The sequence below is a fragment of the Onychostoma macrolepis genome, chromosome 21, assembly GCF_012432095.1.
Source record: "Onychostoma macrolepis isolate SWU-2019 chromosome 21, ASM1243209v1, whole genome shotgun sequence".
Classification (NCBI taxonomy): Eukaryota; Metazoa; Chordata; class Actinopteri; order Cypriniformes; family Cyprinidae; genus Onychostoma; species Onychostoma macrolepis.
Window position 1 is genome coordinate 31581395 of NC_081175.1, and position 72089 is coordinate 31653483.

Consider the following 72089-nt stretch of genomic DNA (forward strand, 5'->3'; position numbering starts at 1 on the left):
TTACAAACATTCATCACAAAATTGACTACATTTCTGATAAAATAACAAATAATCCAGATGTCTGTGTGAAGATGTTTGGCTATAAAGCTCTTCAGTAAAGTACATGTTTCTCACCGTGAGAAGAAGAGAGATGTAGAACGATCCAGAAATATACAGCGTTTAGTCACAGAAATGAAGGTCTACAGAATCCTGGAGTAATTATAGAATCATAATTTAGCTTAATTTGTGTTCTGAAGACGAACGAAGGTCTTATGTGTTTGGAGCGACATGAGGGTGAGTAATTAATGACAGAATTTTATTTTTGGGTGAACTATCCCTTTAACTTATTCATCAGTGAGTGAAGAACATGAACAAATTGAACAAAATTTAAAATTTGTCCTGTAAACAAGTTATTCAATATTAAGCTTTTCAAAAGAATTTAGTTTAACTGTATAAACTGTATAAGTATGAGTTGCTTTGCTTTTTCTGAACTGGTGTAATAACTTTTCATCTTTTATCATCTGCTGCCTGCGTTGTTACTGTTGTCATATTGTGTGTGATTTTAATTTAAAACCCTAGACTCTAGAATATATGAAAGTTTCACTTTTGAAATAAGTTACAAAAAAACTTTTCACGATATTCTATTTTTTGAGATGCACCTGTATATATTATCTAAAATATATTCTTATATGAAGTAAAACATACATGAAAGTTATTAGATATAATAAGATATTACACATATTGACAGTATACAGGTGTTCAGGTTGAAGTCAGGGCTCTGAGTCTGTGGCCAGTCAAGTTTCTGCAAACACAAGCACTTCACTTGCTCTATGCTACTATCTTTAATACATTTTTGTAATCTGTAATAAAGTTCAATGTCAAGGGAAGAAAGTGCCAGACATTTAAAACTATAACTATACTATAAAACTATAAACATTAATCATAAAATAAACAACTAACAAAATGAAAGAGGGGGGGCGGGGCAAGATGGCGCCGCGTTAACAGCAACTTCGTCGCGCTCATAAACATTTTAATATGTGGTGCTTAAAGCTTTGATTTTCCATGTTCTGTTTTTTCTATAACTTGTTTCGGAAGCTCAGCATACTCGGTTAAGACTGCCTTTAATGAGTTTGGGACCCTTTTTAAAAAAAGTTTTTTGTTAGTTTCTACGCCTGTAAAGTAACTCGGTTGCTACAAACATGGAGGAAGATATGGACACGGCCTCTATTGAGACTTTTGCAAACAGCGATAATTTGAAGGTACACACTTATGCAAGACGCCTAGAAAACGCTTTTGGGAGCTCTCCGGACACTCCTAGTAAGTCCCCTGCTCAGAAGAAATCTCGAACAAACTCTCCCGACACGGTATCTAATTCTGTGCTGCTAGCGGCAATCGAAAAGGTTAGCAAGTTACAAGAAGAATCGTTGGTAAAACTGCAGTCCGTCGAGGCGTCGGTAAAAGAAAACACATCTTCAATCGGCAAGCTTACCTGCTCGCTTGAAGCCATTAATAGACAGGTGGATGACGTGACGGAGAAGGTGCTTTCTCTGCAATCAAAGGTTGAGAACTTGGAAAAGGAAAACAAGTCTCTCAAGGAGAAATGCAGCGGATTGGATAGCTACAAACGCAGATGGAACCTCCGTGTAGCCGGAATACCTGAGCGAGAAGGAGAAAATGTCAAAATGGTTGTCCTCGAGCTGTTCAGAAACCTCTCTCCACACTCCGCGGAGAAACTACAGGACATGGTTGACATCGCGCATAGACTTGGCCCAAAGTCTGGAAACTCCAACCCGCGGCGGATCATCGTCCAGTTCTTATCCCGCACATGTCGTGATGCAATATGGACAGAGGCCAAACGATCCGAGCTGCTGAAACAAAAGAAAATTAGAATCCTGGAAGATCTCACTCAGGAAGACAAGGAGGCGAGAAACAAACTCTGGCCACTCGTTGAAAAGGCAAGAAGGGAAGGAAAAAAAGCGGGGTTTAATGGGCCAGTTGCTTTCATTAACGGGAAGAGAATTTCTGTGTATGATATTTAGTATGCCTCTTAAACTATGATTTTGCAAAAATTGTTTGGAAAAATGTTTTTTTTTTTTTTTTTTTTTTTAAGGGTCCACGACGGGGTGTGTTGACCTTCCCAAATTTTATTGGAAATTCGAGCTTTATGCTCTGCATATCTTCTACGAAGTAATCTTCTTCTTTTGTTGTATCTGTTTATAACAGTTGTATTTACTCAGAGTTGAGTTCCAATACTATGTTTAGTTCGTATTTCTCTTGTTTCTCTTTGAATGTTCGGGGGCTACGTGACTTAAACAAACGAAAAGCTTTATTTCTATTTTGTAAATCCATGAAAAAAGATGTTTATTTTTTGCAAGAGACACATTCATGTGTGGATGATGAAAAATTCTGGCGTACCCAGTGGGGGAACCCTATTTCTTTCTGTCATAATTCCAGTTCGTCAGGTGGGGTCGCTATTTTACTCACTGATGGATTTCAGGGGAAGATTATAGAAACGCTTTCATCAGGGATAGGAAGATGGATTATATCAGTTATTCTATTGGATAACAATTTCTTTATAATGGTTAACATATATGGGTTCAACAATTCTTCAAACAATAAATTTCTTTTTGATGGTATAATCCTTATTGCAAGTAATTTGAAACTCAAATATCCCTCTGCCTTTATCTTAATTGGTGGTGATTTCAATGAGGCACCAGATCTTGTAGTGGATAGATTTCCGCCTAGAAATGTGTCTAATAGCGTTAACCCTCTAATAGGAATGTTATGTCAACGGCTGAACCTAATTGATGCACATAGATATTTACACCCCGGTAGCCACATGTACACTTGGTTTAAATCTGATTTTTCTCAAAAATCTCGTATAGACCTGTGGCTAATTTCAGATTCTTTAATTTCATATTTAACAACAGCGGAAATTTCACCCTCACCTCTAACAGATCATGCAGCAATTGATATTAATTTTTCTGAGCAGAGAAGAAAAGTAACCCCTGGTTACTGGAAGTTAAATAGCTCCTTTTTACTTTCTGACTCATATTGTCAGGAGATTAGGAAAATCGCGGAGAATCTGATATCTCAGGCTAATATCTCGGCCATTTCTAAATGGGAACTATTTAAATACGAATGTAGAAAATTCTCTATAAAATTTGGAAAAAATAGAGTGTCTGCTAAAAATAAGGAAATTACAGAGTTAATTAGAAAGATGAGTGAGATTTTAAAGAATCCTAACCCGGGAGAGGATGACAAGGAATCTCTTTATACTTTACAAAGCAGTCTGGATGATATATTTTTAGAGAAAGCAAGGGGCGCATTCATTAGATCAAGAGCAAAATGGCTTGAGTTTGGTGAAAAAAACTCTGCTTACTTTTTCAACCTAGAGAAAAAACGTGGAAGTAATAAAAGGATTTCCTCTCTATATATTAACGATACATTATCTAATGACCCCTCTGCGATCTCTTCTCATGTTTTTAATTTTTATCAAAATCTATACACCTCTTCTTTTGATCTTAATGCTTCATCTTTGTTTTTCCATAAGATTGACTCTGTGATTCCTAAAATTAATGACCAGAATAGAGAACTTTGTGAGGAACCCTTTAATATAGAGGATCTGTTTAATGTAGTAAAAAAAATGCCAAACAATAAATCTCCAGGGCCGGATGGCTTACCATTTGAATTTTTTAAAGTTTTTTGGGACTCTATTAAGCTTCTTCTTTACGAAGCCCTTATTGAGTGTTTAAACAATGGTGAATTAACGGAATCAATGAAACAAGGTCTCATTTGTCTTATTCCTAAGCCTAATAAGGATTCCAGTCTTCTGGATAATTGGCGCCCGATCACCCTTCTGAACTCTGATTATAAAATATTGGCTTCTGTATATGCTGAAAAGATCAAGCATTGCTTAGCAAATATAATTTCTAACACTCAATCTGGATTTCTAAAAGGTAGACATATTTCTAACAATATTAGATTAATCATAGATATCTTAGATTATTCAGAATTCATAAATAAAGATGCGTTAATTTTGTTTATCGACTTTTATAAAGCTTTCGATACAGTTGAGCATCTCTTTATTTTGAAGCCCTTTCTAAGTTTGGTTTTGGTAGATCCTTTATTAACGCAATTGTACTCTATATAACGGTATTAACAGTTGTGTTTCCTTAGCTTCTGGCACTTCCCCGTTTTGTGTGGGCGAGGTATTCGCCAGGGATGCCCTATCTCTCCTTTTCTTTTCTGTTGGCCGCTGAGCTATTAAGTTTGCATATAAAGCACTCCAATATTGAAGGTATAAATATTGGAGGGAATACATTGATCATAAGTCAGTTAGCTGACGATACTTGTCTTTTTCTTAAAAATGATTCACAAGTTTCTGCTGCTTTAAATAAATTTAGTCTTTTCTCCAAAGCTTCAGGATTAGTAGTAAATTCCAACAAAAGTGAAATTTTATATGTACATGATTCAAATAAAAATTCTGTTGATGGTATTAAAGTTAAATGTCATGTTAAATATCTAGGGGTTGATATCTATAGATCAGATTCAGACCGTCTCCATCACAATTTTCAGCCAAGGCTAGATAATATAAAAAAAATATTCTGTTGCTGGCTGCAGAGAGACTTGACTATTTATGGGAGAGTCCTGCTGACTAAAGCTGAGGGCATATCACGTTTAGTTTATCCTGCTTTTTCCCTTTATGTTGATCAAAAAACTATCAAATCTATTAACTCTCTGCTGTTCCGCTTTATTTGGAAAAATAAGACAGAATGTGTTCAAAGGAATTCTATAGTTAGAAATTATAAGGAGGGTGGCCTTAACGCGTTAGATTTTAAAACCATTAGCCAGACTTTCAAAATTAACTGGATTAAGAATTGTTTATCTAATAATGAGTTACCCTGGTTTTGGATCCCTAATCTAATCTTCAAACGTTGTGGTGGCCTTAAATTTTTATTGTCCTGTAACTTTAAATGTAGTAAATTACCTATTAAACTCTCAAATTTCCATAAACAAGCCCTAGAATCCTGGAAGATTGCTTTTAAACACAATTTCTCGCCACACACATGTATTATTTGGAACAATGAAAATATATTGTCTGGTAACAAATCACTTTTTTTCATTGAATGGGTGAATCAAAATATTTTTTTTGTCTCTGATTTACTTAGTGCTCAGGGAGACCTTCTTTCTTTTCCTGATTTTGTGTCTTTAAAAGGTGCAACAATCTCACTGAGAGATTATAATAAAGTGAGTAAAAGTATTCCTATCAGTTTAAAAACCTTGTTTAAAGCACATTTATGTTATGGCTCTGTAATCAACCATTTTCCTACACTTGCATTTAATGGAGTTTATGTATTAGATAAAAAATGCAATAACGTCTTTATCAGGAATGCCCTTTCTTCAACTCCAGGATGCCCCTCTAAAGCACTATCTAAATGGAGGATCTGTTATCCGAACTCTGATTTGAATAACTTATGGTCCCTTCCTCACAGATTTTTTATTCCATGTAAAATTAAAGAACTACATTTCAAAATTGTTCACAGATACTACCCTTCTAATTTATTCTTAAGCAGGTTTTCTGAGAATATATCTTCATTGTGTTCATTTTGTAATACTGATGAAGAATCTATTCTACATCTGTTTTATCATTGCCCATTCTCCAAGTCTTTTTGGTCAGAAGTTATCGTGTTAATTTCTCTTTGTTGTAACAAAATGTTAGAAATGACAGAATCTATCATTTTCCTGTCAGATTTTCATTCTAAAAACAGCAATCTTGAACATACTGTATTACTGCTTTGTCTTCTGGGTAAATTTCACCTTCATAAAGCCAGAACTATTCATTGTAAACCTAACTTTAGAATGTTTTCTTCTGATGTAAAATCTTTTTTCACTTCTTTTAAGAATGTGTCCAAACCTTTGAATTCAAAGGCTTCTAAAACTTTTAACATTCTTGAAAATGTTGTAAGGTATTTGTAAAAGTTTTTTCAATTTCTATATGTTTTATTATGATGCTTTGTGTAGCCCTTATATCTACATGTGATGATGTCCGTATGCCCCTTGTTAAGTTTCAAATATTGTAATGGTTTGAAATGCAAAAAAAAAAAAAAAAAAAAAAAAATGAAAGAGACTGTCCTCCTCCGAAAAACGACCCCATAGGTCGTTTGTGCAAGCAGCGTATTACGACCTATTATTACGTTTTTAAATCTAGCGCCCTCTAGCAGCCTTAGAAATTACGACAGTCTCGTTTGTCTGGTGTGTCGTCATCAAATGACCTTTGACTGTCGTTACCATCGTTACTAATTAAAAAAGGAGGAGTGACCCAACAATTCGCCGTGCGTCGTTGTCCAGGTATGTTCATTATTTTATTTTATGGTTTGTTTTTTAAGGTACCGCTCTGATTGTCTGCAATTAATGTGTAAGCAAGTGCAGTTTGACGTTTTCTTTACAAATCAGTTGTGAATGCCTCTGAACTAATGTAATCACAGTGCTGTTAAATGCCCAGTGGCCACAACACTTTTTACCATAGTAACTGTCGTTTTACTGTGGTATTTGTAGTTAAAACACAGTAAACACAATACTTACCATGGTTTTACCACAGTAGCTTTGGATAAAATAGTCTGCTATGTAAATTTAACAATGTTTTTACTGCACACTATTTGAAAAGCACAACACTAACCATGATTTTACTATAATTACTGTGTTTATTGTGTACTCTTTGTAGTTAAAGCACAGTACACAACACTTAACATACTTTGAAAACTGTGTTTTTACTGTGTAATGTTACTATTTGTAGTTAAAGCACAGTAACACAACATTTACCATGTTTTTACCACAGTAACATAGTTTTAATGTGGTATTTGTAGTTAAAACACGGTATCCACAACTTACCTTGTTTTACCTCAGTAACTGTGTTTTTACTGTGTACTATTTGTAGTTAAAGCACAAAAACACAACATTTACCATGTTTTTACCACAGTAACGTAGTTTTAATGTGGTATTTGTAACTTAGTTAATCACATAACTTGCCATGCCTTTAATACTTTTATGTAAAAAAAAAAATGTAATTCAATATTTTTTTGTCTTGCAGTTTCTTCAGATCACATACATCTCCATCTCCTACAACCTTTAGTGTCCAGCAGCTGTTTAACAGCTCTCTCTCTCTCTCTCTCTCTCTCTCTCTCTGTCAGCTTTTCCTTGCCTATTTTTCTGAACTGTTTTATTCATAATTAATTTACACATTTTTGCTCTCTTTCTTCCTTTCTCTTTTTCATCATGGCATATTTTCAAAGCTCAGAACCGAATTTTGATCGGTTATGTCAAAAAGCTGCTAATATTATCAGGTAACTTGTACTGGAAGCTCAGAGCTGAACCTGAAGAAGCTGCCAGGGAGGCTAAAGTCCTTCAAAGGTTCAACATTTTCTGTTTTCTTTGTTTCAGCTAAAAAGGAAGACCAAAGGAAGGCCTGTCGAACTCTTGTGTTGTTTGTGGACAGGGATGAATCTGGCCATCTTGTGTGTTTATGGAGAAGACCAAAAGCTGCAAAGACAAACATTTCCAATGGTACGTCTGTGCTGGTCTTAACCCTTTGACAGAGCTGTACTGCAGTTACATTTTGCACAGCATTTGATGTTTCTTAAACTTTTGCTAGTTTAACTTGTCACGTGACAAATCAGATCTTCAATTAATTTGGCCAAATCGGATCACTTAAAGCTGTTCACACCAAGAACAATAACTATAATGAGAACCATTTAGCATCCACACCAACAGACAATAACATTATATTTATTATAAGCACGCTCTATAGTTGTGCTGTTGTCTGCCATTTGTTGTTGTCAATATTTTAATTGTTCATCATGTGATAAATTCTCTTTCTTTCTGTGTTGCAGGATTTCTCACATACTACTCCTTCAGCTCTCCACAATATCAGCTCTTTCAAAAGCTTCCACGTCTCTGTCTCTCTGCTCTCACATCTGCTCTCAGTCCTTTACTACCAGCTTCCAGTCTTAGCGTGTCTACGTGTATTAATTTCTCCTCTTCAGTCAACACTCCCATCTCTACTGTGAGCACTTCTGTCGCTATTACTATGACTTTTATAATTAAATTATAATTATCAACCATTTTAATTTGTCTTGCATATAGTCACAATAGAAGAAACAATGATTACAGGAGATACATTTTTAGCCTATTTGTTCATTAAAGGGGAAAAAAATAACATCTTTTCAATTGGAGGCTCAAAACTTCCAGTTTGTAAAATATTTGTCATCTTATAACGTTTTTCTGTAAACAAACTCTTTTTCTTTTTGAATATGAGACAGATTTTTTTAAAAGGGGTCTTCTATTGCATACTTTTTAGTTACATGTTTGTTTCCATGTACCCGTTAATTACTTTATCAATCAGTCGATGATATAAGTTGTTATATTTCACTATAATTGATGACGTCTTTGCAGATACATTTTCATAAATCAACTATTTTTTTTCTTAGTGACACTAGAGAGAATGCTGTTCTGGGCACTATGTTTGTCTTGGAAACGTTTGACATATCAATAAACACTGAGAAATGACTACAAAGTGTGTGATTCATAATTTTATTATTAATATTCCTATTGTTCAACTGGCACATCTAAGACTGGCAAGATTGCAGGGTCCATTTCCAGGAAATACAGGTAATTAATTATATATCTTTAATACACTAAATACACTGTAAATGTTACAGAAGCAAAATTGATGTTGTTTGAATAATTATGATAGTTGTAGTTTCTTTGTAAGCAAATGAAAGTATAGGCAAACCTTTGAGTTTAAATATTGTATATTAATTAATGTTAGTGTAACCGATGTATACAATTGTAGCGACCCACTCTGACTATAATTAACCCAACCAAAATACCGACTACGCCACCTCGGGAGTTTCACCCAAGGAATTATTCCCCAAGGCAACACAGGTTCCCCACCCAAGGCAGTTACTAGTAATGGGAGACACAGGCTTCCGTACAAAATTTTATTTTAAGACAAATAAATCTAATAAAAAAAAAAAAAAACAGCGCTTGCCCTCAAGCTGGAGCACACACAGACAACCCACAGGGCTGCAGTCTTACTTCGGGATAGACTAGGCCAAAGATCAATTCCTATTCGTACACACGCACAACCCCGTGCACACGGCAAAGCACTGCAATCCGTGAGAAACACCACCACAAAAGAGGCTAGCCACACACTCGTCCCGAGTAAACCTGCAGCTCCTGGGAAAACACACGCAAAAGGAAAAAAAATAAATTAGTAATCAATAAAATTGGACGTTACAACCAAACAATTAAGTAGACTATAGCACAGGAAAAATTCAAATTAAACTAAAACAATCAACATCCACCTCAAATTAAATCAACAAACCAAAATTACTTGACATAAGGTTACAAAACCAGTTGAAAAATCAGCCACAGCAAACAATATTTCAAGCACAACAAAAAAAAAAGAATAGATTACCAAAAGGGAAAAACCGATTAACAACTTAGAAAAACATAAATAAAATCAAATATCAATATATAAACCAAATTAAACAAACAAATGCCCTGCAAGGCTCAACCACACCGCCACCCAGAGGCCTCGATGGACAATGTAACACTCCAGACTCAAGGCGGTCAGATGAAAACCAACGCTCGACAGAGCATTCCACGTGGGAACAAAGCAGCGGCACAGTCGCGGCAGAAAAGCCGCACTCCTAAAATGTATACAAACACCCAGTTAACAAAATAAAATACCATAATACACCATTCACCCAAACTTAAGACGATCAAACATTCTCCACTTACCAGCAAGTCGTTGCGGGACTCGGAACGTAGTCAAAACATTCAAACGTTCCATTTGGCGGGAATCATCATGCATCCGCATTTGCGTGCACTAAAATCAGGCTAAAAGTCATTCACTTTGCCAAATACTGAAACACTACCACATGACCAACAAAATCAACGGCAACATACGTACCAAGCAGAGATAAAGAGAAGAATACATGCCAGGAAACTGAAAGACAAAGAAAGCAGACACGCGCTGGTATGAAGCTCGCTTGTAGGCCAACGAAGCCACACGGGGAGAAGGATGGAAAGTAGAGCTGAAGCACGCCACAGCAGACAAACAACCCAGCCAGGAGGAACAGCTGCATCCCAGAGGGGAGTCGCATACCTGAGCTACCGGTATGTGACGCTTATATACGTGCATAACACGGCGCTAATTACTGACGTCACGACCCGCAACCATAACGCATGCCACACAATGGAAACCATTACACCCTTGTTTAAAAAAGAATAATTAATAAAAAATCACTGTAATCAACAAATCTATTGCTGAATTAGGTTAACCACACGATGCAATCTGTTGTTGCAGTTTTATACTGAGTGGAGACAAATAAATCTTTATCTTGTTATCGGTCCATTCACCACAAGAACCCGGAAGATGACCATATATGGACAAGTAAGTGTGACGCCTCTGCTCAACTGGGTTGCCATTGGCTTTGAACTTCTCTTGGCGCTCGCAGAACTCACTGTGATTGGATTATCTTTTAACCCAAATTAAAAAACGCTTAATGTTACAAAGTACGTTTTGCTGTTATTAATGCGTCAGTAATACCTTCAGTTAACAATTAAGTGTTGCTATTTCGTGAGAAATCACCTCTTTATCGATATCGTAACCCTAACCCTAAGCATAACTACATTGAACTACAAATAGGTATTTTTGCGTTCAATGGATAGAATGGCAGAGGCTTATGGGTAATGTAGTTTAAAATGTTTAATAATGAATTGGGTGAAAATGCAATCTTTTTTGAGCAAAGGTATATCTAAACATGTTCACTGTGCAAACATCTATGACATATTTAAGAGACAGGCTGAAATTTGGTATTTTACTAAGAGCACTTTTTTAAACACCTTTATACCACCTTTCCGTATATGTTTGAAAACTGTGTCCAACATTATTTAGTAAACATAGCACAAGTAGTTGTCTTGCCAATTTTCTGTTTGATACTATAATCAGACTTTGATTTAGAGCCATTTGAAAATGTTACATTTTTTGCTCTTCCAGGGGTCTCTGCTGGGCCCCTGGGGATTGAAGGGCTGCAAAACATACACAGATCTATTCTCATCATGGACAACAAACTGTGCTGAGTTGCATTTATGTCTGAAAATTTATTTTAGATTGTCTTTTCAACAACTTGCCATTATGTAAGTTGTGGCAAGTTAGAATAAGAATGGACCCCAAAAATCGCCATTTGGAACGGGCTCCATTTATTTAATTAGATCAAGAACAAGAATACAGTGCTGACAGTAAACAAAGACACCAAATTAAACAACCAATACATATTGTGACACTTCATTGTACTATTACAGTATTACGCCAATGTGTCATTCAGTAAGACAAGGTACAGACAGACAGTGTGTAGTTTATGTGCAAAGTCATACAATTCGTGCATTGCCAAGAATCACAGCATAAAAGACCTTGAATTTTTAAAAGTCTTGTCAAAAAAATAGCATTTTTGTCCTACTCAAGTGTTGGACGTCAGTAATGTACATGCTCATCTTCATTATACTATTCATGTTGATCTTTCCCTGGTAAATCATCCTCAGGTATGCATGAAGTGCTTGTAGCAATTTAGTCCATGAAGTCTCTTCTAATGCATCTTTCAGCCTTCCCCTAATGTAACAGAGTCATTAATATGACCTAATGATAATGTCTTAATTCAAACAATCATGGTAATTATATGTATTGTTTACAAAATTAAATGGTGTATGTACCAAACACCATCCTTAATACAGAATATTCACCATACTTTATTATCCAACACCATGTGCAATACTTTACTGGAGGATACAGCATAAAAACAGCTAAAATAGCATATAAAGACAAATCATATTCAAGAGAAATAAAAAAATAGTTATTTAAAACCATATTATATTAATCAGATAATCAGATGAAGCCACCCAAATGCATGCATGGTGAAATGTCTTGAGCATCATAGAATCACATTCAGTTTCCTTCTCATCATCAGAGCTCTCCTGGTTTTCTTCCTCTTGCTTGCTTGTCCATGTCCCTATCATAAACTTCTTCTTCAATTTCATGAACAATCTGCAGTTGTTATCCATCACATTACAGTACTGACGAACAAAAGAAATGTGACCAATTCAAATCAAATCACTTTATTGTCACAATACCATGAAGGTACAGGTGGTGAAAGTCTTCTGTGCAAACTGCAGCATGACGTTATGGATGAAACATATTGAATATATATTCAACATATGTAGTTAAAGCTATATATAAAGCTACAATACATGTAGAGAACAACATATGGTAAATATTATACTATACAGAGAGCACGAAATTAAAACTATAATAAAACACAATAATCACGGTACACATATACCTTTGCAGTGCAGTACGGTATGAATTAGTGCAAACAGATTGTCAGGGTGCAGAATAATAGTGAGTCTGAGTCCAGTCAGTGTAAGTGATGGAGTGCAGTGCATAAGAGGTTGGTGGGGTGTGTGTGGTGTTACTGGTACGAGTTCAGTTCAGTCTGATTGCTTGTGGAAAGAACTTGTCTCGCAGTCTGCTGGTGCGGGTGCTGTTGATGGTAACGGTGAAAGCAGTCCATGGTTGGGGTGGCTGGAGTCTGATGGTCCTCCGTGCTTTCTTCACAAACCACCTGGTGTAGATGTCCTGGAGGAACAAAATCATTTAGGGTGCTGTAAATCAATAAACAATATATAATATTATTTATAATTGTTGCACTGGACTTTCCATTGATTCCTGTTGAATGTTGTTGGAGGTATGGGCTACCACTATCTTGCAGTTGTTCAGTTGGTAAGTTTCTTTTATGGGCCGTAACATCTGAGCTGTCGCAGTAGATCTGTTCGTGAATGCAGTCTTCACAGCAGATATCTGATGGGTTCAGGCAGCAGTGCTTCACTTGGTGGTCACTGAATTGATATCTTCATCAACTGGCTTCATCCTCCTTCAAACAAACAGACAAAACAATAAGTCAATGATAACTCCAGAGAAATAGTGTTGGTGAATAGGTGCAGGTGTCAGTACTCACCATATTCGGTCATTTCCTTCCCAAATTCCAGAGATGATGCACAGCTGATTTGCTCATTCTAGGAGCTATGAAAAAAGATGTGTATGTGAAAAATAATAACTGCTGACTTGAAGAGTCCTTTGAGAGATCAACATCAAATGCTGTACTACATTTAACTGTATTTCTTGAATACATACATACCAATGGAAATGTGCAAATTTTCAGTTCTGTCTTCTCTGTTTGGGCACAAGAAGACCATGTTCATTCCCAACAGGACTGGTTTGACTGGCTTGCTGTGATTGATTTTCTTTGTGTTTTTGGTCTTCCATTTTGGCTGTAAAACAAGAAAATATCTATTGACCCCATGTTTAATTAATGCTGTTGGTTAAACATATAAATTAAGACAGATATATTTAAGTTCATTCACCAAAAGATTCCGGTCAGAGGATTTGATGAATAAATGTTGATTACAATTTTCTACAAACCTTACCTGGCGAGGGCTCATCATGACAAGAACTCGCTGACCCTCGCTAGCTGCCGTCCAGTTGACAAAACTGAAAAAGGCCATCATGCGAACTCTCTGTTTTTACCTTACAACAGAGCAAAAAGAATGTGTGAGTGAGTGACGGAGTAAAGGACTAAGATGAAGAGAAATAGGCAAAGAAAGGCAGAATTGTGTGTTTAAGTTTAACGAAATGCGAGGAAAAAGGTTTTTTTTTTAAGAAAAAGCTGTATCAAGCTATATTAATATGAATTATTTTAAACATGAGTCTATACCGCAGTTATTTAACATTTAATGACAGAGTAACAACATCATCAGAATCGATTTTCATTTTTTTAACATTTAAAAAGACATTTAACATTTAATTTTCCAGCTGATTAACAATAAAAACAGCCAATCAGAATTCACCTGACTTTAAAGAGCTTGAGCATTTAAAGTGGCAGACAACAACTTAACTGCAGCGTGTATAATAATAAACTGAACTTTATCATTTGTTGGTGTGGATGCTAAAATACAGCAGTTCTCATTATAGTATATATAGTGATCTGATTTGGCCAAATTAATTGAAGATCTGATTTGTCACGTGACAAGTTAAACTAGCATTTCCAGACTCTTGCTTAGACAGATGTGTTCAATAAAAATCAACACGGACAGCGTAAGACTTTGTTGAGGGCTCTTCCTGATGGGGCCGTGGGATATGAAAACCAAAGTTTAAGAAACATCAAATGCTGTGCAAAATGTAACTGCAGTACAGTTCGGTCAAAGGGTTAAGACCAGCACAGACGTACCATTGGAAATGTTTGCCTTTGCAGCTTTTGGTCTTCTCCATAAACACACAAGATGGCCAAATTCATCCCTCTCCACAAACAACACAAGAGTTCGACAGGCCTTCCTTTGGTCTTCCTTTTTAGCTGAAACAAAGAAAACAGAAAATGTTGAACCTTTGAAGGACTTTAGCCTCCCTGGCAGCTTCTTCAGGTTCAGCTCTGAGCTTCCAGTACAAGTTACCTGATAATATTAGAAGCTTTTTGACATAACCGATCAAAATTCGGTTCTGAGCTTTGAAAATATGCCATGATGAAAAAGAGAAAGGAAGAAAGAGAGCAAAAATGTGTAAATTAATTATGAATAAAACAGTTCAGAAAAATAGGCAAGGAAAAGCTGACAGAGAGAGAGAGAGAGAGAGAGAGAGAGCTGTTAAACAGCTGCTGGACACTAAAGGTTGTAGGAGATGGAGATGTATGTGATCTGAAGAAACTGCACGTCAAAAAAATATTGAATTACATTTTTTTTTACATAAAAGTATTAAAGGCATGGCAAGTTATGTGATTAACTAAGTTACAAATACCACATTAAAACTACGTTACTGTGGTAAAAACATGGTAAATGTTGTGTTACTGTGCTTTAACTACAAAGAGTACACAATAAACACAGTAATTATAGTAAAATCATGGTTAGTGTTGTGCTTTTCAAATAGTGTGCAGTAAAAACATTGTTAAATTTACATAGCAGACTATTTTATCCAAAGCTACTGTGGTAAAACCATGGTAAGTATTGTGTTTACTGTGTTTTAACTACAAATACCACAGTAAAACGACAGTTACTATGGTAAAAAGTGTTGTGGCCACTGGGCATTTAACAGCACTGTGATTACATTAGTTCAGAGGCATTCACAACTGATTTGTAAAGAAAACGTCAAACTGCACTTGCTTACACATTAATTGCAGACAATCAGAGCGGTACCTTAAAAAACAAACCATAAAATAAAATAATGAACATACCTGGACAACGACGCACGGCGAATTGTTGGGTCACTCCTCCTTTTTTAATTAGTAACGATGGTAACGACAGTCAAAGGTCATTTGATGACGACACACCAGACAAACGAGACTGTCGTAATTTCTAAGGCTGCTAGAGGGCGCTAGATTTAAAAACGTAATAATAGGTCGTAATACGCTGCTTGCACAAACGACCTATGGGGTCGTTTTTCGGAGGAGGACAGTCTCTTTCATTTTGTTAGTTGTTTATTTTATGATTAATGTTTATAGTTTTATAGTATAGTTATAGTTTTAAACGTCTGTCGGTTTCTGGCACTTTCTTCCCTTGACATTGAACTTTATTACAGATTACAAAAATGTATTAAAGATAGTAGCATAGAGCAAGTGAAGTGCTTGTGTTTGCAGAAACTTGACTGGCCACAGACTCAGAGCCCTGACTTCAACCTGAACACCTGTATACTGTCAATATGTGTAATATCTTATTATATCTAATAACTTTCATGTATGTTTTTACTTCATATAAGAATATATTTTAGATAATATATACAGGTGCATCTCAAAAAAATAGAATATCGTGAAAAAGTTCTCTTTTTTTTGTAACTTATTTCAAAAAGTGAAACTTTCATATATTCTAGAGTCTAGGGTTTTTAAATTAAAATCACACACAATATGACAACAGTAACAACACAGGCAGCAGATGATAAAAGATGAAAAGTTATTACACCAGTTCAGAAAAAAGCAAAGCAACTCATACTTATAAAGCTTATACAGTTAAACTAAATTCTTTTGAAAAGCTTAGTATTGAATAACTTGTTTACAGGACAAATTTAAGATTTTGTTCAATTTGTTCATTGTTTTCACTCACTGATGAATAAGTTAAAGGGATAGTTCACCCAAAAATGTCTTCAGAACACAAATTAAGCTAAATTATGATTCTATAATTACTCCAGGATTCTGTAGACCTTCATTTCTGTGACTAAACGCTGTATATTTCTGGATCGTTCTACATCTCTCTTCTTCTCACCGGTGAGAAACATGTACTTTACTGAAGAGCTTTATAGCCAAACATCTTCACACTGACATCTGGATTATTTGTTATTTTATCAGAAATGTTTTAATAGCCGTCAATTCTGTGTTGAAGGTTTGTAATATTGTAATCATTGTTTGTTTCTATATTCCTTGTTGTCAGCTGCAGTGAAATAAGAGCGAATAGATAAATATCAGTCAAGATACAAACAGAGGATAATATAGCAATCAATGTTACATTCTTTACCAGCTTTACTTATTTATTAGAAACATTTATTCACATTTAATTACAAATCTGCTGCTTGAAACAGAGCTGCTTGATCAGGACTTTACTTACTGTGTGAGTACAGATACAAATCTGTAGAAAGGGAAAAAAAACATACTGAAAACCGCCATCTGATATGAGTACCAGAGATGAGTAAAAACCAACAGCACTGTGAAAAATAAACAGAGCCAATAAATGAGACACAAACCACAAGAGACAGACTCTTGAAATGAAAGTCCATGTGGAGGTCTTTGTTCATTATGTAACTTTATTGTGTCGTCTCATTTTAGATTCACCGTTACATTTACTGCTGTTTTTTCATGTCATAAAGTACTGCATTACACAGATTCACAGACTGAGTTTCTGCAGTCACAGATGAATGTTTACAGATCAGTGATCGCATATAAATTACAGGATGGATTATAGATTGAGAACATAAAAACCCTATGAATCCAACACAAGGATAATCTGATATGTTTGTGATTTCTAGTCTGTTGTGAAGAGCTGAACATTATTCTTCATCATCACATCAGCTCCTGAACTCATCTGATCACAAACAAACAGACTCATGAACAGATTCTCTCTCAGATCTGTGTCTCAATCCTGCTCTGATGCACTTTACTGACGACATTCTGCTTCAACACTCAATCTCTGCTTCTGCCGTGTTTTACTCAGTATTCTGCACTACATTTACTGCAATATTTTGCATTTACATTTCATCCATTTTCATCTTTATTTCGTATGTATGCATATTTTGACATGCCTGTATATTTTAATATAGAGTCAATATATTTCTCTCTGTATTTTTGTATAACTCAATTTATTTTATTCTGTACTATTTTATTATTTTATTACTCACAACCAGTGGAAGACAATTTTGCAGTAAAAACTATTGTCTATAATTCAAAATTATTTTTGTAACATCCCCTTTTTGACTCATTATTTGATCAGATTGTGGCAAGTACACACAAAATTAGATTACATTTTCTTCTGAATTAATTAACTGAACATGATTAATCCAGCCACAATTTCCTTTGGCATTAATGAAGTTCCTAAACGTAAGTTAGGGAGGAGCGAGCCCATCTAATCTTTCAATCAACAGCCGGAGTATATAAGCAGCTGCTTACCTCTCTCCAGTCTCAGCTGCTCCAGCATCCCTCCACCTCCCCAATCTCCACCTTCTTCTTAGGTACCTTGCCCTTTGTAATCACCTTATATCATGTCCCTGGGGGGTTATCAGAGCTCGAGTTGAAGCTGCTTCATCGAGCCACTCATCAGTGGACAGCAAGCCAAATAAGTTTACTCTATTTCCTAATGATTATATGGGCAAACGAACTCTTTAAATGACAAATACTTGGGTTTCTGTGTAGCTGCGTTGAAATGAGATGATAGAGACACATGCTCTATGAATACAATCACATCAAGAATGTTTGCATCACACTGTTAGCATAAGCTGCTAAATGAGTCTGAAACTGACCTGACAAACAAATGAGAAACTGTAAAATCTTGCAGCAGATCAGTGTGTGCATTATTACACATTGCATTGAAGTGTACGCACATCTTATCAGTTCTTGTTCTTGTCAATGCAATATTTGCAGTATGTTTTTCTTTCAGCATTTCGATCATCGCAAACAATAAATTTGCTCTGTCTCTGAATTTCTCTTTTTGCACAACTATTCTCTCCTCTTATGAAATATGAGAGTGCCAGAATGAATTATGGCTTGTACAGTTCTTTATGGCTTTCACATCAGCAAAAATTCACATAGCAGAGACATTAACTCTGCTGTTTATGTCTGGGTTTTGCCTTTATTCTGCTCAGGCGGGTTTGGTGTTGTTCCCTGTATCTAATGTTATCTTCATCTTGTTTTGTGATTATTTTTTAATGGTATAACAAGTATTTGAACTAATAATTAACAGTTCAAGATTTGTTTTAGATGAGTTTATGCAAAGTTTGAAAATTTAATCAAACATCCCTTGTGCAACCTTATGGACATTTGTGTCCATTTTAGTTTTGTTTGGTTATTTTTATAAGTTTGCCTGTGTTAATGCTAACTGCATAAATTTTGGTACAGTGTACACCCTCATTTCCTTTAATAAATTTATATTACACTAGGTACAAAAAATACTTCCTCTCAGCGCCTTTTGGACAAAAATGCCCACATTTTTTTACCAGATGCTGCCATTTTTTCAGGTTTGGCCTATAAAACAAATATCTGCTTTATTCCTGTTTTCTGCTTCTGCATATTATAGAGCTAATTGGATAAATAATGCAGCTATAATTGTGTGGGTGTGTTGGTATGGATGTCAGAGACTGATTTGTATGTGTGTCATAAAAAAAATTGTGTGTGTGTGTGCGCTTGTGTTCTTGTAATATTTGAGAGAGAAAAACTACTGTAAATCACAAATCCAACCACTGTGTGCACCAGCGGAGCTTTGCTGGCATCTAATGCGGAAAATTTGGTACTGCGCTCAAATAAAATATTACTGGAAGCTCATTTTTTGAGATATCAACCTCAAATTTGGAACACAACTTGTTTAGATTTATGGTTTGATTTTCTAGCAGGTTTAGAGTTCAACGTGTTTAATGAAATATATATTTTACATAAAATATTGTTCATAAACTTAAAACTGTATAACTTTTTTTTTTGGTTTCACTTTTTAAACTTTTAAAGATGTACCATGTTTTTCTATCAGTCACTGTAAGGTCTTATAGTGGTGTTGGTTTTTTCAGATGAATATAATGCACATTTTATAGGCTACTTTTGTCAAGACGAGGAAGTTCTTGGTCTGCAGTGACATTGTGGTCACAGAGCTGTTGAAGTGTAGCACATACAACACAAACAGCCAATCAAAGTACACTTCAGCCAAAGCCACGACCCCCCTCAGTTTTGACATGTTTCCTGTTCTGTTCAGAATATCAGAAGCCCTTCTGTTGTTGTAATGTGCATCTTCTCACTATATAAAAATCCCCCTGAAGCTCAGACGCACAACATTAGATCTCAGAGTTGTGATGGATGTTTCTTCTCTTCAGCTCAACACAAGGTCATTAAAACAATCATATTTAATTTTTGTTAAGAGTTGTTATTATTCATTATTTAAGCTATTACAGTACTGTGGAACTGTGAAACAGAAAATGTCAAAAATACAACATGGCAAAGATAGTAGTAAAATATATTATATTATATTATGTTATATTATATTATACTATAGCCTATTAACAACAAGAACAAAAGAAGAATAGTCTGGAAGGCTAGAGATTTGATGAAAATGAAAGAGGAGCGCTTCTAAACTAAAGCAGCACAACTTTAATGATTTTTATCTCTTTTAAATCATTGATGTAGAAACACAGTTTTACTGAACAAGTGTTTTATTCCTAAAGGAACTGATTCATTTATTTCTGTTTTGCCACAAGAAGGAAAGTGAATTATATGTGTTGCATGCAAGAAAGCACTGTATCTGTATTGTTTTGATCACCATGCAATGTTTTGGGGTGAACTATTGCTTTAAGAGCTCTATCGGGTGGATCGGGGGAAAACGCCTCTCTTAAGGACTGTCTTTTTTCTGTGGAACAGAACAAAAGTTAAATGTGTCCAGAATAGTTATCATAGTTTTAGTGACAATGATGTAAGGATCCACCCACCGGCCCAAAAAGCGGAGTCCAGCGGTCTGGTCGAAGGTTGTCTTATACGGCGCTTCTGCAAGAAATGATCTTGAATCATTAAAATTTGGTTTCCAATCAAAAATCTGACTCCATGAATAATTTGATCTGGCTCCAAGTGTCTTTAATTCTTTGATTTTATTTTGTGTTTGTAATTTAAAAGCTGATCATAGCTATTGATTATAATTTATAGATTTGATTATTCTGGGAAATTCCATACTTTCAGTTATTCGTTCATTAAGGACCTAACATCACTAATTCACTCGGCCGTTTAGTGAATCCACGAACACAAACTCAGCAGTCCTGGTCTTACTCAGAGAGTACAGTGTGATTAAACACCTTTATGTAGGCTGCACCCTGCAAACACATAACAAAAAGCATAAATTTACTCCATAATCACGAAGACTGTAACTTGTTCAGCCGGTGACGGACAGAAATCAGAAGATCTGGAGAGCCTCCTGCCAACCGTTAGTACTTCAGTATGATCTGTCCTGGACGCAGATTTGGGGAAATGTTAGATTACACAATAATCTACTTGAAAAAATTATTTTTAGAAACCCCAGAGTAAATCAAAATTAACATTTATTTTTGCCAGGCATAATCAAACAATAATTGAAATCAATAAAGAATAAATTCAGTCAATTCAAAATGAGAATACATCAGTTACAGGACACACAACTGATCCGCATGAAACACAAACCTAGAATACTAAAATATAATAATGTCAAGAGTCGCACACCTGGCAGATAGAGAGACACACGGCAAAAGTGCGGGAAGTTCTGTTCACAGATGCTTCCTTGAATGTTTCACCAATCCTCTTTAAATACTCAAATCAGAACAAAACAATCATAAATGTATCATAATAAAAGCTTCACAGGACCTTTTGCTGGGACATGAAATGACCTGAAGGCCCTATCTGACCTGGGTATAAAAACAAGATTTGGCAAAGACCTTATCAGCACAACCCACACCAGAAGAACAGACTTTCTCTCAGATTTGAGATCTTTATTTTTGGTCTGTTCTATTGATATGAGACTGAGATCACATTTCCAATCGCACCGAGACTGTAACATTGATACAAACATGAAAAGTTTACGCTCGTGAATTCTGAAGATATAGTAAATTTTTTATGTAAAGAGTAGCAACTTGAGTTCTTGGCATTTCTCTGTCAATGTTTAGTGACCAGGACATGTGTCCAGGGGGGAGGATGGGTGAAGGGACCGATGAGCAAACGGTCTTCTCTCAGATCTTCTTGTCTGATTAGAGTTTATTGTTTTGTTGCATGACATTTGCAGAGTTCCTGAGTGTTTGGCTTCACGAGGAGATCAAAGCCCCCTACAATGATATCATTTATAAACCAAGTATGACACATTTCCAGAGTTTTCATGTTATTAAAAAAAAAGAAAAATTAATTTGAACCAAGAGTGTGTTTTGTCGGGTAAAATGCCCCTCAGTCTGACAAAGCAATCAGCATTATAGATTTACAGCAAAATCAGAGCATAGTCAGTTTGAGATTAAAATTATTTTTTATATTTCTACATCACCCGTGTCAACGTAGTTACAAAAATGTATCTTGATTGTATCTAGTGGATATTTTGGGAGAACAGTTTTACTCCACGCTACCATACAGCTGAGCAAAGACTGTGCTTTACAGTGAAACTCTGATTACTTAAATATACTTTACCAATTTACAAAATCATCTTTCTTTGATTCTCCTGTTGACAATTAAAATATGTGACGGTTCAAGTCGATTGAGATGTTAAACAATTCACAGAGCAATTGGAAATTTATATGAACCCTTATGAAAATGAAACCTCCGCATGCATAATTATTAGGCATGTTGATATTCTGATAATTGTTTTTTTTTCCAAACACATTTTACCAATTTCAAACCTTGTCAATCTCAATAACTACTATTAATTTCTATTTAATCATTTATGAGTGATATATAATTGTCCATGAAGGCTGGAAGTGAAAAACTCCTTATATTCAGGTGTGCAGAATTATTAGTCAGGGTTTCTTTTACTGATAAAATTAGCCAAAAAATGAGAAATGTCAAAAATTATTAAATCTCCATGAGAAATATTCAAAACTAATGCAATACATAAATTGCAAAGTTAAGGCATGACCACTGGATAGCAAACTCCTCACTGGGTCAGCACGGTCAGAAAAACAGGTGGAGAAGAAAAGACACGTTAACTGCAAAATAATTAAGAATTAATGTGCAGAATTAGGTGTGAAACCATCAGGAAACATTTAGTTTGCGACGCCACTATTTTCCAGAACTGCAACCTTCCTGGAGTCTCCAGAAGAGCAATGTGTCAGGTTCTCAGAGACTTTGCTTGGGTAAAAAATCCTAAAAAATGACCCTCACTTAATAAGAATAACATGCTGAAGTATTGTGAGACTTTTTTATAGGCTTTATGGACAGATGAGCTGAGAGTGACTCTTGAAGGACCAGCAGATCCTCTTGTATCACTGTTTGAAGAATTAATCTTCCAGAATCTGGCAGAAAGTTTTAGGAGCTCATTTTTGTTCCATCTTCTATCCTGAAATGTCTGTCTTCAGGATTGACTGAAAATGAGCTCCTAAAACTTACTGCCAGATTCTGGAAGATAGATTCTTCAAACAGTGTGCAGTGGTCATGCCTTAACTTTGCAATATCTGTTTTGAATATTTCTCATGGGTATTTAATCATTTTTTAGAAGAGTTAAACCTCTTTTTTTTTTTGGCTCATTTTGTCAGTAAAAGAAAATCTGCCTAATAATTCTGCACACCTGAATATAAGGAGTTTTTCACGTTCAGCCTTTATGGACAATTATATATCACTCATAAATGATTAAATACAAAATTAATAGTAGTTATTAAGATTGATGTGGTTTGGAGTTGGTAAAATAACTAAACTCTTCATGTCATTTGTGTGATTTCACAGATAGAGATGGAGTGTAGAAATGAAATAACAGAGAAAACTGCTGGAGCATCAGAACCAGATGAGAAAAAAACAACGGGACAGAGAGAGAAATGGAGACCAGAAATGAGACACAAACCAGTGAAACACAAGAGAAAAACAGACGGACGCTTGTTAGATGTAACAGTATGGAGGAATAAACCCAAGCTGTAAGTGTTTGTTCATTATGGAAATTCTACACTGTTAAAAATTGTCCCGTTAAAAACAGTAAATAACTGGCAGCTTGGTTGCCAGCAAGGAACTGTAAAATTAACTGTGTCTTACTGTTGGTGAAATTTACAGTTGACTACTGTTTTCGCAAATACTTTTTTTGCTCTTCTTCACAACTAAACAAACAATGTGTAAACTACAATACAAATATACTATGCCATTGTGTACGCTATTGAATAATGGCCTGCTAGTAAAAAGGACAACATTTTCTTCTTTTTAATATATATTTGTACCCTTTGAAATAGTGACTTGAAATGTAACACAAGTAAAGCAGCTTTAAAGTGTTGATTCAAAACTTGTTTTGCTTTATTAAAAAAAAAAAAAAAAAACTTTCTTAGAAAAAACATTAAAGACAATAATTGAAATTTAAGGGGAAGAAGTGGTCATAACAGAAATAAACTCAACATATTCCCCAAATCAGATTCTGACTTACAGAACATTGGTACAAAATGAAAACAAATTGTAAAATAAAGCCCAAAGCTTATTACATTTATGACAATAAATGTACATTTCAGCTGTATAAATGATAAATAAATTGCTTTAACTCTTTAACAATTAATTCTAATAGGTCATGCAGGCTGTCCAAAAAAATAACTCTGGACACAAAGATTAAGTGAAAAACTTAGAGAACACCTGAGTAAATGTTTTTGAGTGAATAGAAATTAATGAATACCTGAAAAAATAGAGATCAAGAGACTGTGTGTGTGGGTGTGTGCGCACATTTTTGTGACAAATGAGGACATAAATGTGTGTAATGACAGGTATTACAAGGAGCAGGTGACTTTTCAGGACATTACCCCATGTCCCCACTTTTCAAAAGGCTTATAAATCACACAAAATGGAGTGTATTGAAAATCTGAAATAGCACAAAGTTCGCTGTAAAGGGTAGGTTTAGGTGTAGGGCAATAGCACATACAGTTTTACAGTATAAAAACCATTACACTTATGGGATGTCCCCACTTTTCACAAAACAAACGTGTGTGTGTGATGTGAGTGTGTGTGTGGTCTGTGGTGTGTAATACTTGTATAAAGTCCAACTCAAAATCCATAAATTTTTTTAAGTAGACTGCAGACACGAGGGTTCACGGTTTTCTTTTTCTGGGTGACCTTCCCCATCAGCTTTGATATGACTCCTCCAGCCCTGGTCCCTTTTCCGGATTTATCTCGATGAACCACCTGAAAAACAAATGTGTGTTTAGAATTAGTGTGGAGGGAAAAAGATGGTAACACTTTATCTTAGGGTCTCTTAACTAGTTGCTTATTAGCTAGCATATTACTAGACTATTAGCCATTTATTAGCACTAATTAAGCACATAGTAATGCCTTATTCTGCATGACCTTATTCTACATCCCTAATCCTACCCAATACCTAAACTTAACAACTACCTTACTAACTGTTAATAAGCAGAAAATTAGGAATTTATTGAGGGAAAAGTCGTAGTTAATGGTGAATAAGTGTTCCCTATTCTAAAGTGTTGCCAAAAAGGGTACTCACGGATAACATATAAATATTAAAAGTATATAAAATTATATTCTTGTATCAAGAACACTTCACTTTACTTTGTCAGGAAAGGAAAGCTTTCTTAAGAAGCTCCAACACTCAGATCTTTTGGACTGAATGATGTGTTTCAGTCTAGATTAAAGATATCTCTTTGTTCAAGCATTGACATAACACATCTTATACCCTACTATTTTAGCCATGTCTGACAGAACTGTAACATATGCACATGATCATCATTTTAATGATGAAGGATGGGTCCTAGATGAATCTGCTTCCTTTCAAGGTTTCCACCAACACCTCACCACCGATAGACATTTTATTTCCTTGACATTCACCTACTGCTCACTGGGGCTCAAATATTTGACAGGAAATTTCTCTATTTGATGCTATTCCCTGTTTATTAGGGCCAAATGTTTCAATGAAACATACATTTTCTGTATAGCTGCTTTAAAAATATATGTATTGTAAAAAGTGATATAGAAATAAAATGTGAAGTGAATTGAATGTATGCATCCAAGTATCTAACCTTTGAATAAATTCCAACATGCATGCGTCTTCAGCTTGGTATTGAAGATTGAAATTGTTGTAAGTAGAAAAATCAGCTGCAAGCCCAGACAGAAAAGCCGGCTGGATGCCCTCACAAATGATGTGCTCCTCAAGGCTGATCATCCAGTGCTGGATTCTTCTTCCTGGTGTTTCACCTGAACCTTTAAAAGAAAAACACATTTAATGTTTTAATTTAATTCACATTTAATTTCAGCATTGACATAACATTAATTTGACATTGCCAGATTACAATTGAATGCAAAGAAAACTAAAATCATTGTAAACAGTCACAGAGTTCAGCACTTCTAACATAAGAAAAGCATTTCAACATGGACTGGTCTGGACAGACCTTTAAGTCAAAATGTGTATACTGTAAATTGTGTATTGTAAAATGTATTTTCATTTATATTCAGACAACAAAGAAAGCCCATCCACTGAAAGTCCACACAAGTGCATGGTAAATAAAACTCAATTTCAAACATGCTAGCTTTACACATGAAAACATTGGTTCTCATACTTAGCTTTCGTGTTTACATTTTTAAGTGCTCCAAGCATATGATTTCCGATTCAGAAATCCAGCTAATAAGTATTCTATCACTTTAAATACAAAACCAACATGGATTGATGCAAAAACATAACCAACATAAAAACAATATAAGCACAACAGTAAAAATCCCCCTTAGAATAAGCATGTCATACAAGAACATGCTTACCCAAATTTGCAAACACACCGAAATTTTGAGTTTGTTCGTTTGTTTTTTTCAAACAGTGGAGGTTTAACGCGTTAGCAGATTCTGCAAACTGATAGCCTATTAGCCTATTAGCAAACAACACCGGCCATTTCAGCATGTTACAGAGCCATCGATGTGATTTCAATCCAACAGTGTTTGAAAACTTAACTTTGCATAGGAATTATCTCATAACGAATGAAACTCACCCTGTAATTGGGAATAATATAATCCGAGTCACAGAGTCAGAAATCCAGTTGCACTCGATGATGTCGCATTTGGCGCGTTTATCACTAAAAAGAGCAAATAAAAGATAGTGTCACTTCCGATATCCACTATACAGATTAGTTGCAGTAGCAAATGTAATGTATTTTGTCTATGAAATCGCGCAAAGCAAAGGGGAACTTACCTGTTAACAAGACGGATGAAAGTCCCGGCGTGCTCACTGCAGTTTACAAAAATACTGGATAGTAATGTTTTATTTCCTTCGAGTTATAAATACAGTAGAATGCCGTTATATTGTGTCTACGTCATTTCACAAAAACGAAAAAAACAGTAATGTACTGCTTTTGAACATAACAGGATTATACTGTTGAAATTCTGCCGTAAATTAACAGCAATTTTTAACAGTGTAGTCTTCACAAACCAGTCTTAAAGCTTCACATTCAGACAGATTGATCCGATCTTCTGTAAGATGAAAGTTTACAGATGTGTGATTGTGTGTCAATGACAGAATGTATTATAGATTGAGAACATAAAACAAATCCCAAACAATGAGGATAATCTGATGTATGTTTGTGATTTCCAGTCTCTCGTGATCCAGACGGAGCTGTAAACTTTAATTCTGGAGAAACTTCAGCATGTTCTGAAGAACACACAACATCCCTGAGACAGCAGCAGCTGAAGACAACACCATCATGATCACAGACTCCATCCATCCACACTACAGTCTGCTCAGATCTCCTCTTTCATCTGTTCATCCTCATTATTCATCTCTGCCTCGTTTGGTTCTTCAAACAAGTTAACGGATTTGATTCAGATATCTGGATGAAGTTGTCTGAGATTACTGTAAACTCACAGCTCAGACGAATTTAACATAATGTGCACTGTTAAAAATAAATGTAATTTTACAGTTAATGGTCTGTATTTTTTTTACAGAATTTTCCTGTTTTTCCATTATACAATATAATACCTGTTATTTTACAGGTATTTGCTGTATTTTAAAGTTCTACCATTATATTTACAGATAATTGCTTGTATTTTGGTATTACAACAATTTTTCGCTTTTAAAAAGACATTTTCTGTATTTTTACAGAGTAATGTGTAATTTTACATAATGTTATATAATCTTTACAGATTTTTCCTGTAAAAATAGGAAAAAAAGGTATACCCACAAATCAACAGTCAGTCACTGTGTACTGTCCAATTATTTCGACAGAATTTTATTTTGATGCTTCGGGAAACGTTTGATTTTTTTGAAGTTTCATGCCAAAAAGTATAGTATTGCAGCAGCATCTATGGGCATTCTTTATTATAAATCACTGCATTAAAAATGAACAGTGAGGTTACAGTGTACCCTTGCCTATTTACTTGAAATCATTTACACTATATTCAAATATATATATATTCAATAATAATATTCTAAGCAGTAGTATAATGTTGCCTACTCAAATAAAGATTTTTTACAGTCTATGGTGTGTGCGCACAAGTGATGACGCAGTTTCAAATCGGCCGCCAAAACTTTTCCGTTTAGTCCCGCCCACAATGCAAGCTGCAGAGCTGCTCTCTACTCATCGACAGTAACGGAAGGGCGCGCGGATGATTTGAATTTCAGGCTATCCATTAGGAGCTGTGTGAGAAAATATCGCGCTCTTTTCACTGAGATAACTACAGCATATTTTGATGATACCATCATGCCAACCGATCACCGACTGAGGTAAGTCTTTCATACTACAAATACTTAATGTGCAGCACGCGTCTTTCAAATTTGTTTTAATGCAAGAAAGATCCGTTGACCTCAAAACAAGCTTTTGTAAAATTGTTATTCATATTAAAGTCCGTTCAAGTGCATGAATTCTTTGCTCATATGGCAGTAACTTACCCGCCAAGTTTTGAAACTATTTAATGGCGGGACATTTTGAAACGCTGAACGTGGCTAATGTCTGATGTTAAATTGTCATTGTATATTGGATCGTTAGTTATAAAAACTGCACCTATCCAGATGAATGGACAGTTACGCCCCTATGTAGTAATGTGATGCAGCTAAGTCAAAGTAAATAATATAAATTTCTCTAAATGTTTATATAGATTTAGCTACCACATGGCAGACCAAGACATCACTGTTAGCCTTTACTTCTCAGCTTCCAGACCATTGTCTCAGTGGAACATATACTGTAATGTGTGAATGTAATACAAAGTATTTGAATATTTATTATTATTATTAATTTTTTAAATTGTGGTTTCAGGTCGGGTGGAAAGACTGGAGAGCTAGAGCAGATGAGCATGGCAATCCAGGTGTGAAACAGTGAACTTTTAACTTATTTTATTTATTTATTTTTACCTGAAATCAGCATGGACAAGTGTTCTCATGCCATATGATAATGCAACATATTCTTTATTTTCTTTTCATGCAGCAGTTTTTTTGGGGGGGATGTGCAAGCAGTTCTTGTTTGTGTATAATTTTCAGTTCCTATGTGGTAAGGGGTGAATAAACAAACCAAGGACCATTTAAAACCAAAATCAGTGTAAAACAGCTACATGAAAAGATGTCTGTGAATTTTATTGTATGAGGAGAAGCACTTTTAAAGAAATCTACATTATGTAATGTGTGAAATCTCTGGCACTATGCCAACAGTCATTGTCATTTTAAACGGAAGCAAAAGTTTTTAGTTAAACCAAGGTGCTTGGACAAGTTCTGGTTTCTAGAAATCATGAAAACATGTAAGGGTGTCTAAGAAACTGCACTCCAGTGGTTCAAGTCTTCCCTCACAGGTAGGTCCTTCAGGGTGTTGTGGAGGGGTGAGGTGTCCAATTGTAACATCTAGCTTCTGGGGTACCTCAGGGCTCAGTGCTTGGAACACTTCTCCTCTCCATGTACATGACATGACTATGGGTCTGTCATTCAGTAATATGGCTTTTCATATCACTGCTATCTAGTGTTGTCAAAGTACTAAATTTGGTGCCAAGTCGGTACTGAAATTTTAAAATGTGACGATACCAGCATTTCCCTGGCATCCCAGTATTTCACTGACTTGATACCAAAGTCTACTTTTGACAACAGTATTGCTATCCTAATGACACGCATCTTTACTTTTCATTCCAGCTGGATGTTCCGACGGTTGCTGCTTGCATCTCAGCCTGCTGGATGGACATTTCTTGCTGGATGATGAATGACCTTCAACTCAACCATGTCAAACTGCTCATGTTTTCAGCCAACCCAACACATATAAACTTCACCAACCACATTGCACTGCCTGATCCTGTGGATATACCTTGTACAACATTAGGAAGATCAGGCCCTTCCTTTTGGAGCATGCTCCACAACTCCTTGTCCAAGCTTTTGTTCTATCCAGACTGGACTGTTGTAATGTTCTCTTGGCAGGCCTTCCAGCATGTACTCAGACCTCTGCAGCTGATCCAGAATGCTGCAGCAAGAGTGATATTTAACTAGCCGAATAGAGCACACGTCACACCTCTCTTCATCAGTTTGCACTGGCTGCCAATTTCCGCTTGCATCAAATTGAAGGCACTGATGTTTGTCTGCAGAACAACCACTGGCTCTGCACCCCTATACATAAACTCATTACTTCAGACCTGTGTCCTCCAGAAGCTTGCGTTCTGCAAGTGAATCACGCCTTGTGGTGCCATCCCATAGACACAAAATCACTTTCATGGACCTTTACTTTGACTGTTCCCTGCTGTTGACGTAAACTGCCTAACTCCACCCATTTTCAAGAAATGGCTAAAAATGCATCTTTTCATGAACACTTGACCCATTAATACTAACTCTTTCTGTTTGTAAAAAAAAAAAAAAGGGACTTTGTATGTTGCGTTGGATAAAATGTAATTGTAAATGTATAAAGGTATACAGCAATTTCCTTTTAATGTAGGTATTTTTGAATGTTCTAAATGATGTATTAAGTATGTATTTCCTATCATTTTATTCTTTGTGTAACTTGTCGTAAATGTGCAGGTTCCTTTAAAATTATGCATAAGTACAGAATAGATTAATTTTACAGAAATTGGCTGGTAATGTTGCTATTTTTATGTATTTCTAAGTACTATGCTTGTTTCTCTGTCCAACAAACATTTTAAACTATAATACTTATGGAAAATGAACAATTAAAATGTATATCTAGAGACATTTGTCTTTGTATTCTATACTTACTACATTTTTATACAATATTTCTTAGTTATTGTAGCTAATTTTATTTTATTTTAACAGAAAATGATTGTAGGTAGACAGCCATTTCATAAAATAACTGCTAAATACCTTTTAATTAACAGATTGGTTGAAATTGTGAGATTGCTTATGTAAAAGGAAGGATTAATCCTGTAAATATACAAACTTTTTGTGCATATTGCAAGTTTTAAAGATATTTCTTAGTTATTGTACATGGACAAACTTTAATTTAAAAGTAAATTACTGTAGATGGACAGAGCAGTTTTATAAAATAACTAATTAAAACCCCAAATTTACAGAGATAAAACTGAAAGTCGGTTGTTTTTCTTTGTAATTTGACATAATTTGTCAGTTTTTCCATAGTTTAAAAACATATTATCAACAGTAATATACTGTAATTTAATTAATTTTGACTGTAAAGTCTATTCTGTATTTTTACAGTTTTTGCATGTATTTTTGTGAAATGTATATTTTCTGTAATTTAACGGAATCCGTCTGGAAACTCTGCTGCCAGACTTTTTGCCGTTTTTTTACAGGATTTTTTTTTACAGTGTACAGTAAATAACCCAAGGTTTTATGTTCAGTGTTCTGTGTTTAAGTCCAAACTCGTTTCTCCCTTGTTCCCTGTAGTTACAGGGTAAATAACAGTTGTAGGCTGTACATTAAAGTGGTGCTTGTTCCTCCCAACAAACTACTCTAAAAGGACTGTTGTTTATACAGTAGGTCATACATAGGCTACATATATGATATACCAGCTAATATAACAATAAACATGGTGGGTGTTGTGTTCTTGTATTATTGATTCACCAGAAGAGAGACTATCTGGAATCGGACTCATTGGCTGTTCCATAACTTAGTTACATGGTAAGTATGTTTTATTTCATGCAAGTACAATGGCTACTACTAAATTACTTAATTAGGTAATTAATCTGCATTATGTCACCTTAAAATAAAGTGTTAACTATATATATATATATATATGTACATAAACTCAACGTGTCGAGGTCCAGCTTGTTAAAATGCTGAATAAGGTAAAACTTTTTGCTTTCCAAACTAGTGTGTTTGTGATTGATAATGACATCATAATAAGATTATAACAGTTCAAAGTTTTCAGCATAAGACAGCATAACATATTGTTTTTAAGGTGTTTTATACTGGCAGCGGCTGATCTTCAGTGAAAAATAAGGTGGATACCGCTGATCGTGCATTTCAAACGTCTTTTTGACCATAAACAAAAAACTTATCTATAAGTATATTGGGGCCTTAATGAAAGCCATCTCCCTTAATTAATTTGCATCTTTTTCCCACAGTAAAATGGCAGTGACACACAAAGAAAATGGTTTACAGTACATTAGCCAGAAATTGTAATGTGTGAGCACCTGAACGGTATCTCATGAGCACACAAGAAGTTTCTTAAGTGTACACAATATATATATTTTTTTTAGGTAATTTTTTGACCAGTTTCATCTATAATAATCTTTGTACTTGAAGTTCTAAAATATTAAACCACTGCTTAAAATTAATTAAATAAATGATTTCAGGTAAACACATTGGCTCTTAAAGGTGGGACGGACGTTCAGGAGTGTGTTTGGAGAATCATGCATGGTCTGTTTACCAACTCCTTGGCGAGGCAAGTTAACATGAGAGGACTGAATGGAAAGATTGGCTTCCTACACCTACAGATACGAGATTTTGTGATTGGTAAGTTGCCATTTATGCCCAATATATACTGTCATTCATACTTTTAATAATCAAAAGTAATTTTAATTGATTTTCAAGTTCTTAGTTGAGTAGAACAGGCCCGGATTAACACAGTGTAGTGCCCTAGGGTGACCACATTTGAAGTGCCCCCCCCAAAAAACATTTTTTTTTGTAATGCCACTTTTTCCCCTTAATTTTATTAAAGGTAGGCTATGTCATTGTCAAATTAAAAATTATATTTTTCCAAAATTTCGAATAAAAAAAATAGAATAAGAAGAATAAGTTACTAATCAAAAGAAATCATATAACAAAATTAGTTTCCACTACAAAGGTGGCACAGAAGAACACAAAAGTGGCATGTAGGTAAATTTACAGACATTTACAGAGGCTCAGAGGTGGCATGGATGTTTTAAATTCATAACAATGTTGTGAGATTAATGTTTTAAATATAAAATTTTGAATATAGAACTATTGTTTGATTGAAATTATTTAAATAACTGAAAGAACGCTTTAAACATAAAAATGAAACTGCCAGCAGGTGGCGGTAAGTCACTGATTTTTTCACTGAATCATTCATTCAATTGATTCGTTTGAACAGCTGATTCATTCAGGAACGAAGCAAGCGACTGTCTTTATGAGTGGGTAATTGAATCACTGACTCACTAGATTCATTTAAAATGCAGGTTCATTCATAAATGAAACACCGCTGTGTTTGAATGGAGATGAGCAGTGGCTCGGCTGTGACTGTTTGAAACTATATGTTGCTTGACTAAATAGAGCAAAATCAGGCAATACTGTTAAAAGTCATAGAATGTACATCACTTTATATAACTTATTGTTTATTGAGCTGTTGTATTAATTTAATATCACATTTACAAACTCCTTTAATAATCTTTAAAAGCTGTTACTCACTTCAGTTCATCGCAATCTCACAAAGCTCCATTATAATCAATGAAGCGCTCTACACTGCACAACGAATCTCTTATTTACACTATCTACACTTTGTTTGTTATAACGAGAGGATTTGTGAGCTTGCATAACTCAGCAATGAACAAAAGTATTTTGAGCAGTGAGTGGATTCTGATTAACATTGCATTCAAGGAATCAACATATGTCTGCGATACATTACTCAACGCTGCACAAACACGCAAGCAGAAAGCTTTGAAGCTCCTCTCAGCGCAAACACAAATAGTCTATGCTGATTGGGTTAGTCGCACAGGTGCTCCTAAATATTTTTTGATAGTCGCACTGTATAGCCCTGGCTATGTGTCGTGATATTTTCTCTCTTTTTTTTTTTTTAAATTTACGTTTCGCACAACCGCCAAGTCGATGCTGCCTATCCACCAAATATGCTCGACTCTGACTGGGGGGGAGGGGGCAAATACACTGTGACCTGACCCAATCGTAATTCTTTATATGCTTGCATATATTTGATATTCTCTCTGTATATTGTATCATTAACTGTTCGTTTTCTATGTATCTGTATCGCTTCCAGCTAAATAATATAAATAAAACATGAAAAAATATTTTAAAGGTCTTGTCATTATCGTAATCACTTGGTGCCCCCCTATTGGCTGGTGCCCCAGGGCACTCGCCCAATCCCGTGTATGGATAATCCGGCCCTGGAGTAGAAGAAGAGAGCAAAAAGAGGAAATGGGAAGAGGAGGGGTGAAGAGAAGGGCAGAGGAAAATGAAAGAGCAGAGTGGAGTACATAGTGCAACAGTCAGGTTCTGTTAAATGGAAATTAAATTTTAACACCATCTTGTACCTTTAAAAACAGACTTTATGTGAGCTACAAGTTTGTTAATCGGTTGTATTTGCTTCTACCTAAGCCATCAGCTTGCGTTATTTCAGTTTTTTTTTTTAAATAATAGTTTGAAAACTACAATATCATGCTGTTTTTAATTTATGTAGTGCTTCATGGGATTCCAGTTCTTTTTCTAAAGCCTTTAAGTACACAGTCTTGTACCTTTTGTCTTTTTGTCCAGTTTTCATGTTTTTCCTTCAAATCAAAGTTTGGTGTGGAGATTGACCTCGCAAATGCCCCCCCGCCCCTCTCTTTACTTAAATGCTTAAAGCATGAATGGGGGGGGGGGATCTTGAACCAGTGTGGTTGAGCATGAATGCACTCTATAAGAGATTAAGAAAGTGAAGGAGGTTTTATGTATATGCCTCAACACAAGCTCAAGGTTGCATAACAAAAACATACACTGAATTTAAAAAAGTAAACATAAACAAAATCCCAAATAGAATTAATTTATAATACATATTTAAGCTGAAACTTGAAAATAGATGAAAAAAAATAAAAATACCACAAGAGAAAGCGGTAGTGTGTTCCTGGGATTTGTAAAATGATCTTTCACCTATAGTAGACAGTCAGAATTTGGGAGCTGACAAAAAGCTATATCAGACAATCTAAATGATGAGGGGCTGGGGGAAGGAAGAAACAATAATTAAAATGGGAATACAGGTAGATGGGGAGAAGACAATATAAAAATGTTTGTCCAAAGGTCCTGGGTTCAGTTTTTGTGGTAATATTGTATTTCATTTTATTTTTTATTTCAATTTATTTTCATTTGTATTTCGTTGCTGTGGCTCAGTGGTAGAGCATTGCATTAGCAGCGCTAAAGGTCATGGGTTCAATTCCCAGGAAACACATACTGATGAAAAAAAAGAAAAAAAAATGATAACTTGAATGCACTGTAAGTCGCTTTGGATAAAAGCGTCTGCTAAATGTATTCATCTGGGAGGGGTGTGCATCAAGTGGCTTGATTATGGTTTTGTTGAGGCTGACATGTGGAACCTGTCTGGTCCAGCGTATAGGGCCAGCTATGGTCATACAGGTAGCTGAGATATGTATCTGTCATGGCCCATCTCTGGCCAAAATTTTGGCTGCCAGGTTTAGTTCACCTGTGGATCAGATAAGGTATGGCTCAGTTCTGGGCTTTCTGGTTAAAGACTGGTGTTGATACGGTTTACTTAAGGTTGTGTTTTGGTTCCATCCCACATAGCAGTTGTTCTCTGGCCCAGCTCCGGCCCACCCGATTCAGGGCCAGTTATGGGTAATTAACTTGGTTGAGACTTGGGCCAGTTATGTGTGACAAGAGCCCATGTGTGGCTCTTGTCCGGAATCCAGACCCGGTCCACACTAGGACTGTAATTCATTGTGGTATGTGGGCCAAGCGAAAGCTGATTGTGTGGGACGGAACTGGGCCAGAGAAAAATTGATATGTGGGTTCATGCTTACCTGGACTTCAAACACTACAGTGGGCTGTTTTATTTCATTCAAATATTGTTTGAAATTTACTATAAGCCTACTGCTGGGTTAAATGAACCCAAAATTGATTTTTAAATTAAAATCACACAAAATATTACAACAGTAACAACACAGGCAACAGATAATAAAAGATGGAAATGTATTACACCAGTTCAGAAAAAAGCAAAGCAACTCCATATTTATAAAGCTTATACAGTTAAACCAAATCCTTTTGAAAAGCTTAATATTGAATAACTTGTTCAAGAACAAATTTAAGATTTTGTTCAATTTGTTCATGTTTTTCACTCACTGATGAATAAGTTAAAGGGATAGTTCACCCAAAAAATAAATTCTGTCATTAATTACCCACCCTCATGTCGTTCCAAACACACCTTCGTTCATCTTCAGAACACAAATTAAGATATTTCCCCAAATACAAAATGAGAGAAGGAACCAGTCTCACTGTAGACCTTCATTTCTGTGACTAAACGCTGTATATTTCTGGATCGTTCTACATCTCTCTTCTTCTCACCGGTGAGAAACATGTACTTTACTGAAGAGCTTTATAGCCAAACATCTTCACATAGACATCTGGATTATTTGTTATTTTATCAGAAATGTTTTAATAGCCGTCAATTCTGTGTTGAAGGTTTGTAATATTGTAATCATTGTTTGTTTCTATATTCCTTGTTGTCTTAAATGAAGAAGAAACACATGAAGACAGAACAGTGAAGAACTGAACCTTGTCAGACGGAGCAGCTGCAGTGAAATAAGAGCGAATAGATAAATATCAGTCAAGATACAAACAGAGGATAATATAGCAATCAATGTCACATGCTTTACCAGCTTTACTTATTTATTAAGAACATTTATTCACATTTAATTACAAATCTGCTGCTTGAAACAGAGCTGCTTGATCAGGACTTCTGTGCGAGTACAAATCTGTAGAAATGGAAAAAACATGCTGAAAACTGCCCGAAACAAGAGATGAGACTCATCTGATCACAAACAAACAGACTCATGAAGGGTTTCTCTCTCAGATCTGTGTCTCAATCCTGCTCTGATGCACTTTACTGACGACATTCTGCTTCAACACTCAATCTCTGCTTCTGCCGTGTTTTACTCAGTATTCTGCACTACATTTATGACTGATTTTATTTCAGTAATTTATATTATTATATCAGCTATCAGTGAGAAGTATCATGTTTTTGTATCAGTCTCTGTAAGGTCTTATAGTGGTGTTGGTTTTTCAGATTAATATAATGCAGGTGTTATAAGCTACTTTTGTCAAGACGAGGAAGTTCTTGCTCTGCAGCGACATTTCTGCTCACAGAGCTGTTGAAGTGTAGCACATACAACACAAACAGCCAATCAAAGTACACTTCAGCCAAAACCACCCCGTCTCAGTTTTGACATGTTTCCTGTTCTGTTCAGAATATCAGAAGCCCTTTTCCTGTTGTAATATGCATCTACTCACTATATAAAACCCCTGAAGCTCAGACGGCACAACATCAGCAGAGATCTCAGAGTTGTGATGGATGTTTCTTCTCTTCAGATCAACACAAGGCCATTAAACCAATCATATTAAATTTTTGTTAAGAGTTGTTATTATTCGTTATTTAAGCTATTACAGTACTGTGAAACTGTGAAATAGAAATGTCAAAAAATACAACATGGCAAAGATGGTAGTAAGAATATATTATATTATATTATTTTATTTGATGAAAATTAAAGAGGAGCACTTCTAAATTAAGGCAGCATTACTTCAATTATTTTATCTCTTTTACATCATTGATGTAGAAACATTTTTATTGAACAAGTGTTTTATTCCTAAAGGAATTGATTAATCATTCAAATTTGGTTTCCAATCAAAAATCTGACTCCATGAATAATTTGATCTGACTCCAATTGTCTTTAATTCTTCAATTTTATTTTGTGTTTGTAATTTAAAAGCTGATCATAGCTATTGATTATAATTTATAGATTTGATTGTTCTGGGAAATTCCATACTTTCAGTTATTCGTTCATTAAGGACCTAACATCACTAATTCACTCGGCCGTTTAGTGAATCCACGAACACAAACTGACCAGTCCTGGTCTTACTCAGAGAGTACAGTGTGATTAAACACCTTTATGTAGGCTGCACCCTGCAAGCACATAACAAAAAGCATAAATTTACTCCATAATCACGAAGACTGTAACTTGTTCAGCCGGTGACGGACAGAAATCAGAAGATCTGGAGAGCCTCCTGCCAGCCGTTAGTACTTCAGTATGATCTGTCCTGGACGCAGATTTGGGGAAATGTTAGATTACACAATAATCTACTTGAAAAAGTGATTTCTAGAAACCCCAGAGTAAATCAAAATTAACATTTATTTTTGGCAGGCATAATCAAACAATAATAGAAATCAATTGAATTTAAGAATAAATTCAATCAATTCAAAATAAGAATACATCAGTTACAGGAAATGCATTAAAAGTTGGTCACACAACTGATCAGCATGAAACACAAACCTAGAATACTAAACTAAAATAATGTCAAAGAGTCGCACACCTGGCGGATAGTGTCACGTGTCGACCCGTCTGAGTTCCTGTCTGTCCTTATTTGGTTTAGTTCCTGTTCTTGTTAGTTAATTATCGTTCATTGTCCCCACCTGTTTTGAATTATGTTGTTTGCTCTTTTGTTCCCTTTCTGTTTATAAGTCCTCAGTTTTCCCCTGGTCTTTGTCTCATCTTAATGTTATTAAATGGGAAAGTGTGTTCATGAGTATTTCATTCTCAAAGTCCTTTATTTTCTTTTTACTGAAACCACAAACCTGTGACAGATAGAGAGACGCACGGCAAAAGTGCAGGAAGTTCTGTTCACAGATGCTTCTTGAATATTTCACCAATCCTCTTTAAATACTCAAATCAGAACAAAACAATCATAAATGTATCATAATAAAAGCTTCACAGGACCTTTTGCTGGGACATGAAATGACCTGAAGGCCCTATCTGACCTGGGTATAAAAACAAGATTTGGCAAAGAGCTTATCAGCACAACCCACACCAGAAGAACAGACTAAAATTAAAGTCAGTAAAAGAAAACCTGCCTAATAATTCTGCACACCTGAATATAAGGAGTTTTTAACTTCCAGACTTCATGTGCAATTATATATCACTCATAAATGATTAAATACAAAATTAATAGTAGTTATTAAGATTGATGTAGTTTGGAATTGGTCAAATGTGCTTGAAAAAAAATATGATCAGAATATCAACGTGACTAATAATTATGCACACAGTGATGGTAAACACAAATTAACCATGGCTTTGCTAAACTAACCATAGTTTAACCATGATATTTGTAGTAAAACTGTGGTTATATGAATGGTAATCAATAAACACAGACAAAGCCTTCATTTGATTTTATGAAGGAATGTCTTTTTTTATTTAGTTTTTTTGACATTTCAATTTCAAAATGAAATGTGCAGCATTTTGTCTGAGAAATAATAAAAGGACACCTTTTCATTTACAATTTGACATAAACCTCATTTTGTAAAAAAAAAAAAAAAAAAAAATCGTATTGTGAATCAGCATGAATCTATCGTATTGAGTTGAGTGAATGGTTACTGTTGACTGTTACTGGTTTAGTCACATGATGATATAAACTGAACTTGCTCTTGAACTAAAACTGGCTTTAACTAAACTCTTCATGTCATTTGTGTGATTTCACAGATAGAGATGGAGTGTAGAAATGAAATAACAGAGAGAGAAAACTGCTGGAGCATCAGAACCAGATAAGAAAAAAAAACAACTGGAGAGAGAGAAATGGAGGCCAGAAATGAGACACAAACCAGTGAAACACAAGAGAAAAACAGACGGACGCTTGTTAGATGTAACAGTATGGAGGGAATAAAACCACACTGTAAGTGTTTGTTCATTATGGCAGTTCTAGTCTTCACAAACCTGTCTTAAAGCTTCACATTCAGACAGATTGATCAGATCTTCTGTAAGATGAAAGTTTACAGATGTGTGATTGTGTGTCAATGACAGAATGTATTATAGATTGAGAACATAAAACAAATCCCAAACAATGAGGATAATCTGATGTATGTTTGTGATTTCCAGTCTCTCGTGATCCAGACGGAGCTGTAAACTTTAATTCTGGAGAAACTTCAGCATGTTCTGAAGAACACACAACATCCCTGAGACAGCAGCAGCTGAAGACAACACCATCATGATCACAGACTCCATCCATCCACACTACAGTCTGCTCAGATCTCCTCTTTCATCTGTTCATCCTCATTATTCATCTCTGCCTCGTTTGGTTCTTCAAACAAGTTAACGGATTTGATTCAGATATCTGGATGAAGTTGTCTGAGATTACTGTGAACTCACAGCTCAGACGAATTTTACATAATGTGTGTTTGACTGCAATTAAATCATGAGATAATTATTCCGTCACTAATAAACCTCTCAATGAGTAAAATTGGTTGCATCTATTATTATAGATTATACAACATTTTAATTATTTTCAAAATCATTTTAAAATTATAATCTTTCAAAATTATTTTTCTGGTTGAATAAGATACACTTGTAAGAAAGTAGCAGTGGTTGGGAGAGATTTTCAGTTAAAGCGATTCAGTCTAATCCTGTTTACGTGAAATAAGCTTGATCCGGAGCAGGTTTGAGCAAACGGACCTGTTGCTATGACAACAACTCCAGGATGAGCTTCGAAGAACTAAACAATCCTGGATCAAATCATCAACAATAAAATCCAGATAACTGAGTAATCCACATATGAAGAACAGAGCCCAGCTTTCACAGACTCATCTAATCAAACAGACTAATGAACAGTGTTTCTCAGATCCGGTTCAGACGCCACTTTTACTGACAACATTCTGCACGTCACAGTTTCCTGCATTTCCTGCAATATTTATATAATTTAAGACGTGCAAACACAACACAGACGGCTGCTCCATCACACATCACACATTCAGAAATAAACCAAGTCCAGATTTATGCACGTGAAGGAACTCATTTCTAAAACAAATGCATTTCTCTCAATTCTCTAGTATCTGCGCTGGATTGTGACTCCTCTAATACAGTGGATCAGAATCACAGCAGATTTCTGTGATAAATCACATCTGTGAGCTTCACCTGCACAAATCCATCGGTCTCCAGCAGTATTCCTACAGCTCAAAATAGCAGATCATGTGTTAGTTACACCAGGGCTGTGGGTTTGATTCCCAGGGAACACATATACTGATGACTAAATGACTTGAAGTCACTTTGAATGAAATTATCCACAAATAAAGCAACACAGCTTGAAAATACACTTACAGATGTGATCTGCATAAGTGTGCGTACCTGTGTACAAATCATTTCAATGTTTTGAACATTTATAAGCATCAAGTGTTTCATTAAAATCATCAGACACGTGTGTTTTCGCACCATTACACAGTCACAGGTGTTTCATTACCACATCCTGGTTAGTGTCACAAAATGCATGAGGAATGGTTCTTTAAAGGTTTTACAGACAGACAGAGAGTGCATTTTGAAGGACTAGCAAGTGTTGCATCTTTCTCTCGGGAATTTCATCATTTTGGATTTTTCAGTGTCAAGTAAATCTCATTTTACCTGTAGAAAAAACTGCTTAACCTTATCATGCACATAATATAAATCGTTGTTTTTTTTACTTGAAACTACTCATCAACAATTACACACCAATTATAAATGATTATATACAGTCCTAATAGTAATTATTCAATTTGATGTGGTTTGGAATTAGTCAAATATGTTTGGGAAAAATATATATCAGAAAATGGGCATGCCTACGGATCATTATGCACATGCTGTATGATAACCCAAGGCTAGGGACTTACCCAATCTGATAGAGTGGAGAAAAAGCATCACCCAATGTCTGCATGTTTTTGCATAAATCTCAACAAGAGAAAAACAGGTGTCACTGAGATCTGCTAGTATGAAAATGGAAATGGAAAATGGCAAAGAAAGAGGATGAGAGACAATCCAAGAGAGAAATAGACACTGAGATGAGTCAGACGCAACAGCATTAATAGAGGGACACCAAACTGTGAGTATTTATGATAAAACACTGTTATCTTTCATCTTCTTTGGTCATGAATGTGTCAAATCAATCCTGAATATGCTATAGAAACTGCAAATGAAGATAATCAGACGCTGTTTTCTTTTTTACAATGTTTGTGATGTCTAGTTTTTCATGGTGCAGACAGACCGGCAGAGATTCATTCTGATCTTCAAGTCAAGTCAAGTCAAGTCAAGTCACCTTTATCTCTACGGCACTATATTATCTTGTTTATCCCTATAAAACTGCTTTAGAACAGTCTGAGATGAGTGACAATGAGTTCTGTTCAGTAAAGATCATCAAATATGAAAGTAGCTAGTTCAATTCCTCTATAAAGCAGCTCTGAAGAGAACAGTGATGCCATCATCAGCTCAGCTCTCATATAGTCAATTCAACAATATTTCAGATGGAGTCACAGATGAAGTGACATATTTACATATCCTATTCAGAAAATAAATATAAAGAAGTGGTGCACCAACTTGTAATATCAGAATGAAATTGATTTGGTGTTTGGAATTAAATTATTTTTCAATTGGAATTTTATTGTAATTTGCTAATGTTTATTTACATGTTGTGTTTCTATGACTGATATGCAGTTTTGTTAAAAAAATAAATACAGTGCGTACATATATTAGGCACATAGACTCAGGTCATATTTTTTTCCAAGCACATTTTACCAATTCCAAACCACATCAATCGTAATAACTACTATTAATTTTATATTTAATCATTTATAAGTGACATATAATTGTCCATGAAGGCTGAAAGTGAAAAACTGGTAAAAATTGGTAAAATGTGTTTGGAAAAAAATATGACCAGAATATCAACGTGGCTAATAATTATGCACGCACTGTAAATGAGAAAAAGAGCAGCAGGTAGTAAAGCTCAATGCAAGCCTTTAAAACAGAGCTTTACCCAGCACGCCACATACAGTAGCTGGTATTGTATAACATCATTTGCACAAATCCTTTGTATTTTCTATGCAAAATGGCTGAGATTACCCTTTCTCATTGACACTGCTGATTTGTCAGTGCTTGTATCTGAGTAATAAATCAGTTTGAAATGTCTGTGCAGCTTTTGTCTGAAGATGTGAGCTACATTCAGTGAAGATTTATGTCAAAACGAAAATCTTGCCACCACTGATGGTACCAGCAGAACAGAAAATAGGAAAAACAAGTGCTGCATATTCAAATAAAAAAACTATAAGCTGATGCCTCATCTGTTCTGTCTTGCAAAAAAAAAAAAAAAAAATGTCCCTTTCGATTCATCACTCATGACAACGAATTTACCAGCAAAGGCTTGTTGTTCTTAAAAGCCATCAGTGGGTGAAGTCAGTGAGAATCAATTTGTAAAAAAAAATGCTTTGAAAAAAACAAAAAACAAATTGAATGTACTGTTTACATGTATTTTTTTCTGAATTGTCAAGTGTTCATGTTTGCTCTCACAGAAAGTCCAGGATGTATCTTCAGTATTACAGCAGATCGACAGCTGAGAGAAAATCACATGATCGCCATATATTTAGAAGAGGTTTATTTCGGGGTCATTTAAATGAAAACTTGCAGTTAATTTCTGGGAGTAACTCTACCTATTGTTAGACATTACTAAACTACTCTTGGATTAATTAACACTAATAAAGTGATGATGTATCTGGCACTACATTATTGCACAACCCTTTTAATAAAAACTAAAAATAATAATAATTAAAATTATATATTTATTTTTTTACTGTAAATAAGAACTATATACAGAAATGAGAATAAAATACCAACCAATAATAATAAAAAATAAAAATAAAAACTTGAAAGTAAACCACTGAAACATTACAGTAATGACAATGTAGGTACAATTAAAAGCCACTTTCATAAGGACACTGGCTTTAAAGAAATGTGCCAACAAAACAGACTAATGTGACAGTATAAAGTTTGAGCAGCAGAGAGACTTGTGTGTCATTATTAATGAACTGCAGCAGTGGCTGCCCAACTTCATGAAAGTAAGGCACTCTTTTACTGATTTGGTTTTGTTTCATGGCACCCCAAACATCAATAAAGAAAAAAAGAAAAAGGAATGTGAGCTTTTTGAGACATGATCCTTTTGTTTTAAGTGAATTGTGACTATATCATTATTCTTCTATATCTTCTGTCTTCTATATATAGTGTCATTTTTTTTTTAAATTTTTTATTTTTTGCTTTTGTCTGATTGTATTTGGCCTCCAAGGTTTGAACCCCATCTGGAACACCGAAACCCAAACCCTGACAATATTCAAGAGAGCTGAAAACTCCTCTCTTCTGTCAGCACTTATCTGATTCACCATTTGGTTTCAATTTTCCTTTAATTCTGGCTTGCATTTTTCTGAACAACACTGTAAAAAATTGCTGTAGTTTCTACAGCAAAATTTTACAGAATTTTACTGTTTAAACATTTTACAAGATGTAGCTGTAATTCGCAATGCATTATGGGTCAAATAAGGTTTTACAGTTGTTAACAGTATATTTCCATGTCAACTGTAATTAATTTACAAGAAGCAGGTGTTATCACTGTAGCTCCTGCTTTTTACACTACTTTACTGTAGTGTGGCATTATGGGATTGCGCGCGCATCATTCAAATCTGAAATCCAGCTCTGGAGCAGAGCCAGAACGATTGAAGATTAGAGGCTTTATTCATAATTCCTGGTAAGTTCACTTAAGAAATATATCATTTTATATTTATTTAAGTTAATGTATAAGTGATATCATGTCACAATAGCCTGCTATCACACATTTAGACAAGCGGCCTTGGTATGTGCAGTAAGATGGAAATTACTATCATAGCATAGTTAGCATGCTGCATTTTTCTAATTTTGGCAGTTTAATTTTCTTATTGAGAGCATTTAAAGTAGTGTTTACCCAACTTTTAACGTAATGCCCAGTGTGAACGATTGTACATAGTAACGTTAACTACTATCTGTCGAAATAACTGACGAACAGCAAAATATGTGAAATTTCATTTGTTTATATGTGTTCAACTGTACCATATTGACGTGACATCTTACTATAATTAGAAACAACATGTAAATGAGAAATTGTGTCTATCCACTGTAGTTGTACTCGACTTGTCCGGGGCAATTTTTTTGTGAAATACATCTTTACATGCCTGATTAGACAAGTTAGCCTGATTAAAACTCGAGTGAAAAATAAAAACTAGGGAAGCATCGAAACGCAAGACTGATTCTGATAATGTTACGTTCAACAAACAAATAACCTTAACGGCGCACACAAACTCACGGAAGAAACATGAGGTAAATGTTCAAACTGTTGAGTTTATTTATAACATATGATATTGTTAAGTAGCATAACAAGTGATCTGTTGCTGATTATCACGATTGCAAATGTTACGTAGTTCAATAAACAATTAGTTAACATTAAGTTACTTACTTTTTAGACACAATATTGACTGTTGTTTTATTTCACCAACAAAAATTGTTCCAAACAAAGATCAAAAGCAAAACTCAGCTGTGTTTTTACTGAATGATTCAGCATTCTGAACGAATCGGTTCAATGAATGATTCAATTGACTCACTCATTAAATTATTTGCTGCCACCTAATGGCGGTTTAGTTTCACGTTTAAAAAGTATCATTGCATTTTTCCAACATTTCTTATTTGTAATTTCAAAAATTAATGTAAAACATTAATGTCATAACAGTTGTAATTTTGCATTATAAATTATTTAATTTGATTGGTGGTACAGTTCTACAATGTATTGCTATAATTGAATTTATTAATCAAATGTAAAAGTTTATTTTAAAATATATGCCTTTTTGGGTGTTCATTTTGGTCTCATTTATGTAAATGCATTTTTTTTAAATCACAAGATAATTTTCATTATTTCTTGTAGGTGCAAAGAATAGCAGCTGATGTGGAGAAATGTTTGATGCTTCAAGACTCTCTGAAGCTGATTATATTAGGTAATGTATTAATTCTTATTAATTCTCTTGTAAATCATTTGATAAACTTGTATTTTAGATTACATTTTATATTGAAATACTGTATTGTAAGTTACATTATTGCTTCTATTTATTTATTTCAGGTGCACCCAGTGGCTTTTGACTAGGCCTATTCGAGGGTCACATGGTTGTGAATTCATACCTCAACTTTGCGGCTGGATTTTCAGTCTTATTACAACTTCAGTCTGGCGTCCGAGCAGGCGTCTTTTGCACACTTGAATTAATTTCAAAGGTAACATGTTTTACTTGAGTAATTTCATTTGTGAAAAGGTTACTTATTTAGTTTAAGTATTGTATAAGTGGCATTTTACATTTATTTTATTGAGCTAGTTTCATTCAATACTGAACTTTATTCTAAAGCTTCTGCTTGTTTTTATGTGCAGATGTTTTGTTGGAATCACAACACTCACTGGATACAAGACGGATACACAGAGGCAAAACAAGTGGAAAGGTCTCAGAGAAGAGGGACAGCCCTCATGTGTGTGCTCATCTCAGAAAGTTGATGGACTTTCAGTATGTATTTATTAAATTGTCTTTTGCAGGAATATTCTAAATTTAATATAACATAAGCTCAAACAACAGAATTTGTGGTATAATGTTGATTCCAGCATTTTATTTTAATCCTTTAACCAAAATTATACAAATTCTGTTGATTGGCTTTTTTCAGAATTTTTTGTGATATAACAGTTATTTGTAGTTATTTTGTGATGCTATGTTATTTTTATGATAAGATTTTAACTGTTGAAAGACTGACATTTTTATTTTTACCAGTAAAAGCCTTGCAATGTCTTTCTGCCAGTTTTAATAAATATTTATTTGCAACATCTTTGACTTGGTTTTTATTCATTTGTAAATGTATTAAGATAGTTCTCATGATAATTCATTTAAATCAGTATTTTACAGTTTACTGTTAAAATTATTCTTTGCAGCATTTTCATTGTTAAATTATTACAACATCATCTTGGATTTAGGGTATTTACAGGATTTTATTGGCAACTTTTGTTGCCAGGTAAATACTGTACTTTAGTGAGATTACAAAATATTGCTGTAAAATATATTTACAGGATTTTATTGGCAACTTTTGTTGCCAGGTAAATACTGTACTTTCGTGAGATTACAAAATATTGCTGTAATATAAATTACAAGTTTAATTCAAAGTTACTGTAAAAAATACTACAAATTACTGTATTTCACATACAGCAATTAACTGTGATTTGCTTTGCAGTATTATACTGTAATCCATTTTACAGCAATTAACATCATTTTTACAAGATTTTATTGGCAACTTTTTTGCCAGTAACATCCTGTAAATTCTACAGTACATTTTTTACAGTGAATGTAGAAAACAAAGCTAACTGTATTTGCTGTATTCTGGTTCTCGGCAGTGTTTTGGCGAAAGTATCGATCTATTTTGCTGCTCCCCCTGTTTTTGTTATTGTAGTTATAATCACCGCGTGATCTTCATGTGACGCGTTACGTCTTCAGCGTGAGAGGTGTGACGCACACGGAGGAGGAAGAGCCAGAAGGAAGCGCGTTTGGACTCTAGATGGAAATATCAGAGGATATTCAGTGCGAAGGATTATTATCATGAACGACCCTGGGGCAAGTGTGTGTGTACAGCTCCGTTAGTTTTGACGCTCTGTAGAAACGGTAAAATGCGTATTTGAGAATGGTGCTTGAGATCGCCTGCGTTATGATAAATCGATCGTTATATTCCTCATTTGTAATTTGCTTGAGAGAGAGAGAGAGAAAATTACAAAAAGTCTGCTTATGAATAAATGTAAATGTCTGTAGGCTATTACGAAAGCACTATTGATACATTCCAACAAACATTAAGTGAAAAAGCTTAAAAATGTATATGTTTGTGTGTGTGTGTCTCAGCATACCTGTTCAATTTGATCAGCTATTTTGGCAGGATAAACCCAGAGAACTGGTTTGGTGTTTACAGTAGACCTACGGCGAAAAAAGAAGAAGAAAAAAAAAATCCCTCACAGGTCATGAAAAACTCTCGATGAAACTGTAACAGCAGAAATCACTCAGACACACAAGGGAATAAATGTGTAATGGAATACACCTGAACAGCTTCCGGTGTCTTGTTTCTTTAAATAGTTTATTTTTACAGGAATATGAGTCATAGACGAGACGATCATGGGTTACTTCTAAAACCCTCATTTCACACAGACAGACATCTGTTGTCCCAATGTGAGGACAGTTCATGAACTTTTTTATTGAGCTATTTATTTAATCTAGTATCTCCCGATCCAGACAGACAGATCTGTAATACTGATCATGTAAATGTGTTGCAGTGTTCTTACTGGAGGCTCAGATGTTTTTTGGATTCATTTGTTAGCAGATGCTGGATGATGTTTCAAAATTTTCACTTTAATCTCCTAATTAAAGAAAATGCATAACGTCACAGATCAGTCATTAATGCATTACAATGAGATTCACATAATACATTTTACTTACTTAAAAAGTACTGAAAGATGTAAATATGTGATCATGTACAGAAGATATGTCAGAAAATATAAACATAAGATGAACATAAAAATATTTATTGTAGGTCAGTAAGCTTGTGTGTGTGTGTGTGTGTGTGTGTGTGTGTGTGTGTGTGTCTGCGAGCCACAAATTAATTCAGTTCATCTTCGGTCTGTGACTGGCTTAACAAATGGTAGAACTGTTTGCACTACAAACTAGTGTTTTTGTTATTATGATAATAAATGAAAACAATATCATATCAAAAACAAATACAGTGTGCATCCAGCAGCATAATTCAGCTTTTTCACATTTGGCTCTTAAACTCTGGAATAACCTTCCTGATAACGTTCGGGGTTCAGACACACTCTCTCTGTTTAAATCTAGATTAAAGACACATCTCTTTAGCCAAGCATTCACATAATGCATCATACAATCTTGTCCTGCAGTGATATCTGCTCAAATGCACATTATTATTCTTTAGCTTGGGTTGAACACATCAGTTTTGCTTGGATGGAACAGCAGCTACGCTAATTATGTCTCTATTTGATTCTCTGTTTCTGCCACGAGATTGATATCCCGAGGTAACTAGGAATTACAGAAGCTTCAGTCTGGATCCATTCCTTAAAAGATCTGAGATGACCAAACACCTGAGAAGAGATGATGCCAACCCCTCAGAGGACCTCAGAGGATGCTAACCCTCAGACAATATACAGAATTACCAAATTTGCCATAAGTTAAATATTAAGTTTCTACAATATATAAATATATTGTAGAAACTTAATTCCCTTTAAAGCTGCTTTGCAACGATTTGTATCGTTAAAAGCGCTATACAAATAAACTTGAATTGAATTCATAATCCAGTTGCTGCTTTGACACTATCCGTATTGTTAAAGGTGCTATATATAAAGGTGACATTATTAACAGTTTCTGCACAGCTAAAATAAAAATGGTAAGCAAATGACAAAAAGCCTCACACAAGTAAAAAAATAAAATAAATAATATATATATATATATATATATATATATATATATATAAATTAGAAACAGAATAATTACTGTATAAAATAATAATTACTAATTATATAATTACTGAATAATTACTGAATAAAAACTGTAGAATTGTCTAGGTGTTATCACAAAAATAGGGCTGTAAAAAAAAAAAAACACAGGTTTATAGCAGGATTATACTATTGCTTCAGAAGAAACAACCTGATGCTCTTTGAGTAATCTCAGCTGAGGACGTCGTTTAGAGATGTTTTGAATTGTGAGCACATGGCTTGAGTGCATGTGACTATAGTCACAACTGTATATGCATCAGCATCTTGTGCTCAGTCACACCAGATTCTCATGGTATGAAAAAACAAACAGAACAACACCACAAACAAAAAGCATACATACAAACCCATTCACTCCAAGCATGATAACTAAGCATTCTCTGCAGTTTTGTCGTCTGCCATTACAGCTCTTTAGGGCAGGATGGATTATGATTGGCTGTTACTGTTTTTATTGCTTGTCAGGAGCAAAATCATCATGAAAGTGATTATACTGATATTGTTCATCTGTGTCAACTGAGAAGAGTTTTTTGTTTTGTTTTAACCCAGATGTTTACCTCATCAGTTCTCTGAATCAATAACGATTTGTTAAAACCTGCACAAAGACTGCTTTTAACTTGATTTTCTATATAAGTGCAGTTTTCCATTCCCAATTTTTATTCCAAATGAAAACGTTAAATTCTTTAGTATCGAGCACATCTGGCAGGAGACTGTATATTATGACAGTCGTGTAACATAATTATACTGATTTGGATGTTACAAGGTGACAGTGCACCACTTTAAAGGAAAGAAGCAGAATGCCTGATGTTTTCATAATAGTTTAAAGCCAAAACAAACCTAATATTTTATCAGTCACACAGACCTAGTCATTAAATCATCTTTGGGTGCTAGGGAGCCCCTGGTGCTTCAATACTTGTGTATCTGCATCTGACATACATTATTTAAAAATGATGTTACAAATTCATATTGATGCTGGCAGTGTTAGGGTACGCAGTGTGCACTATTCACGTACACTAGATAGACTGGTAATATTATCAGATGACATTTGGCTGTTTTGAGAATATTACTTAAAGTGCTGTCAGGTCTTTTTTTTTTTTTTTTTTTTTTCCACTGACAGCATGCTTTCATGAATTATGATGAATCATGCAGTTTCAATCAGGAGGTATTTAAAAGGGGTTTTCCAGCTCGTTCAACACAGCAGACGCAGACGCAGATCTCAGAGCAGTGGATGTTTCCTCTTTTCATCTCATCACAAGGTGAATAAGACTCTTTATCTGTAATTATTTGGTAAAGAGAATTTCTTTTTTTTTCTTTTTTTAATCATTTAAATCTGGACATTTATGTTTGTATTATATTGAAACTGAAATGTAAACCTGTATTGTTCAACGATCATTAAATTTAAACTTAACTCTGTTTTTCTGAACAGATCATACAAAGGTTAAATGTAAGAGAAATTGATGAATGGGAGAATATATACTGTATATATATGGAGCATCACAAACTGCAGAAGAATTAAACACATGGAGAAGAGAAAAAGAGAAAAATGGCGAACAAAAAGGACAAACAATCTAAAGAACCAAAGACACCAAGTCTAGTCCGACAGAACAGCATTAATAGTGGCAGACCAAACTGTAAGTATATATTATGTTTAAGATCATCATTATTATATTTCATCATCAACAGTGTTTCACCTTTGCTGGTGTAAAACAGATTCTAAACTTTAACCTTTCACTATATACTACACAGGAAAAGCAACATTTACATTACAGTTGTGTTCATATGTTTACATAATTATTATCTTGTGGATCTTATGTAGATATCTGTTATTGTGAAATTCAGTATAAATCCATAATGCATACTCAGGGCAGGACTGAAAAAAAACATACAATATTTACGTTGCCCCTTATTTTGTTAAAATTATGCTAATTTTGCTTTTGCTGTATGTACATTTATGTCTACAAATGCATGCTTTCATGAGGCTTTTATTCAAAGTGTCACTAATTCATTAATGAGTTAATTCATTCTCTGGGAATCAAACTCATGTTCTGTTCTTGTCATGTTCAGCTGTTTAAACTTCATGAATACCATAATCGGTTATCTGTGTTTTAATTCCCAGTTTCTGACATTGCAGAGTTTCAGAAAAGTCACAGACAAGATGAAAAAGATTGACACATCATATACAGAAAGCAAAGGTAGAACTCAGAAATCTAATGTTATTGTCAGACGTGTGTTGTGTTTGCACGTGCTCTCAGTGTTTCCTCGTGTCCTTATTTGGTTTTTCCTGTTTAGTTTGATTATGATTCCTCCCAGCTGTGTTTAATTAATTACTCCACCTGTTTCTGTTCTCCCTGATTAATTTCCCAGTGTTCTTAAGCCTTGTGTTTCCCTCAAGTTTACCGTCTGCAGTTATGTCATTTGATGTCTCCATGTTCCCAGGCTTTTTGTTTCCATTAAAGATTGTATGAATCGTATCGTCTCCTTGCTCCTTGGGTGAATCGTGACAGTTATATCGATCTTTGTTGTATTTCTGAGAATGTGTTTTCTATGTTTAGGATGCAGCGGTTCTGTTCATCTAACCAGCAGAATATTCTCCATCATGTTCAGACACTGATTAAACAATGTATAGCGGAATATGTATAAATGTTTGTTATATTTATAAAGTACATGTTTAGATTTCATGAGTACACTACATATTCTGAATGAAGCTGATCTTAATGTGACTTTTACAATAATCATTGATGTGATCAGTGTTTTTGCTGTATGCTACTGTATGATTTAATGTACATAATTTTTAGAATTAAAATTTTACTGTAACAAATCTAAAACTCCTGCAATTCGAAATTCACTCCCGGACTCCGCCCCCGCAACCCTCAGCCGCCATTTTGAAGGTTATAGACGACGGCAAGTCTGTCCCAGCCACTGCTGCTTTCTTACAAGAGTACCATACTGAACCAGGAAAAATATTTGTAAAAATTTTACTCATTGAGGGATTTATTCGGTAAAGAATAATTATTTTATAATTGTCATGTAGGCTACAGTTTGTCTGAGTCGTACATTAATTTGAACGGCGAGTTCACTTCTCAAATCTCAAAATACTTACATGATGCACAATGTGTCTTCAGATGGATCATATGGATAATGGATTAACTTTATGCTGTCATGTAGCCTACAAATTTTAGCTTCGTAGCTTCAAAATTAAATGAATGCTAATTGCAATACTCTTGACACTGAAATACGCAAATCTGTACAAATTCTAGAAATTGTGAAAAATAATTGGGATTAATTTCACAATAAATAAATAAACAAACAAACACACATTTTATTTATCCATTAGATCATTTATGTCATTTTACTCTCGCGGCTGTTTCATCGATCTTAATTATATGATGTAATTTCACTACGTTGTTGTCTTGCTGCCAACCAATCACTGCACTGCTGGTCATGGTTTTGATTTTGATATTTCTGCCCTTTCCAGTGAACATGACAACACAGATCTCAGACAACTTCATCCAGATCAAAAGAACCAAATTAGCCAGTTATCATAATTAAAAGATCTGAGATCTGTCAAATCATCTGATTAAGCGAAATACATATTAAGCGAAATGCGAAGAACAGAACCCTGGTGTCTGAATGTGTGCATCAAATCAATCCTGAACTGTCATTTTATCTTCTAAACTGTAGATGAAGATAATCAGACGCTTGTTTTTCTAGTTTCTCATGATACAGACACACCTGAAGAGATTCATTCAGATGGAGGCACAGACGATGTGAGAGATTACACAGTGAAATATTAGAATTATGCAGCAACTTAATATGGACAGCTGTGTGTGTTTGTGTTATAGTTCTGAGTGTGTTTTCTCTCTTTAGAAAGCTGTGGTTCCTTTTGTCCAACCAGCAGAATATTCATCAAATTCAGTCCCTGATTAAACAGTCATATCTTAGTTATTGATATGCATAGTTAGGACAAGCAGTAGTAGAAGAATGTGTTGTTTTTTCATATAGTCATGTTTTCATATAAATAAAGCTTTACAGTACTGTACTGTATGATACTCCATATTTAAGACACTGACAGTAATTATTTATTATTAGAACACAATGTAATGTAAAAAACCCCAGAAAATTAACTGTAATGAAATAATTTTTTAGACTGAATTTCACCGGAATCAATGGTATATACTAAATACTTAATTTGCACGTCTCTTTGGATATAAAGTGTCTGCTAAATTGATAAATGTAAATTGTACTGTAAATTAATGGTTATGAAATAAAGTCTTGTCTGAAAATATGAGGTGAGTTTAGTGAAGATGTTGAAACTTCATGACACAACTGATGGCAAATATGCAAATAAATCATCCAGACATTAATTCTTCATTTGTTTGCTTGCTCTGGGAAAACTGACCCCAGATTTGTTCACATTTACCATCAGAGTAAAGTCCAGTGTCTCTCTCTAGTCTTAACTGTGGTGTGAGTCTCAGATAATTTCACTAAAATAAATGTGTTACTGAAGATGAGAATGAAATGCTGTGTCACAGGATGATATTATACCTCCGTGAGAAAAGCCTGTGTGAGCTCTGAATGTAAACACAATGTGAGAAGATCATGAGAATCAGATCCAGAGACAGACGTGATTGAGTGTGATAGACAGTGAGTGTCGCTCTCTTCTGGAGATCAGCAGTGTTACAGACTAAATCACATGATCATCTACATCATATCAGACTTCAGAAGAGGTCTATCTCACAGTCCTTTAAATGAAAACTATAAATGTAGTGAATATCATCAGAATCCCAGAGTTCACATCTAAACACTGCTAAACTATATGTCTGTTACCAATCAAATGAAATCAGTATCAACAAAATATATCTACTATCAAAATCGATTTACACTGAAATTAAAATTGCATAAATAATCATCATAGTCATGAGAATAATGTTTTAAATCTAACATTTTGAATATTGAAACATGAAACGTTGTGGAAAATGAAATTAAACTATTGTATGAAACTAATCAAGCCAGTAGGAGGCAGCAAGTCCTAATAAGTGAATCATTACAGAAATCGTCCCGGGTTACTTGACTGTAACCCTGTTCCCCGAAAAAGCGGGAACGAGATGCTGCGCTGAAAGCGCTATGGGAACATTCTTTGTTCGACCGGTTGTTGAAGCACGTGTGTCAAACACGCCAAGAATTGGCTTAAATAACCTCGGTTAGGTGACGTCACTCGATTACGAACACCTGGAGGTTATAAATAGATGTGACGCGGAAACATCCTCAGGTCAAAATTTTGTCTGAAAGGACGTCCAGTCACGCTTACAGTGCGGCATTGAGGCGCAGCATCTCGTTCCCGCTTTTTCGGGGAACAGGGTTACAGTCAAGTAACCCGGACGTTCCCCTATCAAAAGCTACTCGATGCTGCGCTGAAAGCGCTATGGGAACGAGAATACCAACGCCGCCACACTGGGAGTGTCTGGACCCCCAATGTTGTGTAGTGTGCGCACAAACATGAAAGAGGTCTCAGACATGACTCTGGGATGTCGACTCAAGGACATGCGAGCCCGGAGTAACATGAACATCCAAACTATAGAATCTAACAAATGTGTGCGGAGAGGACCAACCTGCCGCATCACAAACTTGCTGCAAGGGGACACCTCTTGCCAAAGCCATGGAAGATGCAATCCCCCTGGTTGAATGGGCCCTTACACCTAGAGGCGAAGCTTGACCACGCGCCTCATAGGCTAGGGCAATAGCATCCTCACCCAATGTGACATAGTCTGTCGAGTGGCAGCCACCCCCGGTTGCGCCTCCAAAACATACGAAAAGCTGCTCCGACTTCACGCCACTGGCTAGTGCGGTGGACGAATTTGGAGAGCACGTACTGGACACAGTAAGTGAAGTTTCTCCTGCTCCGATGTCGTGAACGGCGGAGGGCAGAAGGCCGAGAACGACCGGATTTATGGTCGAGAATGGAACCTTCGGAAGATAACTAGGGTGAGGATGCAAAATAGCTTTGACCAGCCCAGGGGCAAAATCTAGGCAGGATGACGAGACTGACAGAGCCTGCAAATCCCCAATTCTCTTCAGAGAAGTAATAGCTGTTAGAAAAACCATCTTTAGGGTCAGAAGCCTGACAGGCGCTGACTCTAGTGGTTCGAAGGGTGTCCACTAAGCCCTCAAGCACTATAGCTAGGTCCCATGAAGGAACTGCTCTAGTGGGCGGCCTCAACCGCTTAGCTCCTCGAATGAAGCGGGCAACTAGAGGGTGTTTCCCACCGAAACCCCATCAATCAGAGCATGGCAAGCCGAGATGGCGGCCACGTAAGTTCTGAGAGTATTAGGACATATTCCTGAGGACAGTTTCTCTTGCAGAAACTCCAGTACTGAAACAATCTGGCAGTGAGCTGGATCTGCATGGTGTGACGTACACCAACTTTCGAAAACGCGCCATTTACTGGCATAAGTTCTTCTAGTGGAGGGAGCCCTAGCGCTCAGAATAGTCTCTATTACATTGGCTGGAAGGCCAGCATGTCTCAGTTGGTCCCCCTCAGGGGCCAGACATGAAGGTTCCAGAGCTCAGGCCGGGGATGAAATATTGTCCCCTGTGCTTGAGAGAGAAGGTCCCTCCTCACCGGAATCGCCCACGGCGAGCCGTCGAGGAGAGATATTAGATCTGAGAACCATATTCTGGTCGGCCAACAGGGCGCTATCAGTAAGAGGCGATACCCCTGTTGACGGACCTTGGCCAGGACTCCTGGGAGCAGAGCGACCGGGGGAAATGCGTAAAGACGCAGTCTGGGCCACACATGGGCCATCGCGTCCAGACCCAGGGGAGCTGGATGAGTCAGAGAGAAGTAGAGGGGACATTGTGCTGTCTCCTGTAAAGCAAAGAGGTCCACCTCTGCTTCGTAAAATCTCTCCCAGATTTGACTGACTACTTTGGGGTGGAGTTTCCATTCCCCGTGTATCACAGCTTGTCTGGACAGCAAGTCTGCTCCCACATTCATACGTCCGGGGATGTAAATCGCCCTGAGGGACAGGAACTTGTCCTGTGCCCAAAGCAGAACCTGGTGCGCTAGCTCGTTCAGGCGGCGCGACCGCAGTCCACCCTGACGATTTATGTAAGAGACTACCACAGTGTTGTCCACCCGCACTAGGACATGGTAGCCTCTTAACTGCTGGAGGAAGTATTTCAGGGCCAGAAATACAGTCTTCATTTCGAGGCAATTGATGTGCCATTCGAGAAGATGACCTCTCCAGATCCCTTGGGCTGGACGGCCATCTAAGACCGCTCCCCAGCCCGTGAGGGATGCGTCTGTCGTTAGCATCTTGCGATGACAGCACGGACCTAGAGTGGGACCCAAAGTCAGAAACCGGGGTCTGAACCACATAGAAAGGGTACGAAGCCCCTGGCGCGTAACCCTTATTTGCCACTGGGGATTGGCCCTTGGATGAAATCCCCTGGCTCTGAGCCACAACTGAAATGATCTCATGTGCAGGAGACCTAAGGGTATCACTGTAGATGCAGCTGCCATGAGACCTAGAACCCTCTGAAAGTAATGAAGAGTAATCTTCTGGCCTAGCTTGATGCTCTTTAGGGCGTCTAGAATGGGTTCGACGCGTGCAGGAGACAGCTGTGCCGCATCGTGATCGAATTCCATACGACCCCCAAATACGTTGTCCTCTGAGCAGGAGAGAGAACGCTTTTCTTGGCGTTGAGTCTCAACCCCAGAGATTCGAGATGAGCTAGGACGACATCCCAATGTCGAAGCGCTAGCTCCTGAGACTCAGCCAGAATCAGCCAGTCGTCTATGTAGTTTAAAATGCGGATGCCCTGGAGTCGAGAGGAGCCAGAGCTGCATCCATGCATTTGGTGTAAGTGCGGGTGACAAGGCTAGGCCGAACGGAAGAACCCGATACTGGTAGGCCGCCCCAGCGAACCTCAGGAACTTCCTGTGTTGTGGCAATATTTCTATATGAAAATAAGCGTCCTTTAGATCGATAGTCACAAACCAATCCTTCGATTGGATGTAAGAAACAATCATCTTGATTGTCAGCATTTTGAACTTGTATGTTCTGAGGTAGCGGTTCAACCCGCGAAGATCTAAAATCGGACGCAACCCCCGATCTTCCTTGGGAACAAGAAAATACCGGCTGTAATAGCCTGACTGTCTGTCTGGCAGGGGAACACGTTCTATGGCCCCTTTGTCCAGCAGAGTTTGCAACTCCTGTGTCAACAAAAGCGCTCGTTCCGGTTTCACGGAAGTGGAGACCACGCCGTTGAAACGCAGAGGCCGATACGTAAACTGAATCCTGTAGCCTCTCTCTACAGTCCTTTGTACCCACGGAGAGACATTTGGCAGAAGCTTCCACGCTGCCAGCTTCTCTGAAAGGGGCACTAGTTTTGACACTTCGCTTTGATGGGGGGATGTTAGATGTCTGGCATCCTGAAACGTGGCAGGAGGAAACCGAACACCTAACATTTCGTTGGAGACCGCTGGTCCCCGAAACTCCAGTGGCGGCAGAGATTGTACAGCGGCCCCCTGAGGGTGCCAGGAAGGAGCCTCTACTCTCCTTTTTGGCGGAGATGATGCTCCGCAGGTCCGGTCTCTTTGAGGCGGACTGTGATGCGCGGCGGTCCCGACTCTTGAGCACGGCGGGGAAGAAACCTCACAAACGCTTCCTCATAGCGCTTCGCCTCCTGAAACCTAGTGGCGACGGTGTTGACGGCGTCGCCAAATAGGCCGGAAGGCGAGACGGGGGCATCAAGGAGGAAAGCGCGGTCTTTGTCCTTGATGCCCGTGAGGTTGAGCCACATGTGTCTCTCCGTGGAACCCATTGCAGCCATAGAACGGCCGAAGGCACGGGCCGTCTGCTTGGTTGCACGGAGAGACAAATCTGTGGCCCGGCGAAGCTCTAAAAATGCCTCCTCGTCAATTGACCCGCCAGTGCTCAAGTCTTTCAGCAGGTCAGCCTGGTATGCCTGCAAAACCGCCATAGTGTGCAGAGCAGTACCAGCCTGACCCGCTGCCTGAAAGGCTTTCCCCACCAATGAAGATGTTACTCTGCATGGCTTGGTGGGGAGAGTTGCTTTCTTCAGTGATGATGAGGTCCCAGGAGAGAGATAGCCCGCAAGCGTCTCTTCAATCTGGGGCATCATCATATAGCCCCGTGCCTTTGCATCAACGATAGTCGAGTAGATCGACGTCGATGGCACAAAAACACGGGACGAATATGGCTTGTTCCATGAACGAGTTAATTCGTCATGGAGGTCACCGAAAAAGGGGAGAGACCGTCGCTGAGGCCCCTCCCCCCGACCACCCGACAGATATCTGTCGTCTAACTTTGAGCGCTTGGGGGTCTCTTGCTCCTGCGGCCAGTCTAGGTGTAACCGATCGACTGCCCGAGTAACCACCTCGAGTAACTCCTCATATGCTTCTCATCACGAGAGGAGCGCTCTGAGGTGGCACTCTCCACCTCCCAGAAGCAAGAGATGAAGTCTCCTCGGCCCGTTCAGAAGAAGCGCCGCGCCGCGAGAAACGGACGCGAGCTTCATGATCTGGCGAGAGCGAGAGAAAGGGGCAAGTCCGTCTCACGCGCCTCGGCCAGATCGGCACGCGATCCCCACGAGCTTTTAAAGAAGGCGAGCCGCGCGCGAAGCACTTTGATCGAGGATCGCGTGCTCTTCCCCCAAACACTCAAAGCAGAAAGCATGGAGATCATCGTCAGAGAGCTGCCTCTGACAAGGAGGTAAACATCTCCTCTGCTGATCTGCCATACTGAGCAGCTATCTTTATATATATATATCTATATATATCTATATCTAACTGCTCGCTTCCTGCTTTGCCTTTTTTTTTATTTTTTTTTTAATCGTGCTTTCTCTTTCACACACACGCACACAACAATGCGGTCCTTGAAGACAAAAGACCTGAGGATGTTTCCGCGTCACATCTATTTATAACATCCAGGTGTTCGTAATCGAGTGACGTCACCTAACCGAGGTTATTTAAGCCAATTCTTGGCGTGTTTGACACACGTGCTTCAACAACCGGTCGAACAAAGAATGTTCCCATAGCGCTTTCAGCGCAGCATCGAGAGTAGCTTTTGATAGGGGAACATTTCACTTTCACTTTTCAAGGGCAATGCATATATAATAAACTCCACGTGGACTTTAGAAGAATTCCCAGTTTTATGTCACAGAAATGTAAAATAAAAATATTATGATAATCCTCATGATTGTAATATTTAAAACATTAACCTTAATCTAAAAAAATTATTAAATGCCCTCAGAATAATAGCGTTACAGTTTTTTTTTTTTTTGCTAACAAGCGTTTACCAATACTTAAAGTACTTTTTCTAAACTCTTAACAAAGCAACACACCTGCATCACAGTTAGCCAAATAGTTAATTTTCTGGCTAAAACCACATTTTGTTAAATAAATACAAACTCTACATTTCAAAATGCTGAATATCTTTTTCTTCATATACTAACTCTATCAAAACACAGCAAACACGATTCAAAATAGAGTCATTCGGTCAAAACATTGGCACTGGTTTTCTATCCAACAGGAACATGTAGTCAATAATAGTGCATAGACTGTCAAAATGATAACAATTAATGGCTTTACAAAAACTGCATTACTTATCATGTCTCAGTACGACCTGTATAGAACATACAATATAAGATCCATTAAAAAAATATAACAACAACAATGACAACAACGACGACAACAACAATAACAACACTAATAATAATAATAATAATTGAGCCAGCTACTTCATTTTAGATAGCATGTGTACAGCATAGTGAAGAATCATCAGTACTTTATGGAATGTAAAAGAAAAGTGACAGAATTGCAGCAGTAAAGGCTTTACTGGCAAAATGAAATTACTGTCAGTGATTTGAAAGAAAAAAAAAATGTGTTGTATAAATTTCTCTGTATAAATGTGTCAGTTATGATGGACAATATTGTTATGAATATGTATGGAAAGACTTGGAATTATTCATTAAGATTGGAATCAGCTGTTTCTCAATTATTAGTAATTAAAATAATTCTTAGCAGCTCTTTTAAGCTGCTTTTGTTGCAGAAGTAGAGACTTTACACTATATTTAAAGTTTGAAACATTAGGTCTTCATTTCTGTCATGCTGTGTTCAAGCATTTGTAAAAAAGATAAGAAAGATCCATGATTTTTGGTATGGGGTAAGCTTGTGTGAAAAGAACATTTAAGCATTTTAGAAACGTGTTAATTGATTGAATATTGTGTGTACTACTGAAGGAATAACACTGGCTGACACTTCTTGTAGAAATAAATATGTTGTTTATATGTAATTAAATTATGAGTTATGAAAGGTTCATGTTTTGGTTTTGGGAGTCCACAACAATAGGCTGACATGCATGCAAGGTCAAAAAACACTTTCACTGTCTTATAATATGTGTTTAGTTTTACCTTATTTGCTTAACGACTCCCAATTTTTTTTTATTTTAATTTTTTACCGCTCCAAAAGTGGCACCTAGTGGCAAAGAATGAATTAGCATTTTCATTCAGACCAACGCGAAAATCAAGGGTGAATTCCAAACGGAAGTGAGCAACTCTATACCTTACTCCCTTCAAAGGGCAGAGCCCTTTCTAGTATAAGCATTTGGAACTCCCTTGGTGAAGGGAATGACTGACCAAGCGTTACCTTGACAACGCTGCGCATGCGTGCAGCATTCAGCGCTCCATCGGTTCTTGCAAATAAATATTTCTTCTCATTATTATTATTTCATTTAAATATTTTCTCACTGTGTCTTATTACTATTAAACTATTTCAAACTAAACGTGCTTAAACTTGCTTACATTGACATCTTAAATCATATTTCTATCACTGACAAAAAATATATATATATACTGTATATTTTATATCACATTAAAATAGACAAATTTAATCAATCTATTCTATTTACGTTCGTATGTGAAGTCGAAATTAACCCCAATTTTGCTTTAAAATGATCCTAACTGAAGATCACATGATCAGAAATGGAAATAACTTCCGTGAAGTGACCATCGCGTGTTCCCTTCGCTAACGGACTTCTGGAAGGGCCCTTCAGTTGCTCACTTTCGTTTGGAACGTCCCTACAAATGGCGTCCCCTTCCCGAAGTGCCTTTGAAGGGCACAAAAAAGCCGTTTGGAATTCTCCCCAAGTTTTCTCAGGTCTGTGCGCACAACAAGTGGGCTGCAATATGCTAATGTTTCATGTTGACGTCAACATGAAACGGCTTGGGATTCGTTTTAAAAACAACTTGTTTCAATGATTCAGAGTCGTCTCTTTCTTTTGAGTGACAATAACTTTACCCTCAGTGCACTTTCAGATTTAAAACTTTGCAGGATGTTTTCATTCACTTAGAGCTGTGTTACACACTGCATGAAAGCACATCTTCAAAAATCCATAATAGGGGCACTTTAAATATATAATTATAAATAATTAAATATGTAATTAAATAACATTTACCATTTGTGTTTAGTTTCATGTTGTCTGTTTCTATAACCAGAGTTCAGTGGGGAGGGGAGGGGCATTTTGTTCATAATTTGAGGAGCATACAATCACACACTCTTTCACTTCTGCAGGGATCTAATGTTTCTGCTGAGATCAGACATGAGCTCCTCAAAAACAACACAGCTGCTCTTGAAACTCTTTTGTTGTAGATGGCTTCTAGATGTGTTTATTGTTTTAAAAAATATTTATAATCATTATTTCAAGACAGAAGTATTAAAATAAGATGTACATTAATATACACTTAGTGTGACATGGTGATCCTCATTCAGCTGCAGATTTTCTCAACTGCCTTTCACCTTAAACTAAAGGACTTGGAGTTTGAAAATATAGAGAACAGACTCATCACACACTGATGTGTAGACAGATGATGCCAACCTCGAACCGACATACATAACTACCAAATTTTTCTATGAGTTTAATCGCAAAACTGCTGTTATTGCTGTTAACTGTTCACTGTTTGTTTGAGTACATGTCAAATACTAACTGGATGATGTTCTCTGTACATTTCAGACATTTGGACGTCACCTTGACAATCACCACTGATAAGCTACTCCTAAATGTAATGTAAAAATTAAAATTTTCAGTGAAGCTGCTTTGCAACAATTTGTATCATGAAAAGCACTACACAAATAAATGTGAATTGAATTGTGTCTGATTCTGGATCTTTTATATACCGTGGTATTATGGTTGCATAATCAGTTTCATGAGGAATTGGTTTTAACCCACAAATGGGTTAAAGATGAGGAAGCGTGCTACTTGTGATCAGTCATTACTCTGTCTTGAAATATGATTTATTGGCACATGTTGTTGTTTTGTGTGTATGAGATAGATAGATAGATAGATAGATAGATGCATTAAGTACACAGTGAAACTGCTTTAAAACTGAATCCTCAGTTATTCTCAACTGGAGGGGAAAATCATATTAACAATTTCATTTTTTTAGCAGTGTTGAATCTTTGGAACAAAACGCTAAAGATCCCCAATCAGGATTTTCAAAGCCAAAATGTCACACATTCCCCAGTCTGGACTTTTATGTTGAATTTGTGGTCTTTTAGTTTTCGGTTTTGGTTTTGTAGTTTAGCTGTAATTTATTTGTCTTTTCTTTTTTTCATTTATTTATTTTTTTTTATCTCAAATCCATCTGAAACAAATCATGATCTTTTAGTTACCAATTATGAAGATGACCAGTTGTCAGGTTTCATCTATAGTCTCTCCTGATTAAGACAGATTTTGTTAACAGAGGTTTAGACATATTTCTGGTTGAGCGGATACTGGATGATACTTCAAGCTTCTTCAAATCTCGTAACTGAAGAAAGTGCATTTCAGCTGAACAATGGAGTATTTCACATTCTTGTCATGACCTGACTCTGTGAAGTTGATTCTTAAAGACTCCAGCAGCAGATGCTCATGTAAATGTGTGTAATGAAACACACCTGATTGACATCATCAGCTCATTAATGACTTTAACAGCTGAACTGAAGCTGTTCACAAACACAAGAGCTCACTCAATCCTGCAGTACATGTCTACTGTTTAGATAGCAAAATAATAATTTATTTTTTTGAGTTCATATCTGAATATGATTCCTTTGGCATGATCATGACACAATCTATGATTTTAAATGACCTGTAATAAAATGACTCGACTTTTTGTGTCTCGTTATTGACTGAATGTCCTGTTAAATCCAGCGTCTGATTGTATCTGAAAACAGAAAAAATAAATCAATATTTAATGTAGATCAGTTATGATGACCTTATGATCTGTAAACATAATACACAGTAAAAATAAATAAATAAATACAATTAAATATTAGAACTAACTAGAAGATTAGCATGTATTAATTTAGCAGATGATTGTATCCACCTACAAACTGGTAATATCACAATCAGTTTGTCACAGAGACACAATATTCATACAATATCAGGTTTATTAGAAAGATAGATTAGGAGACAAACAAGAGCTGAGGAGAAATACAGCATTTTCAGAATTGTTTTAAATCTGATGAACTCAGCACATTGCCAGAGAGGAATAGAGAAGCGTTTAGCGTTTTCATAGCACACACTATTCATTTCTGTATTTGTGCCATTATTATTAGTTTTTTTAGGAATGACGTTTTAATCATTTCAATAGTTCGATCATTTTAATTGATATAAAACTGAAAACTGATTGTAGAAATAAAAACCTATACTATAGATAAATATTATTATTATACATCCTGACAACAGAAAGGTAGAAGAACTTGAAAATGTGTCTCTGTCAAGCAGAAACTGAATGTGACTTGAGTCACGCAGTAGGTCTGTGGTATCAGTCACGTGTAACTTAAAGAGGTTCACAATATCAGCACAGATGTCAGAGGTGCATGACGCTTTCTGTTTTTGGCTCAACACGAGGTAATTAAAACACTTTTTTATCTTTAATTTTTTTGGAAAAAGTTAATTTTATTTATTTATTAGATCTGGACATTTATGTTTGTGTAATGTAACCTGTATAAACCTGTATTGCACAGCACTCAACAACAAATTACTTAAAAAACTTCACTTTACTCTATATTGAACCTCTGTATTTTTTGGAACAGATACAAAACAAAGGCAGAATTTACAAGAAATATAGCATGGGAGAGCAAATATGGAGCAGCACAAACTGCAGGATAATTAAACCGACAGGAGAGAAAGAGAAATATGGCGAACAAATAAGACAAAATGTTACGATCTAAAGAACCAAAGACGCTGAGTCTACTCAGACAAAACAGCATTAATAGCGGCAAACCAAACTGTGAGTATTTATAATGTTTCAGACAAAACACCATCATATTTAATCATCAACAGTGTTTTATCTCTACTGTAAAACAAAGTCTATACTGCTATTTTTCATTCATTCTGCATAAACTTTACAGTAAAAACATAATTTACATTTACAGTTGTTCTCATAACTTTACATATAGTTGTTGATCATATGTAACATCTGCTATGTGAAATACAGTACAAGCCTTAATTGTAAAAAAACAACATTTCACAAATTCTGCAAGTTGAATGTAAATGTACGTCCACAACATCATGCATTTGGGAGATGCTTTGATTCAAAGTGACACTGATTTAGGAAACAGTTGATTCGTTCTCTGGGAATCAAACTCTTGTCATGTTCTGCTGTTTGAGCGGCAGGAATAATCAGATGTTTGTGTTTATCATTTGCAGTTTCTCATGTTGCACAGATTCATTCTGGTGTTTCAGAGCGAGTCACAGACGAGGTGAGATTTACACATCATATATAGAGAATTAAAACTGTAGAACCGATGCACAAATCTGATATTATATTGATCTGGTTATACTTCTGAGCATGTGTTTTCTCTTTTTAGGAAGCAGTGATTCATCTAACCAGCAGAATATTCTCCATCATGTTCAGACACTGATTAAACAATGTATAGATGATTATGTATAAATGGTTGTTATATTTATAAAGTGCATGTTTGGATTTCATGAGTGCACTACATGTTCTGAATGAATCTGATCTGAATGTGACATTTACAGTGATCATTGATGTAATCAGAGTTTTTGCTGTATGCTACTGTATGATGTAATGTAGATACTTAATATATATTTTTTAACAAAAATATTTTTCTGTAAAAAAAAAAAATATCTGTAAAAAATATTTTTCTATAAAAAAAAAAAATCTGTACAACTCGAGGAGAAAATAAACAACTTCCTGTAAAAACAATAAATATTTTCTATAATATATGTTTATATATTCATAGATTGCATGACAACATTAAACTATTAAAAACTACATTACAAATCAAAGGCACATACAATATGTCAACACAACAAATAAAAAAAATAAAACAGCAATTAACAAAATTCAAACCTTTGAGGGAATACATATGCAGAGATTTTTGTAAAAGCTTAACATAGAAACAAGTTTCTACGAATAAAAACAAATGAACCAGGCAGTGATATATTTCATTAGTTTGATTGCACACATCATCACTGATTGGTTAATCATGCTTTTAAGTCATCAGTGGATGAACTCACTAAGAATTAATTTGTCAAAGTTTCATAGAATTATAACTTGTACTTGCACATAAAACAACTTATGTCACTTACAGAGACACAAAATAAAATCAATGTTTTACTTACAATCACACTCTGTTTTGTAAATGTAAAATATAAATACAAAACTGCGTCATTGTTCAGCTGAAGTCAGTTCAGTGTTAATTCAGTTCTATTCAATAACTGTGTAAAGATCATCAATTATGAAAGCAGTTCAATTCATCTATAAAGCAGCTCTGAAGAAAACAGTGATATCATCATCAGCTCAGGTCAGTTCAAATACATTCCCACTGCAGGTAAATGCGGTCCAAATCTGATTTGTTTTGCTCACATGTGACTCAGATCTGTTTTTGTCAAGACAGTGTGAAAAGCACAAACCACATGGAATCTGATCTTTTCAATTCCGATTTGTGTCACTTCCATATGGCTGCATTTACACTGCAAGACCATGTAGGTTTTTTTTTTTGTTTGTTTGTTTGTTGTTTTGGCCTGCTAGTTTACATTCGCTTTAGACACTAATGGTATATGTGTTTATATTAATTCCTGGCCATCAGTGATCGTTTTACTGAGCACATGGTAGACTCTGGTTTTGATTGGCTGTGCTATTAAAATTATTTAAATAATTCATGTCTAGTGTACATTATTTGTCAGCATGGACAACAGCCGTCATGGATGTTTTGCAGCACAAAATCTGACTGAGCGGAAAAAGACGGAAAAATAATGGTAATTTTCATTTGTTATTTTATCTACAGCTCATTAGATGTAGAATTCTGAAGTGAAATAAAGTAGTGCTCTAAGATTGAATGAATTTAAATTAATTAGTTAATTAGCCTCTGTTAGTTAAATGAGTCACACTTTATATTAGGTGGCATTAACTACTACGTACTTACATCAAAAATAAGTACAGTGTATCGTGGTCATATTGTATTGCAAAACACTTTTGCTGCTATTGAGGTGGGATACGGGGAGGTTAGGGACAGGTTTGGTGGTATGGGTAGGTTTAAGGGTGGGTTAAGGTGTAAGGGATGGGTCAACAGTGTAATTATAAATGTAATTACAGATGTAATTACATATAGGTATTTTAAAATATATGATCAATGTAAAAGCATGTACGTACACAATAAGTGCATTGTATCAAATGATTAATTTAAATGTAAGTACATAGTAGTTAAGGCCACCTAATATAAAGTGGTACCGTTAAATGTGACCCAATTCAGATTTTTTCATATGTGACACAGATCGTGGAAATAAATCAGATATAAATCAGATATGTGCCAGTTCGACTGTCATGTAAACAGTCAGATCGGATTTTGTGAGAGATTGCATTCTATACATCATTAAAACTGTGACAATTTGGAACTTCTTCACAGTTTTAATGATGTCATATTATTCTCAGGAGGAAGCACGCGTGGAGACGGTAAATGACAACATCATGGTGATGCTTGGTGAACTTTGCATATATCGCAGAGCTAGCTTCAAGAATATTTCGCATTCGTCCATCTTGGCTATAGTGTGTGGTACACGAATTCCCCTTTAAGCATGCATGATGTTTCAGATGGTATGGCAAGTGTAAACACATTAATTGGATATGGGTCACAACTGAAAGAACGTGTAAACAGACAGTCAAAAAAATGGATATAGGCAACAAATCAGAATTGGGCATCAAGACAAGGCCTTAGTGGCTCAGATCGGATGACAGTCGGATGACGTTCACACTGGAATCTGATATCAGCCACATTTAAAAGGATAATGTGAAAAGCCATACACACACACACACACACACAAAAGTATCTGAGCAATAAATCGTAATTGAGCTCTAAGGCTCACAGTGTGAATGTAGCCTAGTATCTGTGCAATCAAGTCAATAATATTGCTGAATATTAAATGACCCCCGCTAAGCAAGCCAGAGGAAACAGTGGCAAGGAACCCAAACTCCATTGGTGGCAAAAATGGAGAAAAAAAAACACACTGTGACTGTTCATCTTTACACTGCATCTTTTGAACTGTGAAGTTGTCATGGTCAAACTCCCACACATTCACTATCACAGTAAAGCAGAGAACGTTTCTCTGATTCTTCAGTCTGAAACTGTGGCAGGAGATCTAAAGACACACTTGATTCAGTGTGTTAAACCGTGAAGTGTCGCTCTCTACTGGAGATCATCAGTATTACAGCAGATCAACAGCTGACAGAAGATCACATCAACATCTGCTTTAGAAGAGACACACATCACATCACAACACTGAACAAACACATCTTCGGGCACGGCTGTAATTGTCCTGTAAAGCTTCGATAATTTGAATCAATAATCGATTTTATTTTCTGCGTGAGAATACCACACAACTTGGCAAATGGGGTGAAAGATAATATTTTGGTGGTCATCTCTCATGCTCAAATATTTTTATTTGTGAGATATAAACAATTATTTTTTTTTTTATTATTCTTAGAATTGGACTTAGCTTGCAATTGCAAGTTTAAATATTACAATTCAGAGTCAGAATTGCAAGATATAAACTCGCTACCAGACATCTGTTTCACACAATCACAGGGTTTCTTACAACTTATTAGACTACAACCATAGCAAAATTATGAAATACATATGAAAAGGATGCACCACTCTAGAGATTTTAAAATGAAGGCATGATTGTCAGAAAATGAAATGTTCTTTGGGACAGCAGGACCTCAGAACAACATATATGTTGACTGTTAAATGGAAGAAGAGCATCAGGAGAATTGAAAATGGAAAATGGAAAACAAGAGGACGAGATACAATCTAATGAACCAAGATGCAGAGACTGAGCAGCATTAACAGTGGAAAACCAAACTGTGAGTTTTTATGATAAAACACTGTTTGTCTTTTCTCTTTCATCTAATCAATCCTGAACTGTCATTCCATAAACTGTATATAAAGATAATCAGACACTGGTGTTTGTGATTTCTAGTTTCTCATGATACAGACAAACCTGAAGAGACTCATTCCAATGATTCAGATGGATATACAGTAAAGGTGAGACATTCACACATCATATACAAACAATAAATACTTAAATAAAAAATAAATAATAGTACAAACAGTATGCATACAAATCAAACTAAAACAATAAATAACTTTACCACAGCAAGCAGTAAAACACAATGGAAACCTTTAAACCAGAGCTTGACTCACCACACCACATCATTTGTAGCCTTTGTATTTTCTATGCAAAGTAGCTGATATTACCTTTTCTCATTGGCACTGCTGATTTTCCATGGTTGTAGATCAGTATTAAAGCAATTTGAAAGCTTTGTACAGCTTGTCTGAAGATGTGAGCTACATTTAGTGAACAATGATTTCAAAACAGCAACATGCCAACACTGATGACACCAGCAGAACAGAAATTAGTAAAAAACAAGTGCTGCATTTTCTGATACAAAAACCAGATGCTGAGACCTCATTTGTTTGCTTGAAATTGAAAATTCATCACTCATCCCCAAAGATTTGTTTTAGTGTGGCTTCATATTATGCCATCAGTGGATGTCACTGAGAATTCATTTGTAATAAATAAATAAATAAATAAAATGTCTTAATTTATTTACAAAACAAATTGAATGTACTGTTCAATTTCACACTTCATTGTATTTATTTATTTGTTTGTTTGTTTGTTTAATTTCCAAGTTTTCACATTTGCTCTAAATAACAGTTGTTTCCATTTTTGTCCATTAGGTGGCACCATCAATTTTCAATCTCAAAGGCCTTCAGGAACCAAAGATCATATCTGAGGCTGAATGAGGATCATCATGTGTCATGAAGCATCACCATGTCACCACGCATGTTAAAAGGGATTTTAAAATATTCTATTTATAAATCACATTTGCCAAGTATATTGTCCTCCTAGAGTGAATAATAAGCCAAAATAGCAATATTTTAGTTAAAGGGATAGTTCACCCAAAAATAAAAAATTGATGTTTATCTGCTTACCCCCAGGGCATCCAAGATGTAGGTGACTTTGTTTCTTCAGTAGAACACAAACGAAGATTTTTAACTCAAACCGTTGCAGTCTGCCCCCCCTAAGAAACCTGATGACCAGATCGTGCTTCCCCACCGACCTCCCCTCTATGGGGTCATGGTGGGCGGAAATAGCAGCAACGTAAACGTTAAGGGTGGAGGGGGACAGCCTACGCTCCAACCCTTGCTGCAGGAAGGACAGCACGGCTCTGATCGAACATCTCCGGGGGTCCTCACAGTGAGAGGTGCTCACTTCAGCGCATAGGCCCGTCTTGTGGACGGTGCTCGTGCTGAAGCGATAGTGAGAGCTACCTCCTGGGGCAGGTCACCTAGAACCTCCGCGTCCCGTCCAGGGACCACACATAGAGTTTCCACAAGTCTGGACGCGGGTGCCAGACCCTTCCTCAGAGGAATCGGGGCTGTCGCGAGGAGCATGAGTTCCGGGAACCAGGTCCTTGTTGGGCCAATATGGAGCCACTAACAGGACCTGCTCCTCGTCCTTGCCCTGAATGGCGCCCTCTGAGGCAGCTCAAGGCAACGCGTACTGCCAGCAACTCGAGGCAATTGATATGCCAATGCAGTATGACCTGTCCATACCCCTGACACTGCGTGCCCGTTGTACGTGGCTCCCCAGCCAGTGGCCGAGGCATCTGTAAATACCACAGCATGCCTGGATACCTGCTCCAAGGGCACTCCTGCCCGAAGGAACGAGGGATCTGTCCACGGGCTGAAGGTTTTGCGGCAGGCCGGTGTAATCTGAACCCGATGAGTACCGCGTTTCCACGCCCACTCGGCCATGGAGCCAGTGCTGAAGCGGTCTCATACGGAGCAGACCGATCGGAACTATCGCCACAGCTGCAGCCATATGCCCCAGGCGCCTCTGAAAGAGTTTCAGTGGGAGCACCGTCCTGCCTGATAAAGTCTTGAGGCAGTTCAGCACCGACTGAGCATGTTCCTGGGTGAGGCGTGCTGTCTGGTTGACCGAATCCAACTCCATGCTGAGAAAAGAGATCCTCTGTGTTGGTACGAGTTTGCTCTTTTCTCAGTTGACCCGAAGACCCAACTGGCTGAGGTGCCTGAGCACCAGGTCCCTGTGTGTGCACAACTGCTCGCGAGTACTGTGTGCAAGTATGAGCCAGTCATCGAGGTAGTAAGGGCCGGGGTGACAGGGACAGCCCGATGGGCAGGATATGCCCGCCCCTCGAACGCGAATCGCAGGAATGGCCTGTGTCGCGGGAGGATGGAGACATGAAAGTTTGTTGATGTAAAAGCATGTCCCGCCGCCGCGTGGTTTCCCCATTGATTCTGTGTCGCAGTCCGCTCTAAACAGCTGAAAGCTCGGCAGACTTAACTCGCTGTCCGGAATGGTGTCGTTCAGCCAAACATTTCTTATTTGTAATTTAAAAAAATTATGTAAAACATTAATGTCATAACACAGTTGTAATTTTGCATTATAAATTATTTAATTTGATTGGTGGTACAGTTCTACAATGTATTATTATAATTGAATTAATTAATCAAATGTAAGAGTTTGTTTATTTTAAAGGGGTCCTATTATGCTTTTTCACTTTTTGAATTTTAGTCAGTGTGTAGTGTGTATGTTTGGGCATAAAAAGATCTACAAAGTTCCAAATCTGAAAGTCCACTCAAAAGGGAGATATTTCGTCCATTTTCAAGAACTACAACGAACGGCTCGTTTGGACTACAAAGTTGTTTTCCTGTATTTGTGACATCACAAAAATAAATCCCGCCACGGAAATTGAATGGTTGGCGGGAGGGAGAACGTCTGGTTGAGCACTGCACATTTCAAATTCGAAACCCGGTGCGGGTGTTTTTATATCACTGTATTTCTGATGGAAACCGACTGTTTTCCGAAAATTTTGGATGTCATTTTCATTTCATCTTGCATGTAATGTCTGTTAAGCAGCGTTTGTGAGCGGAGCTCTGCTTTGTGTACAGCGTTACCGGGGAAACTTGATCTCTCCTGCTCCAACAGCGCCTCCTGCTGGCAGAGAATGAATTTGCATATATATGCCACCACAAATAGAGTAACTCTGTGGGACTATGGTATAAATTCAACTGAATAACAGTTTCACTGAAATTACAGAACTAAAGAACAATAGAACAAAGAATTAATCGAGCCGTTTGTGCCAGGCTGGGAAGAAACTTATTATAATAATGTAAATTATGTGAAAAATAATGTGATTTTCGAACCACCAATCATGAGAGCATCTTCTAGTACACCCCCAAAACAAAATCAAGACTTTGTAAAAGAGCATAATAGGACCCCTTTAAAATATATGCCTTTTTGGGTGTTCATTTTGGTCTCATTTATGTAAATGTATTTTTTTTTTAAATCACAAA

The 72089-nt window shown here is 36.3% G+C and overlaps 7 long non-coding RNA genes across 9 annotated transcripts; 4 read left to right on the forward strand and 3 right to left on the reverse strand.

Moving 5' to 3' along the window:
* The first annotated feature begins 6228 nt into the window (after positions 1-6228).
* On the forward strand, positions 6229-8526 carry LOC131529240 (uncharacterized). Its single transcript, XR_009268031.1, has 3 exons — positions 6229-6330; positions 7420-7542; positions 7869-8526. It is a non-coding gene; the product is annotated as an uncharacterized LOC131529240 (long non-coding RNA).
* Positions 8527-9047: 521 nt separating this feature from the next.
* LOC131529253 (uncharacterized) lies at positions 9048-10240 on the reverse strand. The gene is made up of 3 exons (XR_009268035.1): positions 9956-10240; positions 9784-9871; positions 9048-9692 (listed from the first exon to the last, which is right to left on the reverse strand). It is a non-coding gene; the product is annotated as an uncharacterized LOC131529253 (long non-coding RNA).
* Positions 10241-12140: 1900 nt separating this feature from the next.
* LOC131529020 (uncharacterized) lies at positions 12141-15415 on the reverse strand. Of its 2 annotated transcripts, none has more exons than XR_009267977.1 (6): positions 15318-15415; positions 14325-14447; positions 13520-13624; positions 13236-13368; positions 13056-13120; positions 12141-12971 (listed from the first exon to the last, which is right to left on the reverse strand). It is a non-coding gene; the product is annotated as an uncharacterized LOC131529020 (long non-coding RNA). The 2 variants fall into 2 exon arrangements; XR_009267976.1 differs by having other exon boundaries at positions 13525-13624; positions 15318-15383.
* Positions 15416-24428: 9013 nt separating this feature from the next.
* On the reverse strand, positions 24429-27011 carry LOC131528243 (uncharacterized). Its single transcript, XR_009267829.1, has 4 exons — positions 26626-27011; positions 26426-26509; positions 25469-25649; positions 24429-24617 (listed from the first exon to the last, which is right to left on the reverse strand). It is a non-coding gene; the product is annotated as an uncharacterized LOC131528243 (long non-coding RNA).
* A 17253-nt stretch (positions 27012-44264) lies between these two features.
* Positions 44265-45836, forward strand: LOC131528242 (uncharacterized). Its single transcript, XR_009267828.1, has 3 exons — positions 44265-44334; positions 45538-45607; positions 45730-45836. It is a non-coding gene; the product is annotated as an uncharacterized LOC131528242 (long non-coding RNA).
* A 4520-nt stretch (positions 45837-50356) lies between these two features.
* Positions 50357-52020, forward strand: LOC131529074 (uncharacterized). Of its 2 annotated transcripts, none has more exons than XR_009267997.1 (4): positions 50357-50432; positions 50603-50807; positions 51293-51368; positions 51729-52020. It is a non-coding gene; the product is annotated as an uncharacterized LOC131529074 (long non-coding RNA). The 2 variants fall into 2 exon arrangements; XR_009267996.1 differs by having other exon boundaries at positions 51308-51368.
* A 12019-nt stretch (positions 52021-64039) lies between these two features.
* On the forward strand, positions 64040-65402 carry LOC131528166 (uncharacterized). The gene is made up of 4 exons (XR_009267811.1): positions 64040-64089; positions 64275-64471; positions 64891-64943; positions 65052-65402. It is a non-coding gene; the product is annotated as an uncharacterized LOC131528166 (long non-coding RNA).
* Positions 65403-72089: the final 6687 nt, after the last annotated feature.